Source organism: Nicotiana tabacum, chromosome 19 (assembly GCF_000715075.1).
Source record: "Nicotiana tabacum cultivar K326 chromosome 19, ASM71507v2, whole genome shotgun sequence".
Taxonomy (NCBI): domain Eukaryota; kingdom Viridiplantae; phylum Streptophyta; class Magnoliopsida; order Solanales; family Solanaceae; genus Nicotiana; species Nicotiana tabacum.
In genome coordinates, this window is record NC_134098.1 from 99,622,387 (window position 1) to 99,694,475 (window position 72,089).

Consider the following 72,089-nt stretch of genomic DNA (forward strand, 5'->3'; position numbering starts at 1 on the left):
GGACCGCACAATTAGATGTAGTGCGGACGCATTCCACTTTTATGCGACCGCATAAGGCCCAGTTGACCAGTCAAGCTCAGAGTGCGGAGCGCACTCAGAATTATGCGGCCGCACAACCTCCGCAGGGGCATTTTTGTCAGATATTTTTAGTTTAGTATAAATAGAACTTTTTGTCATTTTTAGGGTAAGTTTTGTTTTGGGAGAGCACCTGAGCCATTTTTCTTTACTGTTTTGAGTAATATTGTACTATATTAGCTTCTAAACATTAGATTTTCTTTCCCTAATCAATTATTTTGCATTCTATCTTAATTTCTTCTTGTATTTCTTCATTTTTCATGAGTAGCTAAATTTCTAGGTAGGGTTGTGGCCCAACCCTAGTGTGAGTACTTAATGAGTGTTTGATTTCGGACTTGTTTGTGATTGGGTTAGTGATATTTAGCCTAGTTCTTGCTTGAATTCAAGAAGTAATAGTTGCAAATATTGATTCACGCCTAATTGACTTAGTCTCTACTTGAGAAAGAGAGACTAAGTCTAGGAAAACATGGCTAACAAGAAATAGGGGCGAACTCAAGAAATTGATAGCCCCAATTAAAGGGTTGAATCTAGAGATAGTAAGACCCGACTTGAGCATTTATCACTTATTTTGTGCAATACCCATTTGGACTTGAGAAAGCCAAATTGGGCAAAATCACTCAAACTACCAAGAGGTATAGAGTGGGTAATTGCGTGTGATTGCTATATTACAACCTCGACCAATCAAATTTGCCCTAGATTTTACATCCCATTAGGTAACCACCTAGGTGGAAGTCACGACCCTAGATATTTTATCCATTGAAAAATAACCAAAACCAAAAATATTGTCTTCTAGTTTTATAATTCCCGTCCCTCCCCTACCTCCACCAAGAGCGGCAGTGCACCGGGTGTTGCCGAATGAGGGTTATGCAAGTGCTATAGTCCCGCCCCGCATTAGGGCGGGCAACTTCCAAATCACCAATGTGATGCTTACACTACTTGAACAACGGGGATTCTTCACCGGGGCTCCAAATCAAAATACTTACAAGCATCTCAAGGGATTCGTCGATACTTGTTGGGGGAGAAAGCAAACCAATATTACTGAGGATGCGCTGAGGTTGAGGCTATTTCCCTTTTCTTTACAGGTAAAAGTATTTGACTGGCTAGAGAGATTGACCAATCATTCCATCCATACATGGGATGAGTTGGCCGAAAAATTCATTGCCAAATTATTCTCTTTGTGGCACATAGTTGCACTACGGGATGAGATTCTAGCATTAAAGTAAGAGCCCAATGAGCCATTGCACGAGATTTGGGATAGATACCGTACCATGGTTAAAGAGTGCCCGAATAATGATATTACCAAGGCCATGATCCAACAAACCTTCTACAGGGGGATCAACACAACAAATCAATGTGTGGTAAATCAAATCGCCGGCGGGAACTTTATGAACACACCTTATGCCGAAGCTTGTGAAATTATGGATGAGATGGCGGATACCTCATCGGCATGGCAAAGTAGGGCCAATGTTCCGCAAGGTGACCCCAATGTCATTTACCTACACAAGGAACTACATGATCTTGGGCAAGCTATTATAGAGTTAACAACCACAATGAACCAATTGGCAAAAGCTCAGCTGCAACAAGTTCAAGGGTCGAAACAAATGAATGCGATGGAAGGCGTAAATATGATGATGAACAAGCGACAACAAAAGGTCAACAAGGGCAAAGCCGTCCGGAACAATTCATGAAATATGATAGTGGGTATGACCAAGGTGATTCGTATGATGAGCAAGAAGAAGAAGTACAATACGTCAACAATTATCAAGGTCAAAGAAACAATGCTCAAAATCAACAACAATTGAGATCACAAGGAAATCAAGGAAATTGGAACAACCAAGGCCACCAAGGAAATTGGAGTGGTGGCAACAACAATCAAGGCAATTGGGGAAATAACAATAATCAAGGCAATTGGAATAATCAAGAAAACCAAGGCAATTGGGGTGGTAACAATCAAAGTAATTGGGGAGGTAATCAAGGAGGGTGGAATAACAACAGCAACTGGGGGTCGGGTTTTCAAAGGCCCCCGATGTTCCAACAACCGAGCAATCTACCTCCCTATCCTTCTCAAGGCCCGAGCTCTTCTAAAAATGAGATGGGATGGATTGAAAATATGTTCAAACAAATGATGGAGAAAAATACCAACTCTGATGCTCAATTAGACTCCCACAATACTTCAATCTACAATTTGGAGGTTCAACTTGGCCAAATCTCACAAGCATTGAACACTTGTCCTAAGGGGGCACTACAAATGATACGGTGGTGAACCCAATGGGTGGTAATAATACGGGACATGATATGGTTGTGACTACGGGAAGTGGAAAAGGTGGAGATGCAACTACCTCAAATCAAAGAAGAATTGTGGATGATGATGTTGTGGTTCAATAAGATGAAATTCCAAGCAATGTGATTCAAGCTAATGACGAAGTGAGAATTGATATTGATGAAAATGTGGAGGAGACGCAAGAAGAGGTGAACCCGTCTAGGGAGCACGTGATTGACATACCAGAACCGGTAGTGCCAAAGGCTAAGGCACCAATGCCAAGGCCTCTTCCTCCATACCCTCAAAGGCTTGCAAAGCAAAATAGTGAGAACCAATTCAAAAAGTTTATTGACATGATGAAGAGTTTGTCTATCAGTTTACCATTGGTTGAGGCGTTGGAACAAATGCCGGGTTATGCAAAGTTCATGAAGGACTTGGTCACCAAGAAGAGGACGATGAATTGTGAAACTATCAAGATGACACATCAAGTGAGTGCTATTGTGCACTAAATGGCTCCAAAATTGGAAGATCCGGGTGCTTTCACAATCCCTTGCACTATTGGGAGCGCCGACTTTGCGAAAGCTTTATGTGATTTGGGGGCAAGTATCAACTTGATGCCCTACTCTGTGTTCAAAACTTTGGGAATTGGGCAACCAAGACCCACATCTATGAGGTCGCAAATGGCATATCGGACTATTAAGAGGCCATTAGGAATTATTGACGCTTAGTCTGTGTTGATAAGTTTATTCTTCGAGCGGACTTTGTGATCCTTGATTGTTAGGTTGACTACGAGGTGCCTATTATCTTGGGTAGACCTTTCCTTGCTACGGGGAAGGCTCTTGTTGATGTGGAAGCCGGTGAGCTCACTTTCCGGATGGGTGAAAAAAAGGTGGTTTTCCATGTGTGCAAATCGATGCGGCAACCAAGTAGCAAAGAAGTTTGTTCATTTGTGGATTTAGTGACCGAAGTAATTATTGATGATGCTAAATCCACAATGAATGTTGAGGATAATTTGGAAGCCGTATTGCTCAACCTTTATGATTAAGAGGAGAAAGAAGGGTATGTGGAGTGTGTGAATGCATTGCAAGGGATGGGGTCGTACACTTATGAGCCCCGCAATCTATCTTTGGATCTTGAAAACCGGAAGACTCCTCCAACAAAGCCCTCAATCGAGAAGCCTCCCACTTTGGAGTTAAAGCCATTGCCTCCGCATCTCAGGTATGAATTCCTTGGCCCTTCTTCTACTTTACCGGTTATCCTTTCTTCTTCTTTAACTAACATGCAGGTAGAGTCCACATTGAAGGTGCTACAAAGGAGGAAAATAGCAATCGGATGGACCTTGGCGGATCTCCGGGGTATAAGCCCCGCCTTTTGCATGCACAAGATTATATTGGAGGAGGGTGCCAAACCCTCCGTTGAAAATCAAAGGAGGCTAAATGAAGAAATGCAAGAGGTGGTCAAGAAGGATATCATAAAGTGGTTGGATGCCAGGGTTGTTTACCCCATTTCCGATAGCTCATGGACTTCTCTGGTGCAATGTGTCCCAAAGAAAGGGGGCATGACTGTGATAACAAATGACAAGAATGAATTGATCCCCACAAGAACTGTCACCGGGTAGAGAGTGTGCATGGACTATAGGAAGCTAAACAAAGTCACTCGGAAAGATCATTTTCCGCTTCCATTTCTTGATCAAATGTTGGATAGGTTGGCCGGGCGTGCTTTTTATTGCTTCCTGGATGGATACTCCGGTTACAATCAGATTCTTATTGCTCCTGAGGACCAAGAGAAGACCACTTGCACTTGTCCATATGGTACCTTTGCATTCTCGAGGATGCCATTTGAATTATGTAATGCATCGACGCCTTTTCAACGGTGTATGATGGCTATTTTTACCGATATGGTGGAAGATATTCTTGAGGTCTTCATGGATGATTTATCCATCATTGGGAATTCTTTTGATGATTGCTCGAACAACCTGGACAAGGTATTGGCAAGATGTGAGGAAACTAACTTGGTTTTGAATTGGGAGAAATGTCACTTCATGGTCGAGGAAGGCATTGTCCTCGGTCACAAGATTTCAAAGTATGGTATTGAGGTTGATAAAGCCAAAATTGAAGTGATCTCCAAACTCCCTCCCCTACATCCGTGAAGGGAGTGAGGAGCTTCTTAGGTCATGCGGGGTTCTATTTCCGATTCATCAAAGATTTTTCCAAAGTGGTAAACCCTTTGTGTAAACTTTTGGAGAAGGATGCCAAGTTCCATTTCAATGAAGATTTCATGAAGGCATTCGAGTTGCTTAAGTTCAAGTTGACTTCTACTCCTATTATTACCGCACTGGATTGGAGCTTGCTGTTTGAGCTCATGTGTGACGCAAGTGATGTGGCGGTTGGAGCGGTGTTGGGGCAACGTATCAACAAAATCTTTCATCCGGTCTATTATGCAAGCAATACCATGAATGATGCCCAATTCAACTACACAGTGACCGAAAAAGATCTCTTTGCTATTGTCTTTGCTATGGAGAAGTTCCGCCCATACGTGATGGGTATAAAGGTGATTGTTCACCCCGACCACGTGGCACTTCAGTATTTGATGAGCAAGAAAGATGCTAAGGCAAGGTTGATGCGGTGGGTGCTTCTATTGCAAGAGTTTGATCTAGAGATTCAAGACCGCAAGGGTAGTGAGAATTAAGTGGCGGACCACTTGTTCCGATTGGAGGAGGAGGGGAGGCCACATGACGGCCTTGAGATCAATGATTCATTTCCCGAGGAGCAACTCCTAACTATTTCAATGACCGAGATGCCATGGTTTTCCTGCTTAGAAAACTATCTTGTGAGTGGCATTGTACTGAATGAGTTCTCTTCAAACCAAAGGATGAAGCTCAAACGGGATTGCCTTGATTATTATTGGGATGAGCCGTATCTTTTCCAAATATGTACCGATGGTGTGATCTGACGATATGTGCCGGAGGAAGAACAAATGGGTATTCTTGAGGCTTGCCACTCTTCACCGTATGGTGGTCACCATGGTGGAGCAAGAACGACGGCAAAAGTTTTAAGTTGTGGATTATATTGGCCTACTCTCTACAAGGATGCTAGTAAGCTTGTCAAGCGGTGTGATGAATGTTAAAGGGCCAGTGGGATCTCAAAGAAGAATAAAATGCCTCTCACCACCATTTTGGAGATAGATATCTTCGATGTGCGAGGTATTGATTTTATGGGTCCGTTTGTTAGCTCTTGTGGGAACACCTACATTCTAGTTGCGGTGGATTATGTATCTAAACGGGCTGAGGCCATTGCTATGCTCAACAATAAATCAAGGAGTGTGGTGGCATTCTTGAAAAAGAACATCTTGATTTGGTACCCCAAGAGCCATTATTAGTGATGGGGTTCACATTTTTGCAACATGGCTTTTGATACCTTACTCACAAAGTATGGTGTCACTCACAAAGTATAAACCCCCTACCGTCCTCAAGCAAGCGGACAAGTTGAAGTCTCCAACCGGGAGATGAAGAGTATTTTGTCAAAGATAGTCAAGGCCAATCAGACGGATTGGTCATGAAACCTTGATGATGCTCTTTGGGCTTATAGAACGGCCTACAAAACACTGATCGGGATGTCTCCATACCGGTTAGTGTTCGGGAAGGATTCCATCTTTCGGTAGAACTTGAGCATAAGGCCACGTGGGCTTTGAAGAAGTTGAACCTTGAATGGGATGTCGCGGCAAATCTAAGGATGTCACAATTAAATGAGCTTGATGAATTCCGGTATCATACCTACACAAGATCGTCTCTTTACAAGGAGAAGATGAAGTACCTCCATTACAAGTACATCCACAATAAGGAATTTAAAGAGGGCAATCTTGTGCTATTGTTCAATTCCCGGTTACGGATGTTTCCGGCAAGTTGAAGTCAAAATGGAGTGGCCCTTTTGAAGTGGTAAATGTAACCCCATTTGGTGTTCTAGATTTGAAAAATAAGAATGATGAGGTGTTTAGAGTCAATGGGCACCGGGTTAAACATTATCTTGGCAAGGTTTATGATGGCCACATTGTGGCTGTTCTTCATTTCAAATGATTAGTAATCTGCGTCGTGCCGCGACGTTAAATCAGGCGCTTCTTGGGAGGCAACCCATGCATCTTTTTCTTTTTCTTGTTTTTCTTCTTTGTTAGATAGCTTTGTTTTATGCTAACTAGTTTTGAAGTGTATGCAAGGATCGGTGTGCATTGCAGGGTCTGTGCAAGAAAAATTGGCTAAGTATCACAGAAGTGCAGACCGCACCAAAATTATGCGGACCGTACAATCATTCTGTGGCCGCATAATTCTATGTGCAGTCGCACAGCTGGAAGATCAAAAATACATGGTCTCTGAAGTTTGTCCTATCAAATTTCCTTAACAATTTGCGGCCGCACTCATTCTTGTGCGGACCGTAGAAAGTCTTCCAAGGTACAGGTAAGGAGTGCAGACCGCACTCAAAATTATGTGGCCGCACTCAGGTAAGTCCTGGGCCCGATGGGTCAACCTATAAATAGGGCTTTTCAAAACTTTTCATACTTTACACTCTCTGAAAGCTCAAGCCCTAAGCAAGCATAGTGCATACCCCATTAGCTCTAAATCCTCCCTCATTTCATCAAGTTAGATTCTCACCTACATCATTCACTACTGGTATGTTAAATCCATGTTAGATTTTTGTTCCTTCTTCTTAATTTGTGTTCTTGTTTTCTTTGATTAGTTTAGTTATATTTAGGCCTATAAATGTCAAATGTGCTTAATATGTGCTTCAAAATCATGTGGGTAGCCTCATATGTGTTAATTAGGGACTGGGTAGACCACTAAGCTTGTCAATTTGTGCAAACCATGTCTAAATTGTGAAAACTTGCATGAACCCTAGTTTACTGCCCGTGAAATTCAAATTGTGTGGTCCGCAATCCTTTAACTTAGGGCTTCAGTGTGCTTGAATTGTGCGGACCGCACTCAAAAATATGCGGTCTGCAATAAAATTGTGTTGTCCGCAGCAAACATTGTGCGGTCCGCACTGATAAATGATCAGAGAACCCAGTATTTTGAACCTGTGGCTGTGTGGCCGCATTCAAAATTGTGCGGTCCTCACTTTTGGTTGTGCGGTCGCACTTACTTTTGTGCGGTACGCACTTTTGGATGTGCGACTGCACTCATTTTTTGCGGACCTCACTGCCTCTTCTATTTTTCCACAACTGGCCTGCAACTACCGTGCATATATCTCTGTCCTATGAACCTGAACTCTAATTGATTCTTATTGTTATGAATTATAGACGATGTTTAGATCACGTGGTGGAGGAGATACATCAAAAAGGAGGGCAGAACCCTCCCGAGGCCGAGGCCGAGGCAAGAGTAACCTACCACTTGCCATTCAGAGGACCATAGTCAAGAAACCAACCACCAACAGAGTTCTTGAACCCTCCGAGACCAGTGAGTATCTCCCATCTGGAGAAGCTTCTGAGGGTAACTCCATGCAAGCACATCCGGAAGCCCAATCACAACAAGTCCCGGGTAGATTCCACTTGGTAGATGAGTCATCTTCCGCTGCTAGTTCTTCTAAAGGTTCGGAAGAGGGTAGCCCAGATTCTGAGCCCTCTTCCTCACATGCCCCGGCTGAACCAATAAATGTTTATGATGATGATGATGATGTCCTGGACGATGGTAGAGGGGGTGATGCTACAGTGGGGGGTTTAGAGAGGTCGAGGAAAAGGGAGATGTGGGAAGACAGATTTGTCAGCTTGACTGCCTTCAACAAATTTATAGAGTGGTGGCCCCAGAGATCGCTCACTCTTGAGGGACAATTCTTGATGAAGGATTTGGACAAGAACAACCCAAATGTCCTCAGACAGTTCTAGGAGAGAAAATGATGGAATGGTTCACCCAAAGCGCCCTCGATGCAAATGAGCACTTGGTTAAAGAATTTTATGCCAATGTGGCTCACATTAAAAAGGGTACCAAGGTGACAAAAGTGCGAAATCTGAAAATCTGATTCGACTCCTGTGCTTTGAACTCTTATGTGGGATTTGAAGAAGTGGAGGTAGCCCAATACTTGGAAAAGCTGGCTATGGGTGATGCAGCTCGCCCGTGGCTAGCTGGGATTTTGGCTATTCGTGGATCAACACCTCCGTAGCTTACAGCAGGGGTTCCCATAGTTCGTGCCACCCTAAATTTTGAAGCAAAAGGGTGGAAAACATTTATGTGCAGCCGCATTGATCCGTGCATAAATGAGAACAACCTCCCACTTTCCCGTGCAATCCTGGTGGCTTCGATTATGGTTGGGTATCTGATTAATGTTGGTTCCCTCATGTCCACCAACATCACATTAGCTGTCCAGAAAGATAAGAGATCATATCCGTACCTGAACTTCCTCACAGAATACTTCAAAGATCAAAAGGTGGAGCCGAGGCAATATGATACAGAAGTAAAGGCCAAGAAGACTTTCTCATGTTACCACCTGTAGGGTGCTGACAACCCAAAGTTCAAGGGTAAGGCAACTACCTCCGCTAGCCAGTCTGAGGAGACAGCGGTAGAAGTTACTGATTCAGCTGCTGAGCCTTCCACAGCAGTCGGTCCTTCCACCGGGATAGTAGCCATGCGAGTCTCCCAGACATTGTTGAGTCTCAACAACTGGATGCAGACAGCTACTTCAAAGTTGTCTGACATATCCAGTGTTGTTGTAGCACAGTCAACAGCCCCAGCAGCTCCACAAGTACCTCCGTCAGTGGAGGAAACATTGAAGACGATTCTAGACAACCAGAAGACCATTATGGAGACTCTAGTGGTGCATGGGGAGGTCATTGAGGAGTTGGGAAAGCAAACAAAGAAGATGCGAAAGTCTCAGGCATCGAAGAGGTCAGTGGACAAGTTGAGGAAAGTGGTTGCCAAAATTGCATCTGCCGGAGATCTACCACTGGACTTACTTATAGAGGGAGCACCTTCAGCACCAGCAATACCGGAGGCATCATATATAGCAGTCGGCCAGTCTGAGGAGCCGGTTGCAACTTCCCACACCGCTGAGGAGATGATCCAGATGCTCAGCAACCCTATTGTCCCTCATCCAGGTGATGATGAGATACAACTAGAGGAGACAGAGGGTGATGCAGATCCCATGTAGACTGAGACCACTTAGGGAGTTATCTTAGCTCTCTACCCTTCCTTGTTCTTATTTTTGTTAAGCATTGGGGACAATGCTTATTTTTATTCGGGGGTGGTCTATTTTGATTGATTTTAAGTGCGGTCCGCACAATCTTGCCTCACCAACTGCCCTAATCTATACTTCTGCGGACCACACAATTCATTATGCGGCCACACATTTCAAAATTCAATCGGGCAGAGTCCTGTAGGTTTTCGATTTATGCACAAATTGGCATGGTGATAGCAACTAAGCATGATAATCAAACTACCCACTCCCCAAAAAGCAAGTAAGAGTTAATCCACACAATTTAAAATCCACATGGATATGAAATTGACAAATGGTCTAAACTAACTAATAAATTGTAAATCAAACTAAGAAGATTGAAGAATCCTAGAAATAATTTGAACATACCAGTGATGAAGTGGTGCTAAGGAATGATCACAGATGCGTAATTAGGTGGTAGATGATTGAATCAGATGTGTGCAAAATTTTAGCCCCCTTTTATCAGAGAATGGAAAGTTTCAAGAGTAGCCTTACGGTTACTATTTATACATAGTGGGTCTGACTAAGGAATCAAGAGTCGAATGCGGCCGCAGAATTCCTTCTACGGTCCGCACTCTGTTTCCTGGTGTTCCACTTTCTTTTGATGATATGCGGTCCGTAGATTTAGCTGTACGGCCATAGATTTTGGTGCGGACCGCAGAATTCGCTGTGCGGTCGCACTTTGGCCGTTTCTTTGACAAACAAACTTCAGAGAGTTTGCATTCTTCCATCTCAAATTGTGCGGTCCGCACAGGAATTGTGCGGCCGTATTTTCCTTCTGCTGTACCGGGTGCGGTCCGCTCTTTTTCCATACTTGGCCAATTTTTCTGAGCACAGTTCCTGTAAAGCACACACCTTCCCACAACACACTTTAAATCCAGTTAGCACAAAATAAAACCTATCTAAAGAAGAAGAAAAGAAAAAAAGAAAAAGAAACATGGGTTGCCTCCCAAGAAGTGCCTGATTTAACGTCGCGGCACGGCACAAATTACCATCACTTCAAATGAATCACTGCCACCACGCGACCATCATCAGCTTGTCCCAAATAATGCTTCCCCCAGTGACCATTGACTCAGAATACCTCATCATTTTTGTTCTTCAAGTCCAATGCACCAAAAGGTGTCACACCCACAATTTCAAAGGGACCACTCTATTTGGATTTCAGCTTTCCGGGAAACATCTACAATTGTGAGTTGAACAACAAAACGAGACCGCCCACCTTGAACTCCCTGTTTCAGATGTATTTGTCATAAAGGTACTTCATTCTTCTTTGTACAAGGACAAACTTGCATATGCATGGTACAGGAATTCATCTAATTCATTCAAATATGCAACCAACAAGTTAGCAGCTGCATCCTAATCAAGATTTAACTTCTTTAAAGCCCACATGGCCTTGTGCAAGAGTTCCACCGGAAGATGACAAGCTTTGCCAAATACCAATCGGTATGGAGACATCCCGATAGGAGTTTTGAAAGCAGTTCGATAAGCCCATAGTGCATCATCAAGCTTCTTTGACCAATCCGTCCGGTTATCATTCACTGTTTTGGATAAAATACTCTTTATCTCCCAGTTTGAGACTTCCACTTAACCGCTAGCTTGAGGGTGATAGGGAGTCGTAACTTTATGAGTGACACCATACTTGCTAAGCAAGGTGTCAAAAGCTTTGTTGCAAAAATACGACCCCCCATCGCTTATGATAGCCCGCGAAGTACCAAATCTTGTGAAGATGTTCTTATTCAAAAATGCCACCACACTTATTGATTCATTGTTGGGTAGAGCAACAGCCTCAACCCATTTAGACACTTAATCAACTGCGACTAAGATATAGGTGTTTCCACAAGAACTCACACAAGGTCCCATGAAGTCAATACCCCACACATCGAAAATATCAATCTCCAAAATGGTGGTGAGGGGCATTTCATTTTTCTTTGAGATTCCACCGGCCCTTTGACATTCATCATAGCGCTTGACTAGATCATTTGCATCCTTGTAAAGAGTGGGCCAATAGAAACCGCAACTTAGCACTTTGGCCGACGTTCTTGCTCCACCATGGTGACCACCATACGGCAAAAAATGACAAGCCCCCAAGATTTCAACTTGTTCCTCCTCCGCTACACATCTTCTAATCACTCCATCCGTACAAAACCGAAAAAGGTACGGTTCATCCCAATAATAGTCTTGACAATCCCGTTTGAGCTTCTTCCTTTGGTTTGAAGAGAACTCATCCAGATTGATACCACTTACAAGATAATTTGCTAGATCGGCGAACCATAGCACCTCTTTTATTGAAATGGCTAAGAGTTTCTCATCAGGGAAGGAGTCATTGATTTCAAGGTCATCATGCGGCCTCCCCTCCTCCTCCAAACGAGACAAGTAGTCAGCCACTTGGTTTTCACTTCCTTTTCGGTCTTGGATGTCTATATCAAACTCTTGCAACAAAAGCACCCATCTCATCAACCGAGCTTTGGAATCTTTCTTGCTCATAAGGTAACGAAGTGCTGTATGATCCGTTTGGACAATCACTTTTGCACCCATCAAGTACGGGCGAAACTTCTCAATAGCAAACACAATGGCAATGAGCTCTTTTTCGGTCACTGTGTAATTGACTTGGGCATCATTCATGGTCTTACTAGCATAGTAGACTGAATGAAATATCTTATTGATATGTTGCCCCAAAACTGCTCCAACCGCTACATCACTAGCATCACATATGAGCTCAAAAGGAATGCTCCAATTAGGAGCGGTGATAATAGGAGAAGTTGTCAATTTGAACTTGAGCAATTCAAATGCTCTCATGCAATCATAATTGAAGTGAAATTTAGCATCTTTCTCCAAAATCCTGCACAAGGGGTTCACCACTTTGGAAAAATCCTTTATGAAATGCCTGTAGAACCCCGCATAACCCAAGAAACTTCTCACGCCCTTCACGGATATTGGAGGTGGAAGTTTAGAAATCACCTCTATTTTCGCTTTGTCTACCTCTATTCCCTTCTTTGAAATCTTGTGGCCAAGGACAATACCCTCATCGACCATGAAATGGCATTTCTCCCAATTCAATACCAAGTTTGTTTCTTCACACCTTGCCAATACCTTATCCAAATTTGCCAAGCAATCATCAAAAGAATCCCCGACTGCCAAAAAGTCATCCATGAAGACTTCAAGGTAGTCCTCTACCATATCCGTAAAGATCTTCATCATACACCATTGAAATACTGTCGGTGCATTGCATAACCTAAATGGCATCCGCTTGAAAGCGAAAGTGCCATAGGGACAAGTGAAAGTTGTTTTTTATTGATCTTCCGGTGCAATAAGGATTTGATTGTAGCCCGAATATCCATCTAGAAAGCAATAGAATGACCGTCCAGCCAATCTATCAAGCATTTGGTCAAGAAAGGGCCGTGTGAAATGGTCTTTCCTTGTGATTTTGTTTAGCTTCCGATAGTCCATACACACTCTCCATCCGGTCACCGTTCTTGTTGGAATCAAACCGTTCTTATCATTGTTGACCACAATTATGCCCCCTTCTTCGGAACACATTGCACCGGAGAAATCCACGAACTGTCAGAAATAGGGTAGACAACCCCGGCATCTAACCACTTTATGATCTCCTTTTTGACAACCTCCAACATGGCTTCATTGAGTCTCCTTTGATGTTCAATGGAGGGTCTGGCATCTTCCTCCAAATTAATCTTGTGCATGCAAAATGCGGGGCTTATTCCCCGAATATCTGCCAAAATCCACCCAATAGATTTCTTCCTCTTGTGGAGCACCGCCAATGTAGAGTCAACCTGCACGTTAGTCAAATAAGAGGAAAGAATAACTGATAAAGTAGAGTAATGGCCAAGGAATTCATACCTGAGATATAGAGGTAATGGCTTCAACTCCAAGATAGGAGGCTCTTAAATTGAAGGCTTTGTAGGAGGAGTTTTCCTATTCTCAAGATCCAAGGAAAGTTTCCGAGGTGCATAATTGTATGACCCCATCCCTTGCAAAGAATTAAAACATTCCATGAAACCATCCATTTCATCATCATCAAAATTGAGCAAAACGGCCTCCAACATGTCACCCACATTAATCGTGGCACTTGTATCATCAATAATCACATTGATTACCAAGTCCACGAACGAAAACACTTCATTGCTATTCGGTTGCCTCATAGATTTGCACACGTGGAACACCACTTTTTCATCACCCACCCGGAAAGTGAGTTCACCGGCTTCTACATCAACAAGAGCCTTTCCCGTAGCAAGGAAAGGTCTACCAAGAATAATTGATACCTCATAGTCCAATTCACAATCAAGAATAACAAAATCCGACAGGAGAATAAACTCGTCAACTCGAACCAATACATCCTCAATCACCCCCAACGGTCTCTTCATTGTACGATCGGCCATTTGTAATCTCATTGATGTGGGTCTTGGTTGCCCAATTCCCAATGTCTTGAAAACCGAATAGTCCATCAGGTTGATACTCAACCCAAGGTGACAAAGAGCGTTTGCAAACTCGACACTTCTACTGGTACAAGGAATTGTAAAAGCACTTGGATCTTCTAACTTTGGAGACATCGAGCACAATTGCACTCACTTGGTGAGTGACTTTGATAGTTTCAAAATTCATCGATCTCTTCTTTGTCACCAAGTCCTTCATAAACTTTGCATATCCAGACATTTGCTCCAAAGCTTCTACTAATGAAACATTTATAGAGAGACTCTTCATCATATCAATGAACTTCTTGAATTGATTCTCGCCATTTTTCTTGGCAAGCCTTTGAGGATAGGGAGGAGGTGTCTTAGGCAATGGTGCCTTAGCTTTTTGCAGCACCGTATTCGGTATGTCAATCACATGATCCCTAGACGGGTTCACATCCTCTTGAGTCTTTTCCGCCGTGTCATCAATATTAATCCGCACTTCATCATTTTCTTGCACAACATTATTCGTGATCTCCTCTTCTTCTGTCACTTGCTCATCATCCACAAGTTGCTTTTGACTTGAGGTAGGTGCATTCACACCTCTTCCTCTTCTTGTAGTAACGGCCATGGCATGCCCCGTATTGTTCCCACCCTCCGGGTTCACCACCGTATCGCTTGGTAGTGCCCCCTGATGTCGCCCAAACTCATACCACAAATATAGGTAATGAGACAGTCGAAGCAATAATAAAACCCAACTCAAGTCAGGGTCGAATCCTCAGGGAGTTAGAATTGGGATTAGGTATATGCTTAGTGTAATTGTACGATATGCCTTAGATTACACTTCCACATTCTTGTTTGTTGTTTCTACTTCTATTTTAAACTATTGATTGCAATTATAAAACTAGAAGACAATATTTTTGGTTTTGGTTGTTTTCCAATTGATAAAAGATCTAGGGTCGTGACTTCCACCTAGGTGATTACCTAATGGGTTGTAAAATCTAGGGCAAGTTTTATTAGTCGGGGTTGTAATTTAGCAATCACACGCAATTATCCACTCTATACCTCTCGGTAGTTTGAGTGATTTTGCCCAATTTGGTTTTCTCAAGTCCAAATGGGTATTGCACAAAACAAGTGATAAATGCTCAAGTCGGGTCTTACTATCTCTAGATTCAACCCTTTAATCGGGGCTATCAATTTCTTGAGTTCGTCCCAATTTCTTGTTAGCCAAGTTTTCCTAGACTTAGTCTTGCTTTCTCAAGTAGAGACTAAGTCAATTAGGCGTAAATCAATATTTGCAACCATTAGTTCTTGAATTCAAGCAAGAACTAGGCTAAATATCACTAACCCAATCACAAACAAGTCCTAAATCAAACACTCATTAAGTACCCACACTAGGGTTGGGCCACAACCCTAGCTTGAAATTTAGTTACTCATGAAATATGAAGAAATACAAGAAGAAATTAAGATAGAATGCATAATAATTGATTAGGGAAAGAAAATCTAATGTTTAGAAGCTAATCTAGTACAATATTACTCAAAATATTAAAGAAAAACGGCTTAGGTGCTCTCTCAAAACAAAACTTACCCTAAAAACGACAAAAAGTTCTATTTATACTAAGCTAAACATATCTGATAAAAATTCCCTTGCGGAGATGGTGCGGCCACATAATTCTGAGTGCGCTCCGTACTCTGAGCTTGACTGGTCAACTGGGCCTTGTGCGATCGCATAAAAGTTGGATGCGACTGCACTACATCTAATTGTGCGGTCCGCACATTTCTGAGTGCGGCCGCACACTTGACTTGGGTTGGGACTTGGACCTTCTTCTGTGGACCACATAATTATGAATGCATCCGCACCATTGAATCCCACGGTCGCACAATAATAGTGCCATCCACACAACTTCAATCAAGGCTCTCTGATTCTGGTCGTTTGCGGGCTGTATAATAGTGAGTGCGACCGCACTTGGCATCCTGCGGCCGCACAATAATGGTGTAGTCCGCATTTCTTCAGCTTACCCAAAATTCCAACTCTCTGAATCTCTCTTTTGTGGCCGCACCAAAATTATGCGGTCCGCATACTCTGAAGCTAATATGATAGGGCTTCTTCATTGTTTGCGGCCACACACAGTATTGTGTGGTCCGCACTGTAAGCAGCTTTGCCTTGTTTTGGTCTTTGTCCAATTTTGACTCCTTTTTGAGTTGATTTTCACTTCTTTGGCTCGTCTCCCAATATTCCCACACAAAAGCACATTTTATTAGTTCCCGGAAATACCTTTAAGCATTTTTGAGCTAAAATGCAAGTAAAAGAGAGCAAATTAGCGGTCAAAATCCCTACTTATTAACTCCCCCAAACTTAAGCTTTTGCTTGTCCTCAAGCAATTAAGGAAATTCCCACCTCCAATAGAAAAAGGGATATTTCAGATGGCCTAAGGTGAATAAATCACACATCAATTGGGACCAACAATTACCCACAACACGAATGAATTATCAACAATGCAATGATTTGACTTTTTGAGTACAATATTCTAATGTGACACTAGAGCATCAAGGGTTGACTTTATTCATCAAGGAAGCTCGCTCTTTCATGTAGGCCATTGTAGATCCCAAATTCCTCCTCCTCTACTCTTCATTAGCATATCTCACTTTAGAATGTAACACTCGATGCAAGGATTGTGAAAAGCTCGCTCATCTCTCTCAAAAGAATGCCACAAGTCTGGCTCTAAGTACCATAAGCTTGCCCCTTATATAAATCACCACTAATGTAAGCTCACTCAGCTTGAAATCATGTAGGGCTTTTGCGGGATGTAATGAAGGCTTTTGGACAAAGGTAGGACTTGTTGGAATAGAATGGTTTCATCTTTCCTTAAGCACTCCATTTTCTCTTTGGCTCATACTTTGTCGACTCTTTGAGTCAATTCCTTTTTCCTCGGGGGAACTAGAGAGACGTAACGTCCCTCTTTCTTGGTCATGACATTCATTTTTCTTCTTTTCTATTTACTCCATGCCCTTCATCATTGTTTTCTTTAAATCCCTTCAACTTTCTACCTTATTCACTTTCTTTTTGGCATTTTTCTTTTTATTCTTTCTTTCTTTTCTTTGCCTTCCCTTTTCTTCCTTTCTTTCTCTTCTTTGTACCTTTTTTCTTTCAAACTCCTATCTTCCCCAAACTTATGTTTTTGCCAATTGTTTCTCAAGAAACATATGAGTGCCAAGAGAGGGTCATTACAAAATAGATAAAGGCTTGTAACGTAGTTATTGAAGGAAAGAAGGCTTAGGCTCAAATGGGTTGACTAGGGATATCACATTGGTAGGATATGGAAGATTTCAAACTTCAAATTGGATCAAGGAGAGCCTACAATCATTTCTCAAGACAAGCTACACTTAGAATTTCGCCTAGAAAAACATTCGGGGCAAGTTCTAGACTATTAGCACGGGAACTTGGACTTGCAATTTAATACCTCCCCTTTCACGCTGTTTAATTACAAAAGTGTCAAGACCCAATATTACATATAGGTCATGATGGCGCCCAACACTACAGTTAGGCAAGCCAACTTAATAAATTAAGCATATATTGAAAAAATTTAAAACCAAAAAAATAATAAAATACCAAATTTTACCAATGTATGTGCCAAGACCTGGTGTCACAAGTGTATGAGCATCTAGTAGATTATACAAAGCCTCAAATACTATCTGAAATAAAAATAGATAGAATACAAAAATACAAGGAGAGACACTAGTAGTTGCAGAACGGCTCAGAAAGGCAGCTCACCACTATGCCCCTAGATAATGTGGGTGTAAGACGATAGCTCCCCCACTAGTACTTGCCTCAGGTCCTGCACAAAAAGTGCAGCAAGTGTAGTATGTGTACGTAAATAATGTGTACCCAGTAAGTATCAAGCCTAATCTCGAAGTGGTAGAGACGAGATGGCCGACTTTGACACTCACTATGGGTCAATAATAATAATTGAAATACAATTAGAATATCTAAATCGGCATGAGTCACAGAATTTACAATAATTTATTTAACCAGCAGAAATATACAAATTCCTTCAAATGCAAAAATTCTCAATATATTAATTAAATTTCTTCAATTCAAATGATTTCCAATTTATCAATTAATCTCATTCACAGGAATAACAATTAATTCATTAACAAGCAGGAATAATAATTCATTAAATTTCAAGGATTCTCAAATTTATCAATTAGCTTCACAAGCTGAAATAACTATTAAAGTATCGTGTAATTATTATTATTAAGCATGATTTCTGCCGAGGACGTACGGCCCGATCCAGAGTGTCGTGTACACTGCCAAGGGACGTGCGGCACGATCCATAGATGCATCTATCCTGCCGAGGCGTTTAGCCCCGCTCCACAAGAAAGGAGGACATTTTCTTATGTACCTCCGGATGGAGAGTATATTTATTATAAGATAAATTCGGGAGGAGAACTATTTCGTTTAACAATTAATTAATTTAAACAGAAAATCAAGCATATGCGATTTCCATCCTTTAATATATTTATCTAACAATTCACAATATATTCACACACACACACACACACACACACACACACACACACATATATACATATATATATATATATATATATATATATATATATATATATATATATATATATATATATATATATATATATATATCCATTAATATTAATTAAACAAAGAATACAATGTACACAAGTAATTCTTGCTTTGAGTCCTAAACTACCCGGACTTTAGCATTAATAGTAGATATGCACGGAATCTCGTCACCTCGTGTGTACGTAGCCCCCGCAATTAACAACAATTATTCAATCTAATCGCTATGGGATAATTTCTCCCTCACAAGATTGGACAAGAGACTTACCTCGTCTCAAAGTCCACTTTCTGATTATCGCGTCGCGTAAAATTCTCAATTCTATGCCGAAAAATCCGAAACTATCCAAAAGTTATATAAAATAATTAATATATGTTCAATAATTCGAAATTCATCTATTAAATAAATTACCCTATCCAAAATGATAAAATTCCTAAAATTCACCCCGGGCCCACGTGCCCGGATTCCAGAAATATTCGGATGGAAACATTACCCATAATCTTAGGAATATAAATATATGATTTTTACTAAGTTCCATAACAAATTTCGTGGTTAAATCTCATTTTTGTCAAACACCTAGGTTTTCACCTAAATCCATGGTTTTCACTAATTTACATGTTATAATCTACCAATAATCTATGTATGTAACTCATGTTATGTAGGAATTACTTACCTCAAAGTGCTAGTTGAAAACCCTCTTCCAAAAGCTCCAAGAATCGCCCTAGAGATGAAAGAAAAGTGAGATAAATGGCCTAAGTCGGGCATTAAATGAGCTGGGCACAGGCCTCTGATGTCGCATTTGCGACACCAGGTTTGCAAATGAGAGGGTCGCAAATGCGAAGCTTGGCCTTCAGCTGCTGGGGTCACAAATGCGACCAAAGAGTCGCAAATGCGAACTCTGGTGGGATCGCAAATGCATCAAATGCGTCGCAAATGCGAACACTGCCTAGGTCGAGCTTCTTCGCAATTGCGAAGCCCTTCTCGCAAATGAGAGGTTCGCATTTGCGAGACCTGCAACTGCCGCCAAGAAACACCCGAAAACTGATGTATTTTCATTCCTTCCGAACGTCCGAAACTCACACGAGCCCTTGGGGCTCCACACCAACTATCCGGAAATAACATCAAAAACCAAGAATCGGATGCCAAAACGCATGAATTGACTTATGATTTCAAAAACTTCCAAAAAGACTTCTGCTCGTCCAATTCCTATCAAATCAACTCGGATTGACACCAAATTTTGCGTGCAAGTCTTAAATGACCTTATGGAACTATTCCCGGTCTAAGAAATTCCATCCGGACCTCGGTATCACCAAAACCTACTCCAAACCAAATTTAAAGAACTTCAAAAACCTTCAAGAACCAATTTTCACTATTAGGTGCCGAAACGCTCCCGGGTCCCCCAAAATCCGATCCGAGCATACGCCTAAGTCTAAATTCATCATGAGAACCTATTGGAACCATCAAATCCCGATTCCGGGGTCATTTTCTCAAAATGTTGACCGAAGTCAAACTTGTCCATTTAAAGCTAACTTAAGAAACCAAGTGTTCCGATTTCAACTCACACACTTCCAAATCCTGAACCAATCATCCCCGCGAGTCATAAATTTATAAAAACATGTTCGAGGAGTTTTATTTTAAGGAACGGGTTTCTAAAAGTTAAAATTACCGGTTGGGTCATTACATTCTCCACCTCTTAAACAAACGTTCGTCCTCGGACGGGTTTAGAATAATACCTGGAGTGCTAAATAAGTGTGGATATTTGCTCCGCATGTCCTCCTCGGCCTCCTAAGTCGCTTCCTCGACTGGTTGGCCCCTCCACTGGACCTTTACTGCAAAAATCCTCTTGGACCTCAACTGGCGAACTTGTTTATCAACAATGGTAAAATGGCTCTTCTTCAAAACCCAAACTCTTATCTAGGTGAATTGTGCTGAAGTCCAACACATGTGATAGGTCAGCATGATACTTCCGGAGCATAGATACATGGAAAACCGAATGAACTCCCGATAGACTAGGAGGCAATGCAAGCTCATAAGCAACCTCCCCAACTCGTCTCAACACCTCAAATGGGCCTATAAACCTTGGGCTCAACATGCCCTTCTTCCCGAATATCATAATTCCCTTCATCGGCGAAACCTTCAAGAGAACTTTTTCACCTACCATAAATGATATATCACGCGCTTTCTGATCTGCGTAACTCTTATGTCTGGACTGTGCTGTACGAAGTCACTCCTGAATCAACTTTACCTTTTTCAAGGCATCCCTTACCAAATCAGTACCATATAACTTAGCCTCACCGGGCTCAAACCATCCGATAGGTGAACGGCATCGACGGCCATGTAAAGCCTCAAATGGAGCCATCTCGATGCTGGATTAATAATTGTTATTATAAGCAAACTCGGCGAAAGGCAGGAAACGATCCCACTGACCTCCAAAGTCAATCACACATGCGCTGAGCATATCCTCCAAAATCTGAACTTTTCGCTCTGACTGCCCGTCGGTCTGCGGATGAAAGGCTGTGCTGAGCTCTACACGGGTCCCTAATTCACTCTGTACTGCTCTCCAGAAATGTGAATTAAACCGAGGGCCTCTATCTGATATGATGGAAATTGGCACACCGTGCAACCGAACTATATCCTGAATATAAATCTGGGCCAACCTCTCTGAAGTATACGCAGTTACAACAGAAATAAAATGTACTGACTTGGTCAACCTGTCAACAATCACCCAAACTGCCTCAAACTTCCTCAAGGTCCGTGGCAACCCAACTACAAAGTCCATAGTAATTCGTTCCCATTTCCACTCTGGTATGGTCATCTGCTGAAGTAGGCCACCTGGCCTCTAGTGCTCATATTTAACTTGCTAAAAATTTAGACACTTAGCTACATACTCAACTATGTCCTTTTTCATTCGTCGCCACCAATAATGCTGCCTCAAGTCACGATACATCTTCGTGGCACCTGGATGAATAGAATTCCGAGAATTGTGTGCCTCCTCCAGGATCTTTTTCCTTAGTTCATCCACATTAGGAACACACAGACGATCCTGTAGTCGCAAAACACCATTCGCGCCAATAGTAACTTCCTTGGCACCACCTCGTAGTACCGTTTCTCGAAGAACCATTATGTGTGGGTCGCCATACTGGCGAGCCTTGATCTAATCAAATAGTGAAGACTGAGCTACAACACATGCAAGAACTCGGCTAGGCTCTGAAATGTCCAGCCGCACAAGTCTGTTGGCCAAGGACTGAATATCCAAAGCTAATGGACTCTCCTCTGCTGAAATGAATGCCAAACTACCCATACTCTCTGCCTTTCTACTCAAGGCGTCTGCAACCATATTTGCTGTGCCCGGATGATACAGGATAGTAATATCATAATCTTTTAGTAACTCAAGCCTTTGCGCTGTCTCAGATTTAGGTCCCTCTGCTTGAACAAATGCTGCAAACTGCAATGATCAGTATAAACTTCACAAGACACCCCATAAAGATAATGCCTCCAAATCTTAAGGGCGTGAACAATTGCAGTTAACTCCAAATCATGTACCAGTTAATTCTGATCGTGGGGCTTCAACTGACGTGAAGCATATGCAATAACTCGCCCTTCCTGCATTAATACACAACCCAAACCAACGCGTAAAATGTCGCAATACACTATATACATTCCTGAACCAGAAGGTAACACTAACACTGGTGTTGTAGTCAACACTGTCTTGTGCTTCTGAATGCTTGACTCACAACCATCGGACCATCGGAACTGAACACCCTTCTAGGTTAATTTGGTCAAAGGTGATGCAATAGATGAAAAACCTTCCACAAACTGACGATAATAGCCTGCTAAACCTAGAAAACTCCTGATCTCAGTCGCCGAAGTGGGACGATGCAAATTCTGAACTGCCTCAATCTTTTTGGGATCAACCTTAATACCATCACCCGATACAATATGCCCCAAAAATGCTACAGACTCTAGCCATAACTCACATTTGGAGAACTTAGCATATAGCTTTTGTTCCCGCAATGTCTGAAGCACTACTCTCATATGCTGCTCGTGCTCCTCCTTACTGCGCGAGTAGATCAAAATGTCATCAATGAAGACAATGACAAATGAATCAATATATGGCATGAATACCATGTTCATCAAATTCATAAACGCTGCTGGGGCATTAGTTAAACCGAAAGACATTACCAGAAACTCATAATGACCATATCTAGTACGGAAAACAGTTTTTGAAATATCCGAATCTCGAATCTTCAACTGATGATACCCCGACCTCAAGTCGATCTTAGAGAACACCCTAGAACCCTACAACTGGTCAAATAGGTCATCAATACGGTGCAACTGATACTTGTTCTTAATAGTAACTTTGTTCTATTGGTGATAGTCAATACACATTCGCATTGTGCCATCTTTTTTCTTCACAAATAATACTGGTGCACCCCAATGCGATACACTCGGTCTGACGAACCCTTTGGCTAGTAACTCTTCAAGCTGTTCTTTCAACTCTTTCAATTTTTTTGGAGCCATGCGATATGATGGAATAGATATAGGCTGAGTATCTGGAGCCAAGTCAATACAGAAATCAATATCCCGATTAGGTGGCATACCTGGAAGATCTAAAGGAAATACATCGGAGAACTCCCGAACTACTGGCTTTGAATCAATAGCCGGAGTCTCTGCAGTAGTATCCCGAACATAGGCTAGATAAGCCAAACAACCCTTCTCAACCATGTGTTGAGCCTTTATAAAAGAAATAACCCGATTAAATGAACTAACCGACGAACCCTTCTACTCCAGCCTAGGCAAAGATGGAATAGCCAAGGTAACAGTTTTGGCATGACAATCTAGAATAGCATGATATGGAGATAACCAATCCATACCCAGAATAATTTCAAAATCGGTCATCTCGAGCAATAAGAGATCTGCTCTAGTTTCATAACCACAAAATGTAATAATACAAGACCGGTAGATCCGGTTCACAGTACCAAAATCGCCTACAGGAGTGAACACATAAACATGAGTACTCAAGGACTCACGAGAAACACCCAGGAATGGACAAATAGAGATGACACATATGAATACGTGGATCCTGGATCAAATAATACTGAGGCATCTTTGTCGCAAACAGAAATAATACCTGTAATCACAGCATCTGAGGCCTCTGCATCTGGTCTAGCTGGAAAAGCATAGAATCGAGCTGGAGCGCCAACTGGCTGGCCTCCGCCTGGCTGACCTCCACCTCTAGGACGTCCCCTACCCACATGTCCTCCACCTCTTGGTGGTTGGACTACTAGTGGAGCAACTGGTCCGGTAAGCATAGGCTGCTGACCCTGTTGTACTGGTCTACCCCGAAGCCTGGGGAAAAACCTCAGTGTGTGACTGGGATCCCCGTACTCATAACAACTCTTCGGTGCGATGGGCTGCTGACTAAGAGTCTGGCCCTGGGGACTTGAATACCCACTAGGAGGACCCTGAATAGCTGGTGGGTGGTAAAAACTCTCTGGTATAGCACTGAGATAAGGTCGCACTAGAGTACCTCGAGGAGGTGGTGGTGCTGGAAATGGGAGTCTGCTGGACTGCCCCCTCACGAACTGACCTCTACCCCCAGACGGAGCACCTCTGAACTCTCCAGAGTACCTGAACCGCTTATCTCTCATAATATTCTCTCGGCTCTGCTGATGCACACCCTCAATCCTCCGGGCTATCTACACAACTAGCTCATAAGAAGTACCCATCTTAACCTCTCGAGCCATAGTGGCCTGAATGCCAGTATGTAAACCGGCTACAAACCTCTGCACTCTCTCCGCCTCAGTAGGGAGTATCATAAGTGCATGGCGAGATAATTCAGAAGACCTCGCCTCATAATCGATCACTGACATCTGACCCTGCTGGAGCTGCTCAAACTGAAACCGCAAATCTTCCCTCTGGAAGGGTGGAATACACCTGTCTAGGAAGATACGGGTAAACCTGTCCCAAGTCATGGGAGGAGAATCTGCTGGTCTGCCAAAAACATAAGACTGCCACCATCTACGGGCTCTGCCCTCTAGCTGAAAAGTAGCAAAGTCTACCCCATGAGACTCCAATATCCTCATGTTGTACAGTCTATCCTTGCACCGATCAATGAAATCCTGGGGATCCTCGTGTCGCTCACCCCCAAAGACAGGAGGATGTAGTCTAGTCCATCTGTCCAATAATTTCTGAGGATCATCGGCTGCAGCTGGCCTGGGTTCAGGTGTAGCTGCTGCCACTGGCTGGGCTCCACCCACGGGTAGTGCACCCTGGGTCTGATATACAGCAACTTCCTGTCCATGAGCCTGCGTGATAGGGGTCTGTGCTCCCCCGCCCGCCTGAGATGTGGATGGGTCTGCCGGAAATAAACCGGCCTGAGTCATATTGTCCATGAACCCCAACATACGACCCATGACATCCTGAAATCCCAGTGCAGATGTGAAATCCACCAGAGCTGGCTCTGCCACAGGCACCCCATCATGTTCCTCAACAATGGGGTTCTCTGCTGGACCTATTGGCGGCATAACTGGAACATTCCTGGGACGTCCTTGCCCTCTACCATGGGATGGAGCCCTCCCTCGGCCTCTGCCTCTGCCTCGGCCTCGACCTCTAGCAACTGGGGGAGTAGCTCTTCCCTGGCCTGGAACCTCATTTGAGCGCATTCTCACTATCTGAGAGAGAATAAGAGGAGGATATTTAGAACTACATCAATTACACGATGGAATATTAAGAAAGGTAATTTCCTAACACCCTATAGCCTCTCGAAGATAAGTACAGACGTCTCCGTACCAATCCGCAAGACTCTATTAGGCCTGCTCATAACTTGTGAGACCTACGTGAACCTAGGGCTCTGATACCATGTTGTCATGACCCAATATCACCTATAGGTCGTGATGGCGCCCAACACTACAGCTAGGCAAGCCAACTTAATAAATTAAGCGTAAATTGACAAAATTTAAAACCAAGAAAATAATAAAACACCAAATTTACCAATGTGTGTGCCAAGACCTGGTGTCACAAGTGTATGAGAATCTAGTAGATTATACAAAGCCTCAAATACTATCTGAAATAAAAATCGACAGAATGAAAAAATACAAGGAGAGACACTAGTAGCTGCAGAACGGCTCAGAAAGGCAGCTCACCACTATGCCCCTGGATAACGTGGGTGTAAGATGATAGGTCCCCCACTAGTACTTGCCTCAGGTCCTGCACAAAAAGTGCAGCAAGTGTAGTATGAGTACGTAAACAAAGTGTACCCAGTAAGTATTAAGCCTAATCTCGAAGTGGTAGAGACGAGATGACCGACTTTGACACTCACTATGGGTCAATAATAATAATTGAAATACAACTAGAATATCTAAATCAGTATGATTCACAGAATTTACAATAATTTATTTAACCAGCAGAAATAATCAAATTCCTTCAAATGAAATAATTCTCAATATATTAATTAAATTCCTTCAATTCAAATGATTTCCAATTTATCAATTAATCTCATTCACAGGAATAACAATTAATTTCTTAACAAGCAGGAATAATAATTCATTAAATTTCAAGGATTCTCAAATTTATCAATTAGCTTCATAAGTTGAAATAACTATTAAAGTATCGTGTAATTATTATTATTAAGCACGATTTCTGCCGAGGACGTACGACCCGATCCAGAGAGTCGTGTACACTGCCGAGGGACGTGCGGCGCGATCCATAGATGCATCTATCCTGCCGAGGCATACGGCCCACTCCACAAGAAGGAGGACATTTTCTTATGTACCTCCGGAAGGAGAGTATATTTATTATAAGATAAATTCGGGAGGAGAATAATTTATTTTAACAATTAATTAATTTAAACAGAAAATCAAACATATGAGATTTTCATCCTTTAATATCTTTATCTAACAATTCACAATATATTCATATATATCAATTAATATTAATTAAACAAAGATTTATCTAACAATTCACAATATATTCATATATATATATCCATTAATATTAATTAAACAAAGAATACAATGTACACAAGTAATTCATGCTTTGAGTCCTAAACTACCCGGACTTTAGCATTAATAGTAGCTAAGCACAGACTCTCGTCACCTCGTGCGTACGAAGCCCCCGCAATTAGCAACAATTATTTAATTTAATCCCTATGGGGTAATAGATTAGAAAAGAGACTTACCTCGTCTCAAAGTCCACTTTTCGATTATCGCGTCACATAAAATTCTCGATTCGATGCCGAAAAATCCAAAACTATCCAAAAGTTATATAAAATAATTAATATATGTTCAATAATTCAAAATTCATCTATTAAATAAATTACCCTATCCAAAATGGTAAAATTCCTAAAATTCACCTCGGGCCCACGTGCTCGGATTCTGAAAATTTTGAAAACGTTACCCATAATCTTAGGAACATAAATATATGATTTTTACTAAGTTCCATAACAAATTTCGTGGTTAAATCTCATTTTTGTCAAACACCTAGGTTTTCACCTAAATCCATGGTTTTCACTAATTTACATGTTATAATCTACCAATAATCTATGTATGTAACTCATGTTATGTAGGAATTACTTATCTCAAAGTGCTAGGTTAAAACCCTCTTCCAAAAGCTCCAAGAATCGCCCAAGAGATGAAAGAAAAGTGAGATAAATGGCCTAAGTCACGCATTAAATGAGCTGGGCACAGGCCTCTGATGTCGCATTTGCGACACCAGGTTCGCAAATGCGAGGGTCGCAAATAAGACACAACTCTTGGAAATGCGAAGCTTGGCCTTCAACTGCTGAGGTCGCAAATGCGACCAAAGAGTCGCAAATTCGACCTCTGCTGCAATCGCAAATGCGAAAATTGCCTAGGTCGGGCTTCTTTGCAATTGCGAATCCCTTCTCGCAAATGTGAGGTTCGCATTTGTGAACAATTTCTCACATTTTCAAGACCTGCAACTACTGCCAAGAAACACCAGAAAACTGATGTATTTTTATTCCTTCTGAACGTCCAAAACTCACCCGAGCCCTCGGGGCTCCACACCAACTATCCACACAAGTCTAATAACCTCATACAAACTCGCTCGAGCGATCAAAATCCGAAAATAACATCAAAAACCAAGAATTGGAAGCCAAAACGCATGAATTGACTTATGAATTCAAACACTTCTAAAAAGACTTCTGCTCGTCCGATTCCTATCAAATCTGCTCGGAATGATACCAAATTTTGCGTGCAAGTCTTAAATGACCTTATGAAACTATTCCCGGTCTAAGAAATTCCATTCGGACCTCGGTATCACCAAAACCTACTCCAAACTAAATTTAAAGAATTTCAAAAACCTTCAAGAACCAACTTTCACTATTAGGCACCGAAACGCTCCCGGGTCCCCCAAAACCCGATCCGAACATACACCCAAGTCCAAAATCATCATGCAAACCTATTAGAACCGTCAAATCCCGATTCCGAGGTCATTTTCTCAAAATGTTGACCGAAGTCAAACTTGTCCATTTAAAGCTAACTTAAGGAACCAAGTGTTCCGATTTCAACTCACACACTTCCAATTCCCGAACCAACCATCCCCGCGAGTCATAAATTAATAAAAGCATGTTCGGGGAGTTTTATTTTAAGGAACAGATTTCTAAAAGTAAAAATGACCGGTTTGGTCATTACAAAAAGAGACCGAAGTCGGAGGCCTACAACAACTCTAGTTAAGATTGAGAATCACAAATGGTTCGACTAAACCACTCGATGACTGTTTAAGTCAACACAAGAGTCACAAAGCTCACAACTAGAGCTACTTTATGCCAACAACTGTGTTTTTAACCATAAGGTTGGAGGTAAATGTGTTGGTACCAAGTGAAGCATGCTTGAGACCCTTTTATTCATTACTACTATATTTGCCTAAACATAAAAGAAAGCGTAATCAATCCCTTAAGAAGGTTGTCACGCCATACATTGTTGGGGAGAGCCACTCGGTTTATATAAAATCCACTTTTGGAAAGAACCATGGCATTAAGAAAACCAAAGGCTTATTGATCACACAAACGTAAAAAGAAACTACTAAAGTAAATAAGAAGTTATACTACTAAGAAAGACAAAGTAAAGAATCTATGAAATAAACAACGGAAAGCAAGATAAATGAATATAAAAACAGAAGTAAAATGAATATATACATAAGGGAGACTGAATATATACATCAAACGAATGAGAGAATATATACATACCAAAGAGAAAATAAAGATAAAGGAAAAATAGTATTAGAGTTATTATAGGACACATGTTAATATCATTATGCAAACCGTAGTAATTTCATCAAGGCTGCAGAAAAGTGTGTGTGGCCGCAGATCAGGCCAATCTCTGTCATCAGAGAGTTGGCACTTTTGGAAAGTTTCATGTGAGGTCGCATTTACAATAGTGCGGACCGCACTTCAATTCTGCGGTCGCACTCAAAATTATGCGGACCGCAGTTTCATTGTTGTGACCGCACTTTAAAAGTGTGCGGTCCGCACAACCCAAGCTGCGGCCGCACTTGCAATTGTGCGGACCGCACTTCCCCACCCTGCAACATGTTTTGTTCTATGACTTTTTGTTTATCTGCAATTGAATTGGAACTAATTCTTGTTGTTGTTTGTTATACAAAATGGTTAGATCACGAGGTCGCGGTGATACATCAAAGGGGAGGGGTGAACCTTCCATAGGCAGAAGCAAAAGCAATTTACCCGTCGCCCTCCAAAGGGAAATCAGTAAGAAAGCCATAGCAGGCCGAGGAAGACAGCCCGAGCCTTCCGAGTCTAGTTCATATGCCCCATCTCTGGATGCGTCGGAGGGTGACTCAATGCAAGAGCAACCTATTTTTCAATCACAGCCACATGGCAGATACCAACTTAGAGACGAACCTACCTCCTCTGAAAGCACTTCCGAGGTTTCGGAAGGTGACAGTTAGGCTTTAGAGCCCTCATCCACACATGCCCCCGATGCACCTGCTACTATAGTGGATGTTGATGATATTCTAGATGATGGTAGAGGGGGTGATACCAGAGTTGTTGGCCTTGAGAGGTTGAAGAAGAAAGAGATTTGGGAAGATAGGTTTGTCAGTCCGGTTGCGTTCATAAGCTTCCGAAAGTGGTGGCCAATGTGATCGCTCACTCTTCAGCATTAGTTCATGATAAAAGACCTTGAAAACTACAACCCGGCAGTGTTGAGACAGTTCCGGGAGAGGAAGGGGTGGATGTGATTCACCAAAAGTGTGATAGATGCCAAGGAATACTTGGTCCGTGAATTTTACGCCAAAGTGGCACATATAAAGAAAGGGACCAAGATAACATAAGTGAGAAATCTAAAGGTGCGATTCGATCAGAGCACCCTGAACACGTATTTAAGGTTTGAGGATGTGGAGCCTATGTAATACCTGGAAAAGTTAGCACTGGGAGATGCAGTTCGACCATGGCTAGTTGACATTCTTCTAGCTCCGGGCCCGCCTCCAGCAAGGATCACAGAAGGGATTTCCATTCAGTGGAACACCCTAAATTTTGAGGCAAAGTGATGGCAGACATTTTTGTATAGCAGACTAGACCCGTGCTAAAATGAAACAAATCTTCCAATTAAGCGGGCAGTGCTAGTCGCTTCTATCATGGCCGGGTACCTAATCAATGTGGGTGTTGTGATGTCGGCCAACATGTCTGTGGTCGCCAGGCAAGGTGACACCTACTACACGTATCCCAACACTATCACTGAGTACCTTACGAATGCGGGTGTGGAGCCGAGGGATTTTGATACCAAGGTGCGGGCGAAGAAGCCCTTCTCATGATATTCTTTGATGGGTGGTGGAAACCCAAAGAAAAAGGGTCAACCCTATACTACTGTAGGCCAGTCTGATGAGCCCGTCGGGGTAGCTGCTGAGACAGTTGACATGCCATATACTTCAGCACAGCCTGCTAATGGTGTAGCAGCTATGCCTCCACCTCCTTCTTCAGGTCCATCAGCATCAGTGCCTTCCACATCGGCTTTGAAGTCGGTTCCCATGCCCTCTCATCCACTATCTATGCTGCGAGTCTCCCAAAAACTAGCGAGCCTCAATAACTCGATGCAGACAGCCACTGCAAAGCTGTCTGATATATCCAGTGATGTTACAGCACAGTCATCCACTTTGCCACCTCAGATTCCTCCGACAGTGGAGGATACATTGAAGAAGATCTTGGAGAACCAGACCACCATCATGAACACCTTGGTAGCACATGGAGCAGTGATTGAGGAGTTGGAGAAGTAGGTAAAGAAAATGAAGAAATCCTAGGCGTCCAAGAAATCAGTTGACAGGCTGAGGGGAGAGGTGACCAAGATAGCAGCAGCTAGTGATCTTTCATTTGATATGCTCATGGGGTCAGACCCACCAGCACTAGCAGATCCAGCAGCACCAGCAGATCCAGCAGCACCAGCTGGCTAGTCTGAGGAGCCAGACCTGGCTGCCGACACTGCTGAGGCAGTGCGCCAGATGTTCACCAACCCAGTTACTCCTAGAGTCGATGATGATGAGGAGACTGAGGGCGGTGACGCTGCTATGGACACGGAGATGTCCAAGGCCACAAAGGGAGTCATTTTCACTCTTACCCTTTTTTATTCTTGTTTTGATTAAGCATTAGGGACAATGCTTATTTTTATTCGGGGTGGAGTTATTTGATTTGCTATTTGGATGACTTTTAGACATTTGGTTTGTAATAACTGACAATATTTTTTTTCTTTCTCTTTATTCTGTGTATATATTCTCTCTGTTCTCTCTTGATGTATATATTCTCTCTTTTCCTCTCTCATTATGTATATTCGTTATACTTTCAGTAGTTTGTTTTTTTTAGCTTCTTTATTCTGTTTTCTTATTAGTCTATGTTTAATCTAATAGCTTCTTTCTAATTTTATAGCTTCTTTTTATGTTTTAGTGAACAATAAGCCTTTAATTTTTTTAATGCCACGGTTCTTTCCAAAGGTCATTTTTGTGTGAACCAGGTGACTCTTCTCAACGATGGATGGTGTGACAACCTTCTTAAGAGATTGAGTCCGTTTTTGGTGTTTAGGTAAGAATAGTAGTAATAATGAATAAAAAGACCTAATTGAGTCAGGCTCGAAGAGTAAAACATGCTTTACTTGGTACCAACACACTTAACTACGTGCTTATGGTTAAAAATAAGGTTTTTGGAAAGATATAGCTCTAGTTAGTGACCTTGTGACTCTTGTGTTGACTTAGGCAATCATCGAGTGGTTTAGTCGAACCATAGTGATTTTCAATCTTGAATATGGTCATTGTGGGCCCTCAACTCTATCCTCTCTAACAATCCCGCTGCGTGAGATGTGAAATATTTTGATTCAAGTCCAAGTACCCGTGCGAATGGTCTAGAACTTTCCCCGAATATGTCTCTAGGAGAAATTTTAAGTTTTGCTTGGATTGAGAAGTGATTGTAGGCTCTCCTTGACCCGCTTGAAATTTTTCATGGCCCACCAATGTTGTTATCCCTAGTCAACCCATTTGAGCCTAAAACCTTTCTCATTTGATAACCATGTTACAAGTCTTTACCCGTTATGTTGTGACCCTCTCTTAGCACCCGAGCTTTCCTTAATACTCTTGTGAAATAATTGGCTAAAAATGTATGTTTGTGGGAGAGACGAGGAGTTTTAAAAAGGTATCAAGGAATAAAAAGAGAAAAGAAATGAAGAGAAGGAAAGGCAAGAAAAAGAAAGAAAGAAAGAAAGAAAGAACAAAGAAAATGCAAAAAGAAAGTGAATAAGTTGAAGAGTTGAAGGGATTCAAAGAAAAGTAATTATGTAAAGCATGGAGAAAGCAAAGAAGGAGTGAATATCATGACCAAGAAAGAGTGATGCTAAGTCTCTCTAATCCCCCTATGGAAAAGAAAATGCCTCAAAGAATTGGCAAAGTATGAGCCGATAAGAGAAAATGGAGTGCTTAAGGAAAGATGAACCCGTTCTATCATAGCATATCCAACCGTAGTCCAAAAGCCTTCATTGCATTTCGAAAAAGCCCTACGTGATTTCAAGCCGAGTGAGCTTACATTAGTGGTGAGTTACATGAGGGGCAAGCCTATAATACTTAAAGTCGTACTTGTGACATTCTTTTGAGAGAGATGAGCGAACCTTTCACAAATCTTTGAATTGAGTGCGACATTCTTTAGTGAGATATGCAAACGGAGAGTAGAGAGGAGGAGTTTGGGATCCATAATGATCTACATGAAAAAGCGAGCTTCCTTGATAAATGAAGTCAACTCTTGATGCTCAAGTGTCACATTAGAACTATTTGTGCTTAAAAGTTCAACCCATTGCTTTATTAATAATTCATAAGTGTTGTGGGTAATTTTGGCCCCAATTGATGCGTGATTGATGCATCTTTGATTAGCAGGAATAGCTCTTAACTTGTGGAGGTAGGAATTACCTTATTTTCTTGAGGACAAGCAAAAGATTAAGTTTGGGGGAGTTGATAAGTGGGGATTTTGACTACTTATTAGTACCTTTTTGCTTTTGTTTTAGTCCAAAAGCGTTTAATTGTGTTCCGGAAAACTAATGAAATATGCTTAATTGCAGGAATAGTGGAAAATGAGCCCCCAAGATAAAATACAACTCAAGAAGGAGTGATCTGAACTCAAGGACACAGACAGGCACAAAAGCTCAGAAGTACGGACCGCAGATTTTCATCTATGGCAGCAGATTGTGAAGAAACTCCTATCAGAGACAAGTGCAAATTGCGGTCCGCATATAACATGTGCGGCCGCAGAACCTGGGCAAGAGCAAAAGTTCAGAGAACTTTCATCTCAAGTTCAACATAAGTGCGGACCGCACAATTATTGTGCGGTCGCAGAAGAACAACTACGCGATCGCAGTCACATTTGTGCGGTTCGCAGAAGAGCAATGTGCGGCTGCACTCAGAAATGCGCGGATCGCAGAAAGAGATAAGTGTGGTCGCAGTTTAGAATTATGCGGCGGCAGGATTCCATTCCTGTCAGCCTGAAGCAAAGTGCGGCCACAGAACCTCCGAAAGGGCATTTTTGTTCGAAAATTCCAGCACTGTATAAATAGAAAAGTTTCACTTTTTTAGGTCAAGTTTTGACATCAGCAGCTACTGTAGACGTTGTCTTTTACTCTTTTTAGTAGTTTTTGCTATTTTGAGCTTTTTGAATATTGATTTCATCATTTTAATTATCAATATGGATTTAATTATCACTTTTTCTTCTTTTCCTTCCAATTTAAGCATGAGTAGCTAGATTTTCACTAGGGTTGTGACCCAACCCTAGTGTGTAAGCTTAATGGGTGTTTGATTTATTGCTTGTTTATGGTTGACCGTTGATTATCTAGCCTAGTTTTTGTTTTTATGTGAAAAATTATTGGTTGCAAACATTATTTCATTGACTCGGTCTCTACTTGAGAAAAAGAGACTTAGTCTAGAAAAACTTGGTTAGCAAGAAATTGGGTCAATCGAGAGATTGATAAGCCCAATTAAAGGGTTGAACCTAGAGATAGTAAAACCCGACTTGAGCTTATCATCAACTGTTTTGTTCAATACCCATTTGGACTTGAGAAAGCCAAATTGGGCAAAATCACTCTCTGACCGAGAGGTATTGAGTGGGTACTTGGGTGTTGATATCTATAATATACCCCGACCAATAAAATAAGCTTTAAAGTTTACAACCCATTAGGCGAACACCTATGTGAAGGTCATAGCCCTAGGCCTTTTATATCATTTGAAAAACAACCAAAAACACCTTCCTTTTAAATTCTTAATTTGTAATCTTAGATTAAATTAGACCTAGAAACAACCAAAGTTTGTGGAAGTACAATTTGAGATAATTCAAGCTCATACATTATAATATATATCCCTAAGACCCATCCATATCTCCCTATGAAAAATCGACCCCGACTCCTTAATGGGTATTACTATTGCATCGACCGTTTTCATATCCTCAAATAGAGGAGTGAAATTGGACGAGATCAGTAATAAGCTTCTCATAAGACACATTACCCCAAGGATAATCAGGACAAGCTTGATCGTCTTCAACAATAGCTGCATACTCCTCCAACACAGTTAATTCATTCTTTATTCCGAACAAAATAGACTCCACAATAAGAATTTCCATAAGCTTCACAGCATCTTCATCACTCTCGCATACGTGTTTGAAATTCACATCATCCTTTTTAATTTTATTCCGTATCATATAATCTTGAATGTCCTTCAAGGTCACACCCTTAGACTTTCCCAAATAGTGCTTCAGAATCTTGCTCTCGTTTAATTGGTTTGTCAACATTATGTGATCTAATCCTCAAACCGCACATAATGTGAAAGTCTTCAAGGCTGAACGACACATCACGGCCAATAATCAAGAAACTAATGGAATCTTGATCATTGGTGAATACACGAGAAAGAATCAAACAATGAACCAACTTCATGCTGCAATGGAAATTCTCCATAGCCATAATATACTAAACTGTACCATTATTCAGCTTTTCCCATTGTGCAGGAGTCAAGAAAGTTGTAATTAAACCCTTCAAATCATGGTTCCCCTTCCAGTAAGCACGACAGTTAAACCAATCTCGAAACTCATAATATCTCTCCCCTAGTTTTGCAGGTACAGAAACAGGGACTGGAGGAGCTTTACGTATTCTAGGTGCTTTAAGTGCTTTAGGATCTTTAGGTGCTTTGGATTTCCCAGATGCCATATGTTCAAAAAAATTACAGGTGGGAAAAATAACTTCAAAACATTTTCAAAACAGTCATTAAAAACTTCAGCACAATTTGGCTTAAGATATATTTTAAAGCACTCTAACTTCAGAGAAATACATAACAAATCTTTAGCTCTAAGAATGATGAAGTTCAGCATTTATAGAATAAAAACTTCAGCCAAAACATGTTGTAGTTTTTACAAATAACTTCATAATATTATCAAAAAAACCTTTAAAAACTTCAGCACAATTTGGCTTAAGTTATATTTTAAAAGCCCTCTAACTTCATAGAAATACAGAACAAAGTTTCAGCAAAAAGCCTAAAAACACTAATCGTAAAAATAAAACCTACAAAACTAATGCACTAATCAAAGTAAACCCTAGGAAACTATTTTAGCACAAATAAAAGGAAAACGATTCAACTAAGTTTACTATCAACAAAAAATCCAGAAATTAAATCATAAAACTAATCCTAAATTGAAAACCCATACAAAGTTAATGCAATGTACAATTGCAACCATTAAAATCGTACATGTGATTATACTTAATGTTGTTGGGGAAGAAACAGTTGCAAAATCAAAAAGAATGCAATGCTGAAAACCGTTTGATTTCAGAGAAGAAGAAATCAAAATCGCGAAGAAGGAGAGAGAGACAGAGACAAGAGACAATATGATGTATACTTGAAGAGAAAGTAGTCTTTTAATAAAGAAGGGCAAAATCATCTTTCTAAAATGCTTTTAACAAAAAACGGGTACGGATGCAAATGAAAAAACAAAGCGGGTACAAATTAAAAAGGGGCGACCAAATAGGGCGCCCCATACAATTTTTACTATATAACTCAATTCAATTGGCTAGCCTAAGGGATTTGGACTTTTAATTAAATCTGTATTTATGTGGACTTATATAATTAATATATTAATATTAGCCTATAATATTTATTTGGACTATTGTGTCTTGAGTTGAAAATATAATACAAATTATTTTATGAACTTGAATAAACTAAAATACAATTTAAATGCCTAGACCAGCAAAGATAAAAGAGGTAACCTTGTAAAATTAATTTCATTAATTATGTTAGCATTAAATTTCTTCATAAAACTAAGCATGAGCAACTTAATGCTCGACTTTGTGACACGATAAAATTGAAACATAAGAGAATGATTGGACCAATCCTAGAAGCAAGGATCAAAAAGATATAATGGTAAGCGTAAAAGCAAAATGTCACAAGCCATCCAATCCTTGTTGACATAATGGTTGAGATGTTCATAGTAGAAGAAAAACATCTGTAGTCAATTCAACTCTATCAAATAAAAACTGGTCTCCATACCAAATTTTGCATTTCAACATGTAAAAGGGTAAGCGTAAAGTAAAACATCACAAGCCGGTTCAAACGCCAAATAGTAAAAAGAGTATTCTCAGGCGAAAACCTCAATATCCTCTTGTTTATTTTGAAGCCAAAAAGATAGAGAGGTCAATGAAAAATCACAAGAGTCCATTGAACAAACAAAATTTATCAACAAAGGAAGTAAAGAATTGGCAAGATTGTAACACTATACTTAGAAGATTCATTGATGCCTATGAAGGTTGTTTATCTTGGTCAGGGGCTGGTGTTGTCCAATACTGCTTAGTAGCAATTAGAAGCTTTTCCCTAACATGAGGACCACCTTCGTGATCAACCATCCTGCTATCCCATTGTAGTCCATCTACTATGCTCTTCACATTTACCAAAACATCCACGTCATCTCGGAAAATTACACTGCCTTGTGGCCTTAATATTCTGTCCATTTCCAGTAATATATCCTCCATTTCACATCTGCATACATAAACATAAATCAACAATAAATAAAACATGCAACGCTCAATGATAGCTCGAGGAGGAATATGAACCATCCAACGGCTACCTGTCCTGGTAGAGGCTGAAAACAGAATCAGCGTGTATGAAGTCATAAGTTCTAGGATAAGTAGACATGGCTTCGCACCTAAATGAAAAGAGCATCATCAGTAACAAGCAGCAAATGGCAAAAACAAACTTTTCATAGGAGTAGTGGGCTTACCAGCTTTGGTATGTCCCGATCAAACCACGTTCATAGATGACTCCAAGGGTGTTGACTTCAGCCTCAACAGGGATGACGTTCATGACCCAAACTGGATCATCAACAAGTGCAGCTGCAAATCCTCCCAACCAAGCATTCATGTCAAGTATATTACGGTACCTTCCACACTCTGCTAATTGGAAGTCCAACGCCTTGTAGTGAGCGACTCTCTTCTTCCACAATTCTGTATCTTTAGAGAAGCCCTCTGCAGTAACTCCCTCTATATTTCCAGTAGCAATCCTAGGAGGGACGGCAGTCAATCGTTCTGGCCAATTTGCCAATGGCCCTCCAGCAAAATCTCTAATGTTGGAGACTTCAGGGAGGGGACTCAAACAAGCATCAATCTTGGTGTACCTGGATGATTGAAGAGTCTTGGATTAATACATTACGGAACGCTCTTACCTAATTCTATACTTCATCTAGGAAGCATAGTTTTGACTTCACCGAAGTTGGATGCCTTTTCATCAAGTACCATAGATTTCTACCATGTCAAAAGTGAGGAATATTTTAAAGCAGTTTCAATGAAAATTAATATGACAAAAGGTGCAGAATAACATAAAGTAGTTCAATTGTGAGACAGGCAATCGCTTTTTCTCAAAATGTCTCGGTACCCATTCAAATTATTTTAAGGACAGTAAGAAGAATGAGATGAATATACCCCATCCGTAGCTAAGTGAGTCACTCAGCTTCACATTTACATTTGAGAGGCCCAAAGAAATGAAGAGAATAGGAGTATATCATCACATTCTTTAAGTAAAAATTTTGAAAGCAGAATGAACTTCGTTGCAGTTCATCTCACTCCTACTACAAAAGGCCTATGCACCTAAATGGGGAAATGACAAGGAAGTCCTCTAAAGTCAAATCAAACCTTTGTTGAATCGTAAACATTCAAGAAGTAGAACATTACCATGCTTTGTCTGGATCTTGTTCCTGGCAAAAGGGTGGTTTCCTGAAGACCTTCCGGTTAATTTTGCAATGCATATGATTAGTTGGCTTCTGCCAAATTGCTAGTTCGCCTTTCTGAGTTACTTTCTTCCAGCATAGGCTTCTTGCAACACTTTCAATTTGATCTTGCTCTGCTTTCAAATCTTTGGCTGTTCTATTCCAGCCCTTCCAGTGATTTTCCCAGTTAATAGGTGGTCCAGAAAGAATCCAGTATCCACCAGGACGTAAAATTCGATCAACTTCAATTAAATACAGCCCATCTGCTCCATATCAAATGGATAAAAGTAAAATTAAAATGATCAATCTTCCTTTAGAGGACATACATGATAAAATGAGCAAAAGTTCAAAGCTATGTAATTTAGATTACCATATTGTCCCCAAGGGATGAGGCAACGAGAACAATGTGCCATATCGAAAGCTCTTGCAGGGTAAGGTAGCCTTTTAGTAGCTAAAATCCCAATCAATGCCGGAACTCCTCGCTCGAGGGCAAATTGAACTTGAGCTTCATGTGTGTCTTTGGGTGCAAATGAAATTGGTAGGATGTTTCGAGAGAGCAAGTAAGCACCCCAACTTGCAACCTGAACTTGTACATGGTAAAATAAGCCTCATATGGTGGAGGTAAAGAAATAGAACAAGAAAACATGCATAGTTGGAATAATTAGCAAATTTCATTTAGATCCTAAAGCCAGTGGCAAATGGTTCACTCATTTAAAGTTTGCACCAATAGTTACATAGTTGTAATGGACTAGTGATACTCCCAGTAACTTACATTATGGTTCTGTTGATTGTTCATGTGGGAATCTTCTAATATAGGGTCTAAAAGAGGCCGTTACATCTAATGAGCATGGACTCTTTCTACTAATTAACTGTAATGGTAGTAGAGAATTTTGCTCAAAATTTGTTTCCTAATAATGGAAATTTTGAGAATTCAGCTCAGCCTTCCTCATTCAAGACTAAAGTTATTCGTGGACCACTTTTAATGAAATAGTTAGTAGGAATCCATCTGTGATCGTGTAATATGTATTTCTAAATAAGCACACTTCCTTGTCTACAATTTAATGTAACCTTTTTTAATTAACAATATACCCTCATGTTTAATACATAAAATTGTATTAGGGCGTGGTCCAAAGAATGCTTGTAGTACCGAAAAACTGAAAAGGGTGGGAAAACGGAATTTAAACTACATATGCGTAAGCAATTAATAAGTTCCCATATAAGTGCATCAAATGTTAAATTCGGAGTAGGGTAACATTATAAATGTTAAAACCATAATAACTTTTTCGTTGCTTGCAATTTAGTCTTGAATTGAGTAGTTTGTGCTCTTTTTTAGGCAAATCAATAAAACATACTATTCTTTAAGTGTAAATGAAGGAAACACACATTTTGGGTTTCAACCAATTGAGGATTCCACTGAGTTCACTACACCAAACTACCAACTTTTTTTCTCAAATCAAGTAAACCGAGCTACCAACTTTTAACAGTAAAACCAACAATTTCAACGCTAGGAATGAAAATCCCACACGAAATGTATCAAAACTTCTAGCAATCATCTAGTTCAACCACCCCCCAACACACCCCACTTCAGCCAACTATCCATACCTATTCTGTAAGAAGTTTTCACAAAAATAAGACATTTTCTATAATAGAGAATAAGAAAGTCAAATTTATAAAATTCATTTTTTCCTGTAATTTAAATTTGAAAAAATGTAATTTTAGACCACTTCCAACCAATACGTTGGAAAACCACGTGCATTGCCATAGAACTTACCCATTCTTTTCTTACTTCTCTTGAAAAGTCAAAGCTTCAAAAAGGGAAAAATTGATGACATAAATTTTCCTAAAAATAAGTCATTTTTTTATGTTTGATTGGCAGAAAATATTTTACAACGAAATATATTGTCCAGCAAAAGCCTCACAATTATCAATCTAACACTTGGAGACATTATTATGAATTTTTAATACTCAAATTTTTACCTCTAAAGTTTGCTCCCCTTGCCGCCTACCCAAGCATGAATAAAGAACGCGGGTTGCCATAGATTGGTGTAAATATAAAACTAGTCCATTTATGTTAGACTACCATTATTATCAATATTCAATAAAAAAAATATTGGAAAATACTTTTCATTTTCTAACCAAATAACAGAAAACCTTTCTGAGAAACATTCTCCAAAAACAAGTCATCAAACATACAAACACCAAAAAGGGAAAGTCCAAACGAATTCAATAAAATAATAAAACTTACCCCACAACCGGTATCAATGGCGGTCCTGATGGAACCATCTTTAAGATTGATCAACTTTCCGATATCATCAATATAAGCATCGGCGCCACGTGGGAACATGGTGCCACCGCCGGGGAACGTGAACCGGTCACCCTTAAACCGGACCCAATTCTGACCGGCTTTCTCTACCGTAAGATGTTTATGCGGAACATTCGCATACCAAACCGAGTCACGACTTTCCGGCCACCTGAACGGCGGTTTATAACCAAAAGGTGCCGGAATTCTACACTTTAACAACTCATTCTTCTCAGGACAATGCCTTTCTCTATAAATAAGCATGTTTCTATCGAATTTCAACGACCTTTTTGAATCCTCACATGGGGTGTATTCGGACAACTCGGGGTTGCATGAAGGGAAGTGGTTTACACGCGCCGATGGTGAGAGTGGGACAAGGTCAGTGGCGGTGTGGTGCGCGGTGAATTCGAGGGAAATCGATGAACCGTAATTGGAATTTGTGTTTTTAATTGATGGGTTGCAGGGTAGGGTGGGTAGGAGGGTGGTGGAGGATAATTGAGTGGTGTTAACACCACCTTGTGGCCAAAGTCCGATTACATAAAAGGTACAACAAAGAACAACGGTTGCAGCCACGTAGTAAAGATTAGCTTTCTTGGATTTCGATGTGAGATAATGTGACAAGTTGGTCCATATCGCCATTGCCACACCAACTCAAAAACAATAAAAAAATTAATGACAAAAAACAAAAAAGGATAAGTTGATGAACCTTGAGTCTGTATTTATGGGGTTGCCATATATAAGTGTTTGTTCTGGAGACAGAAACAGAGCTCTGTGTGTGTGTGTGTTTTTCTGATCATGAGAGTTTTAATTTGAAGGGTGACGAATGAACTTTCTTGAGGAGGTGATGAGTTAATGAAGGAGTAGAGGTGGAGTTTGGGCCCGGGGGTGGATTGGAATACGCGCTAACGCGCCGACGCTCCCTCGTGAGTAAACTTAATTGAAGAAATGAGGGAGGGAAATTAAGAAGACGAAAAGGCCACAAGGAAGGGGAAGTATATTTATGGATGATGTCTGACTTATACAAGGTAAGATTTTTTTTTTCTTCCTAATGTTGTGAAAGGTAAGATTTGGAGTTTCGGATCTTTCTCCTTTTTAGAGCTCTTTACTCTATTTTTCGTTTAGAAAAGAATGAGGTTTTTTCTCTCTTTTCCTTCAAATATACAGTGCTCATACTAATTTAGATTCACACCATAAAATTCCACAAAAGAATTTTACCTCTTCTTACCAAAGATAACTAAAGTCAAATCCGAAACTCTAATTGAAAGCGAAGAATTTTGTTTACCCTCAAAATCGGATAACAATTGTATTTGTAAGTGATTTTAAGGATACGTAATTTAACTTGATACAAAATGACAAATTAGATTGCAATTGAAATAAGTAATGGAAAAGTAAATGCTAACCATACAGTTGAACAATCTTAGAAGGCTAGCCACCCTCGAGCCAAAAGTGTTTTGATTGAACAGAATAACAAGAGAATAATAAGAATTTAAAAAGAATAATAATATATTGATTTGGGATGCATGTTACAATGTGTTAAATGAATTATCAGACCCCCTTTTTATAGTAGATAAGTCATACTCTAGGTACATTTCCATAAAAGGTAAAAATCTCTTGATTTGCTGATTGCTGGTTCCTTACTGATACGTGCCGAGATTCCCGCCGCAATATCCGACCGGACACGGATATTTGGGTCTTCTGTTAGTTATCGCATCAATGTTTCTCCGAGCTCGATCGGGGATAAGGTCGACTCCGAGATTACTGACTTAATGTTCTCGAAGACAGGTACTCTGGCCCCGGGTTCTAGCTCGATAGGACTCGGGGTCGATCTTCAGTCTTTGGTTGTCATGTTCTGAGCCTAACCTACCATGTCGTAGGCGAGCTCGATTCCGACCGTATACAAATAGTCCCCTCATTTTTCGGAGAGTAGACGACGAGAAACGAAGTGACCTTTTGATTCTTTCTTCGGCACAACACGGCAGAAACGACAAAACAGTCAAAACGTCTCTTCAGTCAAGTCTTAATGGTAATAAATGCTCGTCAGTTGCTGGTCGGCCATTCCTAGATGTGAACCGTCGCTGGAAAACTATAAATACCCCCTCACTTTTTTATTCAAACTTTACATTCAAACCTTCTGCCCTCGTAACTAAGCAATTTTAATACTTCCAAACACTTATATTCTGGTTACTTTGAGATCTTTGATAAGAACTCTCATTCGTCTTTTTCTCAAACCACTGATTATACTCTTTCTTTTTCCTTATTTCTTCTCTATAAAGAAATGGCGAAAACATCCAAAATTGTTCCCCAAAAAGAAATTCATTGTACCTCGCGGCCGGCTACTGAAGAGACCGCTTCACGCACTGCTGCAGAGGAACCAGCACCGGAACCTCCTCTAAAAATGTTCATCCCGGGGGGATGCCCGGTCAATGTTGATTTTAAAGTCGAAAAGCCCTCCTCCGTACCAGGCCGGTGTAAGGAGGTTTCGAGGTACATCTGCTCGATCACCGAGGATATTCTCTCCGAAGTCAAGAAAGATTATAACTAGGTTGACAAACATATGGTGGTTTCCGAACCTGACAAAGCCATCACCACCCACGTCGAGGGGTTTTTAAGTGTTTACTCTTATCCCTTCATGTTGGGCCCCTTGGACCTAGTTATAATCGACTTTTGCAAGAGATATGAGATAACCCTCGGTCAAATCCACCCTTCTTTCTGGAGCGCTCGTGGTGGTGCAGCTGCCTTTTTGCCTTATCGCCTTTTTACCTTCCTTCTTACTGGTGTTCTGTGGTGGTGCAGCTGTTGCTTGGGTCCCGAATGTAGTTCCTCGACTCAAGGAGTTGGTCAAGGGCAGCGTATCACAAAGACCCTATTCTGAACGCTCATGGCGTGAGCTTTCAAAGGGCCGATGGGAGGCCCGTTCACATGGTGAGATCTTCTTCATGGGTAATATTTGGTTTTCCTTATACAAAATTCTCATTTTCTTTATTCTCTTTTGCAAGTTTATCCAAGGACGTCCAAATGAGGCCCCCATCTGGTAGCGATGATGTCCCCGCCGAGTCCCCTGCTCTAAGACAGGGTGAAGAGAAAAAAAGAAAAAGGGCCCCGAGTTCTCCGAGCTTGGAGAAGAAAAAGCCAAAAAGAAGGCCGGTGCGTAAGAAGAACATGAGGAAGAAACCTTCAATCTAGTGGCCCGAGTGTCGACGCGACTCGAAGGGCAAGGGGCCTCCGAACCAGAGAGAGACGATGTCGATCTTCATCGAGCTAGGGAGGTCGAGGAGGAGGCCGAGACCGAAGCTACCCGAGACGTGGGGAGTCCGTCGAAGGAAGCTCTTGGTGTGGTAGAGATCACCGAGTCACCTTCGTTCACTGAGTCCATGTATAATGAGGCTCAGACGGTGAAAGAACATCCCAATGAGGGAGTTCTCGGAGCGGACGATCCCTTCCGCGGCTTCTTTCATGGAGTGGACTCTACGACCATAGAGGGTATCACCGGGTTGGGTGATTTAGATATACCGAGGAAGAGTCCATCTTCGTGAGCAAGCGGACCTTCCTCGAGTCCCAAACTGGTCAATCGATTCCCTGCCCCGAGTGCGGATCCTGGATGGAAGCGATTCATCACTTTCTCTCTTCCGGAAGACTCCCGGGTCCTCTCCGCCCCCGTAGGGGTGGCTAGCTATCTTCGGTGTCTGGTGACCGAGGATGATCATGCCAAGATGAATGAGGTGGATGTACCCTGTCTGTTCAACGAAGCGCAGCAGGCGTTAAACCGGGTAACTTTAGATATTCCTCAATGGTTATCAATTTGTACTTAGGCTATTTTGCAGATAACTCTAACATTTTTTTTTGTGTTTGTAGGCCTCGGTGCTTCACCATGAGACTTTTCTCCGATACTGAGATGAGCTGAAACAGTTTGAGGCCGAGGTCCGAGGGCTCACTAAGAAGAGGGATTCCTACAAACTTCTCAGTGAATAGCGTGAAGGGGAGGCCCAGCGCCTCCGAACTGAGCTCGAGGTGGCTTGGAAGGAGCATGCCGATTTGACCAAGCAGGTAAAGATATTTGAGGTTAGCGATGACGAGCTAGGCTTGGTAACTAATGATCAGAATCCGCAGGTCCAATAAAAAATCGACCGGGTTGCCCAATCTCGAGTTGAGATGGACATTGTCAAGGCCGAAACCGACGAATGAAGGGGCAGGATGGATCATCTGGCCTCGAAAAAGGAGGCTGCTCGGGCGTAACTAACTTCGGCTGAGGTCCAGCTTCGAGCAGCAAAGGAAAATGCCGAGATGCAGGCCAAAAAGGTCGAAGAGCTCCAGTCTCGGCTAAGTTCGGCTGCCTCCGATCGGAAAATTATGGCCAAGGAACTCGAAACGGCCAAGTCAGTGGCTGCGGTGGGTAAAGCCGACGCCGACGAGATGGTGGCCCAATATAAGGCCGATGCCGAGGCGGCCCAGGACCGCTTGAAAGATATCGTTGAATACGAGAAGTGGCAGTCACGAAGAGAGGCCCTCGAGGAGATTCATGCTCGGGGGTTCGATCTATCAGCCGAGATCGAAATCGCTAAGGGGCTCGAGGCCGAGGTTAAGAAGTTGGCCAACCCCGAAGAAGAAGAAGAAGAAGACTCTTAGGGTTCCGATGGAACCGGGGGCGAAGAAGACTAGGCTGTTTAGACGCCTTTGTAAAAAAAATTGCTTTTTTATTTTTTTTTGTACTCGTATACTTTTGTATTTTTGTTAGGGCCATTTGGCCTTTGTAAATATTGTATATGATATATGAGGCTTGTTTTCCCCTTCGGTAGTTTATGTATTCTGTTTTCCTTTGCTTTATTCATTATGTTTGCAAAGGTCGAAATGCCTTAGCATAAAATAGTTAGGTCATGTCCGGAGGTTCGAGCAGGCCTAGCCTTAGACATTATTTTGTTTAAGGCATCGTGGGAGTTCGACATGATCGAGAACTTTTTTTTTGCCAAAGTACTTATGACTTTTTAGATTGTAGTTTGCCGAGGGTAGTCTTTAGAACAGGCCTTGCCTTCGACATTATTTTGTTTAAGGCATCGTGGGAATTCGACATGATCGAGAAATCTTTTTTTCCCAAAGTACTTATGACTTTTTAGATTGTAGTTTGCCGAGGGTAGCCTTTAGAACCTGTTATGAAATTTTTGAAGGCCTTATTTTTGTTACAGGTCTCGGACGTCTCTGAGCCATTTTAGTATGGCCTTAGCCTTTTTAGTTTGGGTGTCACCTAGTAGGTCTTGCTCCAACGGGCTTCGATAGCCCGAGCCGTCCGAGTTTGTTTTTGAACGGCAGTCCCCGATTGGGGTGATCATTTGAACCCGGATAAGGCGGCCCTTGGGCTCGATACCTTTAGGGGATCGTATGTAGGAAATTCCTTCACAAAAAGAATTTTTTTAATTTTTAAGGGACAAGATATTTATTCGCAAGGTAGAGACTTTATTCTTGTGCGTAATAGTTACACATGTGTACAAGTTTTGTGTCAGGGATCGAGCAGTCTATGCGGGTACGGTTCATTTGACAGTTTGACCCTTACAGTAAATCCTACCCATCGAGCCGAGAACATTGAATCATAAAGTTTCCTTCCTTGCTAAAGTTGTTATTCGAGGGTGATGCCCCCCAGTGTTCGGGACCGATCAAAGAGAGGCCTCGAATACCGTTGTGGTCTTCGATACCGGTTCGTAACTGGCCTTCAATTTTAAGTTAGCACGATTTACTTGTTGCCTCGTTAAAAACCTTTTCGAAAAATCCATTTGGGACAAAACCGGTTTAAGGGAAAAAGAGTGCAACGCGTGCTTTCAGGCCTAAAGATTGTATCGTTCTTTGATGATTCCCTACAAGTGTTAGTTCAGAATATAAATAAATAAAAAGAAATGAATGGGATCTTACCTTAGCAATAGTATCGCTTCAAGTGAGCTATGTTCCAGTTGTTCGGTAGTTGCTCATCGTTCATCGTTCCGAGTTTGTACAATCCTTTACCGGTGATCATGATAACTTGATAAGGGCCTTCCTAGTTTGGCCCTAACTTCTCTTCGTTTGGGTTTCGAGTGTTAGTGTAACCTTTCTTAGTACTAAGTCCCCGACATTGAGGTGTCGAAGGTTGGTCCTTATATTGTAATATCTCTCGATCCGCTGCTTTTGGGCAGCCAACCAGACAAGGGCTGCTTCATGCCTTTCATCCAATAAATCTAGGCTCGTGTTCATAGCCTCACCGTTCGATTCCTCGGTTGCATATCGTAACCCAAGACTTGGCTCTCCGACTTCGACCGGTATTAGAGCTTCAGTGTTGTAGACTAGTAAGAACGGGGTGGCCCCGATACTGGACTTCGAGGTCATTCGGTATGCCCATAAGACTTCGGGCAAGATTTTCTTCCATCTTTCTTTGGCGTCAGTTAACCTCTTTCTGAGGTTTTGGAGTATGGTTTTGTTGGTCAATTCTGCTTGCCCGTTCCCACTAGGGTGGTAGGGCGTTGATAGGATCCTTTTGATCTTATGATCTTCGAGAAACTTGCTTATCTTGTTGCCGATGAATTGTTTCCTGTTATCGCACACGATCTCGGTCGGCATTCCGAATAGGCATATGATATGATCCCAAATGAAATCGATGACTTCTTTCTCCCTGGCCTTTTCGTATACCTGGACTTCCACCCACTTAGAAAAATAGTCAGTCATAAACAATATAAATTGAGCCTTACCGGGTGCCCATAGAAGGGGGCCAACAATATCCATTCCCCACTTCATGAACGGCCATGGCGACAAAATCGAATGCAACAGCTCCCCGGGTTGATGAATCATCGAAGCATGTCTTTGACATTCATCACATTTTCGAACGAACTCCTTCGCGTCCTTTTCTATATCGATCTAATAATAGACGACTCTGATTATTTATCGATTCAATGATTCGGTGCCTAAATTATTTTCACAGGTACCTTCGTGGATTTCCCTCAACACGTACTCAGTATCCCCTGGCCCTAGACATAATGCAAATGGGCCATCGAATGCTCTTCTGAACACGGTTCCATCTTCGGATAGGCTGAACCGGGCTGCCTTTATACGCAGGGCCCTCGATTCTTTTGGATTCGAGGGCAGTTTCCCGGTCTTCAGATATTTTACATATTTATCTCTCCAGTCCCAAGTTAGGCTCGTTAAGTTGATCTCGGCATGACCTTCTTCTACCACCGATCTCATAAGTTGTACGACTACCCCCAAGTTGAACTCGTCGTCCTCGACCGATGACCCTAGGTTAGCGAGGGCATGGGCCTCACTGTTTTGATCCCGAGGTATGTGTTAAAAATTTCATTCTTTGAATCGATGTAATGTTACCTGCAATTTATCCAGGTACCTTTGCATTCATTCTTCTCTGACCTCGAACGTCCCATTAACTTAGTTTACTACGATGAGGGAGTCGCACTTAGCTTCAATTACCTCTGCCCCCAAGCTTTTGGCTAGTTCGAGACCTGTAATCATGGCCTCATATTCGGCCTCATTGTTAGTCAATATCACAGTCCTAATAGATTGTCTAACTACATTGCATGTTGGTGGCTTCAATACAATGCCAAGTCCGGGCCCTTTTGCGTTCGAGGCGTCGCCTGTAAAGAGGGTCCAGATCCCCGAGGAAGTTCCTGAGTTGATTAATAACTCTCTTTCGACCTCGGGTATTAGGGCCGGCGTAAAGTCGGCCACAAAGTCTACCAAAATTTGAGACTTAATGGCAGTCCGGGGTCGATATTCAATATCGTACTCACTGATTTCCGCGGCCCATTTGGCCAACCGGCCCGAGAGCTCGGGCTTATGCATAACATTCCTCAATGGGTAAGTAGTCACGACACATATGGGGTGACACTGGAAGTATGATTTTAGCTTTCTAGAGGCTCTTAACATAGCGAGCGCCAGCTTTTCTAGGTGAGGATACCTAGTTTCGGCCTCACCTAGGGTCCTGCTAACATAGTAAACTGGAAATTGCGTACCTTGCTCTTCCCGGACCAAGACTCTACTTGCCGCTATCTCTGATACTGCCAAGTACAAGTATAGTTGTTCGTCTGTCTTCAACATGTGGAGCAGCGACGGGCTCAATAGATACAACTTGAGTTCCTCCAAGGCCAGTTGGCACTCTGGGGTCCATAAAAAGTTATTATTCTTCTTCTTCAATAGTGTGAAGAACTGGTGGCTCTTGTCGGAGGACCTCGAGATAAATCTCCCAAGGGCGGCTATGCGCCCGGTTAATCTTTGCACGGCATTCACGTTGTCCACAACTGTGATATCTTCGATGGATTTGATCTTGTCGGGGTTGATCTCGATTCCCCGACTGGATACCATGAATCCGAGGAATTTACCTGACCCAACTCCAAACGTACATTTCTCCGGGTTCAACTTCATATTGTATTTCTTCAATATGCTGAAGGTTTCCTGCAAATGTTTTAAATGATCCTCTGCTCTCAAGGACTTAACCAACATATCGTCAATATAAACCTCCATTGATTTTCCTATTTGTTCCTCGAACATCCGATTTACTAGGCATTAATAAGTGGCATCGGCGTTTTATAACCCGAATGGCATTACGTTATAGCAGTAGGTGTCGTATTTAGTGATGAATGAGGTTTTTTCCTGGTCACCCGGGTCCATCCGTATTTGGTTGTACCCGGAATAGGCATCGATAAAACTGAGGATCTTGTGGCCGGCCGTGGCATCGATCATGCGATCGATGTTGGGCAAAAGGAAAGAGTCCTTGGGACATGCCTTATTCACATCCTTATAGTCTACACACATTCTTAGTTTATTCCCTTTTTTAGGGACCACCACTACGTTCGCTAACCAATTCGGGTATTTAACCTCCCAAATGGAACCTATTTTAAGGAGTTTAGATACCTCGTCCTTGATGAAAGCATGTTCGATCTCGGACTAGGGTCTCCTCTTCTGCTTCACTGGATGGGATTTCGGGTCCAAGCTTAGCTTATGAGTGGTTATCTCAGGTGGGATCCCTGTCATGTCAAGGTGGGACCAAGCAAAACAATTTATGTTAGCTATAAGAGACTGAATGAGTTTTTTCCTAAGCTCGGGATTTAACCCCGTGCCCAGGTATACTTTTCGGTCGGGTAGGTGCTCGACCAATATGACATGTTCCAGCTCTTCGACCGTCAATTTAGTGGCGTCGGAATCATCGGGGGCTATACAAGACCTGGGTACCCCGTAGCCATAATCATCGTCTTCATCAATCCCCTGTTTCTCCGGTTGGGTCGGAGTTGGTGTCGGTAATTGCTATTTAGTTTTTGGATTTATGACCGAACTCGGACCCTTTGTCGTTGCAAGTGCGGATATCGAAATCGCCTCTTCGATCGCAAATATCTCCTTTGCAGCTAGCTGTTCTCCGTATATTATTTTAATTCCGCTTGGTGTTGGAAATTTTAACACTTGGTGTAGAGTTGAGGGTACTGCCCTCATGTTGTGGATCCATGGCCTTCCGAACAAAGCGTTGTATCTCATGTCTCCTTCGATTACATAAAACTTAGCTTCATGGATGGTCCCAGCAGTGTTCACCGGTAATGTTATCTCACCCTTAGTGGTTTCACATGTCATGTTGAATCCGTTTAGAACTCGGACTGCAGGCACGATTTATTCTTATAGACCGAGCTGCTCCACGACCCTCGATCAGATGATGTTGGTCGAGCTACGTGAATTAATTAACACATATTTAACTCGAATTTTATTTACTAGTACAGATATTACCAGTGTATCATTGTGGGGTTGCTCGATCCCTTCCGCGTCCTCGTCATTGAAAGACAAGGTTCCTTCTGGTATGTAATCTCGAGTTCGTTTCTCCCTCGTGATGGACACTTTGGTGTGTTTCAACATCGGCCCCTGAGGGACATCGACCCCACCAATGATCATGTTATTGACGTGTTGAGGTTCTTCTTGTTCGGTTTGTTTGTTAGAATCCCTATTCCTAAAATGATTCTTGGCCCGGTCGCTCAGGAATTCTCGAAGATGCCCGTTGTTAAATAGTCGGGCTACTTCCTCTCTCAACTGTCGGCAATCCTCCGTTCTGTGGCCGTGAGTGACATGATATTTGCATATCTAGTTAGGATCACTTTGGGTTGGATCGAATTGTAGATTTCGAGGCCATTTGGTATCTTTGATGCGTCCGATAGATGATACAATGGTGGCAGCATCGACATTAAAGTTGTACTCCGATAACCTCGGTGCTTCTTTAGGCCCGATGGGCCTATCGAAGCTGTTTTTGCTCATGATTCCCCGGTTGCTCTGACCTTTGTCACTTCTTCTTTCGTTTCTTATAGAGTTCTGCCCGGACCCACTGCTTCTTCGATCTCCATTATATGGTTGGTACCGATCCCTGTTTGGTCTCGGTTCACGATCGATGTCTCTCTTGACTTTGTCGATGTTTCTGACGATATAAACAGACCCCGAAGGGGCCCCGAGTTGATCATCTTCCACTCTGATCTTTGATTGATTTCAGTTATGCACGTCAGCCCAAGTAACGGTCGGATATTCTATCAAGTTTTGTTTCAACTATTGTGAAGCCATCGAACTTCGAACATTGAGCCCCTGGGTGAAAGCCTGAACGACCCAATCATCAGCGTCAGGTGGCATGTCCATTCGTTCCATTGAAACCGGGATACGAACTCTCTGAGCATCTTGTTATCCTTCTGTTTTACTTTGAAAAGGTCTGATTTCCTGGTTTCGACCTTGATGGCCCCGGCGTGTGCTTTCACGAAAGAATCCGCAAGCATAGCAAATGAATCAATAGAATTATGAGGTAAGTTGTGATACCATATCATAGCCCCTTTTGACAGGGTCTCTCCGAACTTCTTCAATAGGACAGACTCGATCTCATCATCCTCCAAGTCGTTCCCTTTGATGGCACATATGTAAGAGGTTACATACTCATTTGAGTCGATCGTTCCGTTATACTTAGCAATCTCGGGCATGCGGAATTTCTTAGGGATCGGCTTCGGAGCCGCGCTCGGAGGAAAAGGTTTTTGCACGAACTTCTTGGAATCCAGGCCTTTCAATATTGGCGGTGCTCCTGGGATCTCGTCTACCCTGGAATTTTAGGTTTTCACCTTTTTATCATTAGCTTCGATTTTCTTCTCCCCTGATTCTATCCGTTTTGTCAGCTCTTCGAGCATCTTTATGATCTTAGGGTTAGCATATGATTCATGTTCATTTGACCTTCCTGCGACCGGTTCATTCCTGCGGGTGACTTCCCGGGGTGGATCGGGTTCAACCCTGCTCGGTGTACGATTTTGGTTCTGTAACTGAGCTATCTCCGTTTGTTGAGCCTGCAGCATTTCGAAGATCACCCGTAAACTGATCCCGTCTCCTCTAATGTTTTGTGTGTTTTGAGTTGCCGATCGGGCTCCACCATAGACGTTGTTCTCAGGGTCGGTAGGCAAGTTTGTGTCGATAGCCACATGTGAATTTGCGTCAATCGGGCCCGCGACCGGAATTCCGATAGGATCAACGGGCGGTACCTCGTCACCGGGCACTATGTTGTTATTTTCACCGTGATGGCCGGACTCGTTTTCAACATATAGGGGTGCCGATTGAGAGTTCGACATTTTGAGTTTTAACCTGAAATTAAAGACACTTCAAAGAATAAGTGTAAAGTAGTATGTGTTATGGAGATTTGTATCAAATAACCACTATTATCCTTAGCCCCACGGTGGGCGCCAAACTAAACTGTTTACCCTCAAAATCAAATAACAATTGAATTTGTTAGTGGTTTTAAGGATATGTGATTTAATTTGATACAAAACGATAAATTAGATTGCAATTGAAATAAGTAATGGAAAAGTAAATTCTAACCACACAGTTGAACAATCTTAGCCTTAGAAGGTTAGCCACTCTCGAGCCAAAAGTGTTTTGATTGATAGAACAGAATAACAAGAGAATATTAAGAATTTAAAGAGAATAATGATATATTGCTTTGGGATGCGTATTACAATGTGTTGTGTTAGGATCGGGAATATGGGTAGTGCGAAATTTAGCCAAACAACGGTATAATAACAATAACAAAGACAATGAAAGTTGATAATAACGGCAATTAAAGAAGATAAAGAAGACACAAATTTAATATGGTTCGGTCAAGGTGACCTACGTCCACAAGCGGAGAGAAGCAATTTCACTATACCAACAAGAGTACAAAAGAGAGTACAAAATTAGAGTAAATACTCTAATTAATCCCAAATACCCCAAGAGAATAACCTCACAAGATCACTCCAAAGAAATATTTCACACAAGTGTTTTCCAACACTCACTCTCTTACAAAATACTCTATAATGAAATAAATGAGGAGAAAGAAAGACAAGAGTGAAAAGCTCTTGAATTGGTGTGTTTACAAATGAGGAAAAACTCCTCTATTTATAGCAAAAAATCCTTAGCCTAATAATGGATATTATGTCATGGAAAATGTCATGATCCACAAATTTGTTATAATGGATATTATGTCATGGCAAATGTCATGAACCACAAATTTATTATAATGGATATTATGTCATGGCAAATGTCATAAAAATTTGGCCATATTACAAATCTCCACCTTGGCCTAATTTCGGCTTATATATAGTAAATTTGCTCCACCTTCTCCGCAAAAACCCCAATGGGCAAAATCATTCTTCATAAATGCCAATCAAGTTCAGGCAAAGCTTGAACTTGGACACTGGAAGAGGTTTTGTGAACACGTCAGCAGGATTGTCTCTAGTGTTGATCTTCTGAATAGAGACTTTTCTTTCAGCAATGGTTTCTCGGATGAAATGATACTTTATATCAATATGCTTCGTCCTCTCATGATACATTTGATCTTTAGTCAAGTGAATGGCACTTTAACTATCACAGAAAATGGTAATACCACTTTGGTGTAAACTGAGTTCCGCAAATAGACCCTTCAACCATAAAGCTTCTTTGGTCGCCTCGGTCACTACCATATATTCTGCTTCGGTAGTAGATAAGGCTACTGCATGTTGTAATGTAGCTTTCCAACTAATAGCGCAACCACCGATGCAAAATACATAGCCTGTCAGGGATCTTCTTTTGTCAAGATCACCTGCATAATCTGAGTCTACAAAACCAACCAAAGTGTTAGTATTTCTCCCAAACTCCAAACATGTGTTTGAAGTACCTCGCAAGTATCTGAGAATCCATTTCACAGCATGCCAATGTGCTTTACTAGGGCAAGCCATATACCGGCTTACCAAGCTCACCGCTTGTGAAATGTCTGGACGTGTACAAACCATTGTATACAAATACTGCCGACTGCACTGGAATAAGGTACCTGTGCCATGTACCTCTCTTCTTCTTCTGACTGCGGGGACTAAGCAGCTGATAACTTAAAATGAGCAGCAAGAGAGGTACTAACTGGTTTAGCATCTTTAATGCCAAACCTCTCCAAGACTTTCTCCAAGTACTTCTTCTGGGTCAGAAATAGACTGTTGGCGTTTCGATCTCTTTTGATCTCCATGCCAAGGATTTTCTTAGTTGCTCCCAAATCTTTCATCTCAAATTCACTTTTCAGCTAACTTTTAAAATTGTGAATTTCTATTAAATCCTTAGCAGCAACGAGCATGTCATCAACATATATTAATAGGTCGCAAATGAACCATCAGTTAACTTCCGGAAGTAAACACAACTATCATACATGCTCCTCGAATAACCATGACCCAACATAAAGGAATCAAACCTTTTATACCATTGTCTTGGAGACTGCTTTAATCCGTACAAGGATTTCTTCAACAAGCAAACATGATCTTCTTTTCCTTCAATTTCAAATCCTTCGGGTTGATGCATGTATATTTGTTCCTCAAGTTCGCCATGTAAGAAAGTTGTCTTAGCATCAAGTTGTTCTAATTCCAAATCATACATGGCAACGAAGGCAAGAAAGACACGAATAGAGCTATGTTTAACAACAGGTGAGAAAATATCATTAAAATCAACTCCTTGTACCTGACTATAGCCCTTTGCAACTAATCGTGCCTTATACCTCGCATCTTCAACCCCTGGAATGCCATCCTTTTTCTTGAAGACCCATTTGCAACCAATAATTCTTTTTCCTGATGGCGGCTTCACAAGAGACCAAGTACCATTCTTGTGGAGAAACTCAATTTCTTCATTCATTGCAACCAGCCACTTGGCTGAGTCATCACCAGAAACTGCTTCTGAATATTTTGATGGTTCTCCAATTTCTTCAGTTTCCTGTGCAACTGAAAAAGAAAATGCAACATAATCTCCAAACCTTAATGGTTGTTTACCTTCTCTTCTTGGTCTATGTTTGGCTATAGAATACTCCTCTTCTTCTGGTTCAACTTCAGGAGTCTTAACTTCAGGAATTTCAGCTTCTGTCTCAACTTCAGGAGTTTCAACTGTATTTTGCTCCAAAGTTGATGAGCTTGGCTCAGAAGGAATGCCAATCTCAATCTCCACCTGGTTCTATGTACTCTTTCCTTTATCTGTATTACAAGAACTAGAAGACTCTTTTCTAGAATGTAACATAGAGGATTCATCAAAGGTTACATCTCTGCTAATTATAAATTTTGGTGCCGTGGGATCAGGATACCATAGTCGGTATCCTTTCACCCCAGATGCATACCCAAGGAAAATGCACTTTTTAGCCCTTGGCTCTAATTTTTCATCATTTACATGCATGTATGCAGGGCAACCAAATATCTTTAAATCAGAATAATTAGCAGGAGTACCTGACCACATTTCCTCTGGAGTCTTAAAGTTCAAAGGTACAGAAGGAGCTCGGTTGACAATATAACAAGTTGTAGAGATAGATTCTGCCCAAAAGGCATTTGTCAACCCAGCATTTAAAATCATGCAACAAGCCCTTTCCAAAAGAGTTCTATTCATCCTTTCCGCCACACCATTTTGCTGAGGTGTCATTCTCACAGTACAATGTCGAGCAATTCCTTCATTCTTGCAAAATTCGTTGAATTCATCATTACAAAATTCCAAGCCATTATCTGTTCTAAGCCGCTTAACCTGTTTTCCTGTTTGCTTCTCAATCAAAACTTTCCATTATTTGAAATTTAAGAAAACATCACTTTTATTTTTCAGGAAATAAACCCAAACTTTCCTTGAATAATCATCAATGAAAGTTAACATATACCTGGCACCACCTTTTGATGGGGTACGTGAAGGACCCCAAAGATCTGAATGAATGTAATCCAAAGTACCTTTTGTTCTATGAATCGCTGGAGATTTGAAGCTGACTCTTTTCTGCTTCCTGAACACACAATGTTCACAGAACTTTATATTTCTGGTACTTTGGCCACATAAGAGACCTCTTTTACTGAGGATGGAAAGACCTTTTCTCACTCATATGCCCCAATCGCATATGCCACAATTTGGTGATGTCAGAATCTGATTTATCTGATATTGAAATTGCAGCAGCACCTGTAACAGTAGATCCCAAAAGAGTATACAACGTACTAGATCTGCGTGCTTTCATGATCACAAGAGCACCATGAGAAATTTTCAGAACTCCACCTTCACCTGTGTACTTGCACCCAAGAGATTCTAGAGTGCCCAAAGAGATGAGATTTTTCTTCAAGTCAGGAACATGTCTAACATCGGTGAGAGTTCTCACCACACCATCGTGCATTTTGATTCGGACTGTACCTTTCCCAATAACTTTGCAGGCAGCATTGTTGCCCATCAAGACAACTCCACCTCCAATAGATTCATATGTGGTAAATAAATTCCGACTGGGACACATATGATAAGAACAACCCGAATCTAAAATTCACTCATTGTTAGATTGGAAACTATTATTAGTTGCTAAAAAATAGTTCCCTCAGTCTCATCAGCAGCTACACTTGCTTTGGCAGTGTCAGTATTTTTGTGCTCATTTTTCTTTTCTGTATGCTTTTCTTTATTTTTCAATTTAAAGCATTCAGAAATAATGTGACCTTTCTTATGACAATATTTGCACATGACATTTCTGTATCTGGATTTTGACCTTGATTTAGGTTTATCACTACTTGAATCTTTCTTATTGGATCTACCTCTTATGAATAAGCCTTCCCCTTGGTTCCCACTAGTTTTCCCAGTAATATCTCTATATATTTGTTCTTTTTATTTCAAAATAGATTTGATATCTTTATAAGAGATATTATCCTTTCCATAAAACATAGTATCTCTTATATGTTTAAACGACTGGGGTAAAGAAACAAGCAATGACATAGCTTGATCCTCATCTTTGATTTCAGCATCTATGTTACTTAAATCCATAAGAAGAGAATCAAAAGTATCAAGATAAGTAAGTATAGAGGTACCTTCAGCCATACGAAAAGTGTAAAATTTTTGCTTTAGGTAAAGTCTGTTTTCTGCTGTTATTTTCATATATAGGGTTTTAAGCTTTTCCCATATGCCTTTGGCTGAGCTTTCTGCTGCAACTTCACGCAAAACCTCATTTGAAAGATTTAAAATAATACCCGCTTTTGCCTTTTTGTCTATGACAACAAACTCCCCATCCGTCATTTTATCTGACATCTTCTCCTTTCCTTGCAGTGCCAAATCTAATCCATCCTGAATTAGGATAGCTTCCATCTTTAATTGCCACATTCCGAAGTTTGCACTTCGGTCAAATTTCTCAACATAAGACTTTGTTAGAGTCATTTTGGCTATTTAAACTAACCCGGTTAGATCTGGCTCTGATACCAATTTGTTAGGGTCGGAAACCCGGGTAGTGCAGAATTTAGCCAAACAACGGTATAATGACAATAACAAAGATAATGGAAGTTGATAATAACGGCAATTAAAGAAGATAAAGAAGACACAAATTTAACGTGGTTCGGTCAAGGTGACCTACGTCCACAAGCGGAGAGAAGCAATTTCACTATACCAACAAAAGTACAAAAGAGAGTACAAAATTAAAGTAAATACTCTAATTAATCCCAAATACCCCAAGAGAATAACCTCACAAGATTACTCCAAAGAAAGGGTTCACACAAGTGTTTTCCAATACTCACTCTCTTACAGAATACTATATAATGAAATAAATGAGGAGAAAGAAAGACAAAAGTGAAAAGCTCTTGAATTGGCGTGTTTACAAATGAGGAGAAACTCCTCTATTTATAGCAAGAAATCCTTAGCCTAATAATGGATATTATGTCATGGCAAATGTCACGATCCACTAATTTGTTATAATGGATATTATGTCATGGCAAATGTCATGAACAACAAATTTGCTATAATGGATATTATGTCATGTCAAATGTTACTCAATTTTTGAGGTAAACAAACATGTTGAATGAATTATCAGACCCCCCTTTTTATAGTAGAGGAGTCCTACTCTAGGTATATTTTCAAGGTAAAAATCTTTTGATTCGCTGATTGCCGGTTCCTTACTGATACGTGCCGAGATTTCCGCCGCAATATCCGACCGATCACGGATATTTCGGTCTTCTATTAGTTATCTCATCAATGTTTCTCCGAGCTCGATCGGGGTTAAGGTCGACTCCGAGATTAATGGCTTAATGTTCTCGAAGACAGGCGTTCTGGTCCCGGATTCTAGTTCGGTGGGACTCGCGATCGATCTTCAGTCTTTGGTTGTCATGTTCCGAGTCTAACCTGCCATGTCGTAGGCGAGCTCGATTCTGACCGTATACAATTTTTTTTATTATTTCACCGTATCCTTCACGTAATATCAAAGCACACCAAAATTGTTTAAAATAAAATATTAAAAAAACTAAATTCAGACATCAACCCTTGCTAACAGTAACGGTGTATTTTTTTAATAATAAAGAAGCAATATTCTTTTCTCTATTTTCATATGAATTTGTTAATTTGAAACATAACGAGACTCAACATGAACATAATTCGACAAAAGAAGAACTACAACAACAACACAGTATAATTTACCAGTGAAGTTTGGGGAGGGTAATGTGTACGCAGACCTTACCCCTACCCTGAGGTAGAGAGGCTATTTCTGATAGAAACTCGGTTCCCTCCCTCCAAGAACTCCCCACTTTGCTCTTGGGGTGACTTGAACTCACAATCTCTTGGTTGGAAGTGGAGGGTGCTCTCTTGTCGGACAAAAGAAGAACTAATTTAATATAATAGAATTCAACCGAAACGAGATAATTAATTGATGTAGTAAACGCTAAAGTTTTATGTCTTTCTTTTTCGGCCAGATACTTTAACGTGAGTTTAAGTAACAATTTAAATATTCTCACGTTTGTTTTTGCTTTTGCTCTCGTACGCAAGGTACGTACTTATTTGACTCCAGAATACAAAAGCCAAACAAACATTTTTCTGTCAAAATTAGCAGAGTTAGTTGTAGTGGTGATGGTGTCTAGTCAATTTGTGCTCATCTTAACACTGAATCTTTGTTAAATTAATTAAGATAATAATATGGATCTCTTGATAGTTAGTTCAGCGAATTACTAAACACTGTCATCATCATGAGACAAATATAATCAAAAGCAAAAGAACCGGAACTAAGCATTACATACTCTTAAGTGCAATTTGCACTCAAGTCTTCCTGCTCAATAGTTCTGGTAATTTAAGCATCTAATTAAGAGAGGCAATGAAACTTTATAAATTTTGGGTGTGTATGGTATGACCAGAAAATATTTTTCTATTTTACGCTGTTTGGTTGCACAAAATAGTTTGGAAAATATTTTTCTACATATCACATTTTTCTGAAATTGGAGAAAAATGACTTTCATAAAAAAAGTTAAGAAAACATTTTCCAAAAACTCCATTATCCTCACATCTAACCCCCACCCCCTTCTCTCCCTACCTCCACCTCTCACACCCCCTCTCCCCACAAAAACTTTTTTTTTTTTTTTTCAAATTTCAGTTTTTTTTCGCCAACCCCCCCCCCCCCCACCCCCCCCCCCCCCAAAAAAAAAAAAAAAATTTTAAACTTTTTTTTTTGTATTTTCAAATTTTTGTTTTTTCGTTTTTCTGCACCACCCACCCCACTGCACAAAAAAAAGTTTTTTTCTTTTTGTAATTTTAAATTTCTGTTTTTTCGTTTTTCTGCACACCCCCCTCGCCCCTGGGATTTTTTTTTTCTTTTTATATATTTTCAGTTTTAGTTTTTTCATCTTTCGGTTTACAGGTTCGAAAATTTACAAGTTCCAAAGTTATGAGTTTGGAGGTTTATATGTTTGGAAGTTTACGGGTTCAAAAGTTCGCGGTTTCGAAAGTTTAGCGGTTCGAAAATTTATGAAATTTGTGGGTTCGGAAGGTTGTTGGTTCGAAAGTTTATGGCTTCATGTTTATTGTATCTAAATTATTTATGAATACTCTTGAGAAGTTATTTTCCTTAATTTGCGTACCAAACACCGAAAAATGAGTAACATTATTACTTGTTTTTCAAGAAAACGTTATACCAAATACACCCTTTAACAACGCACCGTCACTTTAAGTTCTATACACTAATGATGCGGAAGATTTTACACAATAAGGGCAAGGGCATAGCTAAAACCCAACTTCCTTTGCTTAAACAACATATTTATTTTAAGAAATTTATTGCATATGTATAATATTAAGTAGGCGTTTGGACATAAAAATTATAAAATTCGAAAAAATGGTGAAAAGTTTTTTCAATTGAAAATGGTATTTGAAATTTAGAGATGTGTTTGGACATAAATTTCAGTTTGGGTTGTTTTTGAAGTTTTGTGAGTGATTTGAGTGAAAATTTTGAAAAACAGCTTTTTGCGTTTTTCAAATTTTCGAAAACTTCTAAAATGTATTTTCAAGTGAAAATTGAAAATTTTATGAACAAACGCTGATTTCGAAAAAAAGAGATATATTTTTGAAAAAATCTTCAACCAAATTGTATGTCCAAACGGGCCCTAAATTTAGAACCTAGTTATTAGTCCTCGAAGTCGTCGTTCTAAAATCAAGATACCCATAAAGTTAAAATTTTAGCTCTGCTTCTCCTGCAATCATGTCAATTACAAGATAATACATGTAATTCTCTTGATAAACATTTAATATAATCTAGTAAAAATAATGATAACCTACTATCACATGTTAAAATTCATTGATAATATATCTTTGCTTGCTTGTGTAAATAATTTAAATTCTTCCATTTAAATAATTCCTAAAGAAATGATTAATAAAATTGCTAGTACAGCAGGAATTAAAGTATCTTTCCAGAAATGGCAGTAATACAAAATCAATACAATCAGATTTTACTCAGACCAGTAAATAGTAGCAGTAGTAATTGCGTAAATCTGATTTCAAACTTTTTCCAGATCCAACTATCTCACAACGTATTCATACTTATGCTTGACCATAGTAAATGCTCTAGGAAACGTCTTCCTTCTTTTTCTTTGTTTTTACTTTTCTTATCCTTGTCACAATTCACGTGCTGCCTAGCGCGTGATATACGTAGAATCTGTCTAATTTGGTAAAGAGCCAAAATAGCACTGATTAATAATATGACTTTGTTTTGTCAGTAATGAATTAGACATTCACAGTTCTATAAATCTCTAACTTATAAAGCTCTGAACAATTCGAATTAAGCTCATAACAAATGTCCCTTATTTGTAAAGACTAACTGCATGGGCCAATTTAGAAGGTTGATTACGGATTCACATAAATTCAGTAGTTTCTATTCAGATTCGGTAATATATATTAAGATTTTATTAAATATTATAAATATTTATCTTTTATCTTTCATTGCATCACTAAGATTTAATGATTCCATCATAGGTCTTTTCTCGACAACCTAAATAGGAGGTTTATTATAAACTCAGTTAATATTATAGTATCAACCAAAAAACAAAAAAAAAACAAAAAAAAAAAAGGAGAGGGGTAGTGGCTGTGCATGAAGGTTCTACCTCCCACGTTGCAAAGCCATGCACCTTTATTCACTATTTATTTAATCCCAAACCCACACCATTACTCTGTCTTCGGACAAACAAAAGGAGCAATATTTCAGCTTCCAAGTATTGTGTGGCTAATACTACAATCTCAAAGTATATTGATAAGAACTAAAGATCTATTACAATTATTAGTAGTCGAATTAACTCTCAAATTGCAGGCTAACAATAGAAATATTGAATATAAGATAGTTGTGGCTATAGAAGAAGATACACAAATAGAAGAAGGGAGATGAGAAGCTTAGACACAGAGCAAGTAGATGAGAGGAACATACATTTTCTTCTTCAACAATAGGCATATCCCCAAAATCTCAGACCACCGTCCCTTTTAACAGAACCATTACGCCCACTAATCTACCTGGATCCCAAATTAATCTGGCCCAATTATTTGTTCTCAACCCAATAGCTCTTCTCAGCCCAATAACTATTTGTATGACATTGAACTGGGGCTGATTCATAACAATATTCCCGTCCTCAATAAGAACCTTGTCCTCAAGGTTTGAGAGAGGAAACTCTAATGTTATAGTCACATGACAAGCCACCAGGTAGATAAAAGTCTCATACAATTGGATGCCAATGGATCCATCAAGAGCACAACTTGGATCACAAGGAAGTTTAGAAGCACTGGAAATATAATACAGCCAATAACACACATCTTTTCTAAAAATCAGCTTGTCATCATCTGAAAGTTTCTCATTGAAAGCTATAGCAAGTTCAAGCTTTCTAACTCTCTCCATAACGTTGAAATATCAATTGACCCACTTTTAAGCTTTGCTATTACAGCATCCATGATAGAAGTTAAACATTTGAGTATATCACCAACAAATCCATCTCCAATACGATTTGGATCAATAACTTTTACTTTAATTCCATACGCACTTCCCTTGTATTCCTTTGTAGAAGATATGGGGAGAGACATCATCCCGACAATATAAACAGCACAACCCCTAAAGCTCGTTACAGTCATGTCGCTCAAAGTGCATCCTGCATTCTCACATACAACCTTGGCTTTAGTTGGTCTCTGTTAACTTATTGACACATTGGAACCAAGAAGGAATTGTACCCTGAAAAAGTCATATTGTTCAACATTAGATACAAAGACCTCATTTTCTTCTACTGAAAGATTTTTATAAAGTGTTTCTGCAATTGCTCTGCTTAGTTCAGTCGTAGGTAAGTACATGAAGCTCCCCATGTGCATCTGACCAGTAGCAAACCATTTGCATATATATAAGCCAAAGGAATTTTCAGGTTAGGGAGTGACTCAAGTAACTCGTTGTATTCTATTGTGCTGTCACTGCTCTTTAAAAAGTTTATGCCGACCGAAAATCTGAATCTGAAATGCACTTGAACTTGTAGCCAACACATACTTAGAGGATTGTAAATCCTTCTCGGCCACACCAACACACATTGTAAAACACATATCAGCTTTATAAATAGTAGTAAATAATACAAAATAAAAGGCAATATTAATGAACAACTCTAATGCGGTGTTAGTAGATATGACACTTATTCCAACAGTCTCGACCTCATTGCTCCAGTATGAGGGACGCAAACGTGAAGCAGGGTCAAATGGAAAGTCAAGTCCGAAGTGAGTAGTTGAAAATAGATGCAAATTGAAGATAAGTGCAAGAACAAAGAAATCTGCCTTCCTACAAGCACAGAAACTGAATAATGCCCATCTAGCAATGGCATATATAGAAATAGGCATGCCCATTACGAGCTCTCCTGCTTCATCTGGTGTAATTCCATAAATGTTTGTCATTATCTCATAGTAATGTAGAGATACTAGTACCACTATCACATTATTCTTCTCAACCATATTCAAAATTGCTTTCTTAGTATTAGAAGGCAAAGTAGCACAACCATTTAGTATTATGCAACTCAAAACTACAAGCTGAGAATCTCGTAGTAAAGGTTGCTTAATTACTAACGCAAACTCTTCATCCCAATTTGGATTTTCAGACTCAACAAATAAAATGTCATCTAAGACAAACTTCTCAATAACTGAAACCTCATTAACTATTGCGAACTTCTTATCATGTTGTTGTACATACTCGTAGCAAGCCAGAAAAGGAATCAACCATGACATGACCAAGTAACTCTAAAGCATCTTTTTTGGAACTTCCAGTGAACACCTTGTTCACATGGCTTATTTTTCCTACTTCCAAAGTGAAGCCAGTCGCAGGGAAGACGATCTGTGCATTTGGTTTTAAAACACAGGATAAAAGCAAGGGTGAGTAGTCATAAGAAACTGGTAATAAATCATCATGCGCAAATTGATATAGCACAACCAAGTCAGTTCCTTCTGAATTTTTGTCAAGCACTTCGTCTTCATCGTTTGCTAAAGTTGTAGTGTCACAATCTGTATAATCTATAGGTTCAAGTTCAACAGAGCCCAAAACAACCTGGATTTTAGGAGACGGAACTGAAGATGGCAATTCATGAAAATCACGCTCGTTAGCTTCATTGGACAATTTATTGAACACATTGGCTTTCTCTGAGTTTCCACCGTTGAAGGCAGCCTCCAAGCCAGACGAGTTTGGGACATGGCTTAGAGTTGCAACTGGAGATACAGAGGTTGATTGTGGAACCAATGTGGGATAACTCATGTAGTCAACACGGGCTCGTGAAGTATCTTCACTACTCACCGAATCTGTAAACGTCCTTCGTCGAAATCGTATACGCAATTTTTCTTTAAAATGCGTCCAATCGTAGAATTGTTTGTTTCGATGCAACCAAGTGAACCAAGCAAGAACTTCACCATCGAGGTAGAAGTAAGGAATAGGTAGCCAGTCTTTCTCTGAGAAGCCAAGGTATTTGAAGTACAACTTGGCCCGAAAAATCCAGCTATCCGGGTTGCCATCGCCACTGAATCTAGGTAGAAACATCGTTGTTGTCGGAGTCCGATGGATGAAAGCACCAATATGACGAATACTACAATCTCAAAATATATTGATAAGAACTAAAGGTCTATTACAATTACTAGTAGCCGAACCAACTCTCAAATTGCAAGCTAACAATAGAAATACTGAATATAAGATAGTTGTGGATATAGGAGAAGATACAAAATAGAAAAAGAGAGATGAGAAGCTTAGACTCAGAGCAAGGAGATGAGAGGAACATACATTTTCTTCTTCAATAATAGGCATATCCCCAAAATCTCACACTACCGTCCCTTTTAACAAAACCATTACGCCCACTAATCCACTTGGATCCCAAATTAACTTGGCCTAATTATTTGTTCTCAGCCCAATAACTATTTATATGGCATTGGACTGGGGCTAATTCATAACATATTGTATATCCCCTAAATATTTTAATCGCTTTACGAAATTAAATAATTGTATATATACCACTATACTTGTTTATTAAGGTGCAGAGGGACATGCAATGCATGTCGTGTATTCGTGTGTGGTTGACTTCAGCTTGGTTGATCTTTGATTCCTTTCTTTCACCGTCTACCTTTCATTAGCTTTATCAATTAACTATACACTTTCCTTTTAATAATACTACAATCTTTCTAATCACATTCATGTTAATTTTGTCAACAACAACCTCAGCTTGTTTTTTCTTCCTGAAACTATAATATTTTAAATTACTCTTTATTTGATTTTGAAAACCTTAATTTTTTTTAAAGCATGAGGATCTGATTTTGATTTTTTTAAAATTTGGACAAAACCTTTCCGGAAAATAATTTTTCAAGGGGGTATGGCGGATTTTTTCAAGAAAATCTTAGAATTGTTGTGGGTAATATATACTAAAAGTGCTGTAATCACAAGGGTAATTGTTTATATCTTTAAATAATAAAGTGTGTATACGGTCGAAATCGAGCTCAAGGTGCATCCTAACCTCCTACATGGTAAGTCAGGCTCGAGACATGACAATAAAGGACTGAAGATCGACCCCAAGTCCCACCGAGCTAAAACCCGGAGACAGGACGAGTGCCTTCGAGAATATTGAGGCCATGATTCCGGAATCAGTCCTAGCCCCAAACGATTTTGAAGAAACATTGTCAGCATAGCCAACGGAAGACCGAAATATCTATGACCGGCCGGATATTATGGCGAGAATCTCTGCACGTACCGAAAAGAACCGACAATCAGTAAATCAAAGATTTTTTACCTTTTATAGAATTGTACCTAAAGTAGGACTCCTCTACTATATAAAGGGGGTCTAATAATTTATAAAGTACGTTGTAACACACATTCCAAGACAATATATCATTATTCTGTTATTAGTTCTTTTGCTTTCGTTAGTCAGTACTTGTTGTTACGAGCCCGGATCGAGGGAAAATATTTCACCAAGGCTTAAATCGTCTTCCTCGTACGGTTTGAGCTTACTTCCTCCTTATTTATTTAATTTGCTTTTATTTACTGCTTTGTATCAAATAAACCCGCGTATACTTAAAACAACTTATAAATTTAATTGTTATCCGATTTTGAGGGTAAACAGTTTGGCGTCCACCGCGGGGCTAAGGATAATAGCGGTAATTTGATACAAATTCCCGTAACACACCCTATTTTATTCTTGTTCTTTGAAGTGTCTTTGGTTCTAGGTTAAAATCGAAATGTCAAACTCACAGTCTGCCCCTCTAAATATAGATACGGAGTCCAACCACCATGGCGAAAAACAACAATGATGCACCCGGTAATGAGGTGCCCCTAGTCGATCTCGGCAGAGTCCCGGTGGCGGATCCCATCGACGCCAGTTCACATGTGGCCATCAACACAAATTTGCCTACCAATCCCGAGAGCGACGTATGCAGGGAAGTCCGATAAATTGCCCAGAATACGCACGACGGTGAAAATGATGGGATCAACTTGCGAGTGATCTTCAAAATATTACAGGCTCAACAGGCGGCGATAGCCCAGTTGCAGAACCAAAGCCGAGTGCAGAGCAGAGTCAAGCCCAAGTCGTCTTGGGAAGTCACCCGCAGAAATGAACCGATCATGGAGAGGCCGAATGAAAATGAATCGGGAACTAACCCCGAGATCATAAAAATGCTCGAGGAATTGACAAAGCGGATAGAATCGGGAGAGAAGAAAATCAAAACCAATGACAAAAAAGTGGAAACCTACAATTCAGGGTCGACCAAATCCCAGGAGCACCTCCGATATTGAAGGGCCTGGATTCCAAGAAGTTTGTTCAAAAACCTTTTCCTCCGAGCGCAGCACCGAAGCCGATCCCGAAAAAGTTCTGCATGCCCGAAATTCCTAAGTATAACGAAATGACCGACCCAAATGAGCATGTGACCTCCTATACATGCGCCATCAAAGGGAACAACTTGGAAGATAACGAGATCGAATATGTCCTGCTGAAAAGGTTCGGGGAAAATCTATCCAAGGGAGCTATGATATGGTATCACAACCTACCTCCTAATTCTATTGACTCGTTTGCTATGCTTGCAGATTCATTCGTAAAAGCACACGTCGGGGCTATCAAGGTCGAGACCAGAAAGTCAGACCTTTTCAAAGTAAAGCATAGGGATAACACGATGCTCATGGAATTCGTGTCCCGATTTCAACTGGAATAGATGGACTTGCCTCCGGTCGCGGATGATTGGTCCGTTCAAGCCTTCACCCAAGGACTCAATGCTCGAAGCTCGTTAGCTTCACAGTAGTTGAAGCAAAATTTGGTGGAGTACTCGGCTGTCACTTGGGCCGACGTGCATAATCGGTATCAATAAAAAATCAGAGTCTAAGACGATTAACTCGAGGGCCCTTTCGGGTCCGTTTATCCCGTCAGATCAGTTGACAGAGTCAGGAGAGACATTGATCGTGAGCCAAGATCGAACAGGGATCAGTATCAGCCATACAATGGGGACCGAAGAGGTGGTGGATCTGGGCGAATACCTATGAGAAATGAAAGGAGAAATGACTGAGGTCAAAACAATCAAAGAATCATGAGCAAAAACAGCTTCGACAGGCCCGTTGGGCCTAAAGAAGTGCCACGATTATCAGAGTACAACTTCAACGTCGATGGCACCACTATCGTATCTGCCATTGAACGTATCAAAGATACCAAATGGCCTCAACCTCTACAGTCCGATCCAGCCCAAAAAGATCCTAACCTAATGTGCAAATATCACGGCACTCGTGGCCACAGAATAGAAGAGTGCCAAGAATTAAGAGAGGATGTGTCCCGGTTGTTCAACGACGGACATCTCCGAGAGTTCCTGAGTGATCGGGCCAAGAACCACTTTAGGAACAGGGATTCTAATAAACAGACCGAGCAGGAGGAACCTCAACATGTCATTAACTTGATCATCCCCTGGGGAATGTCGACCCCACGGGCCGATGCTGAAGCGCACCAAAGTATCCATCACAAGGGAAAAACGGACTCGGGATTACTGTCACAACCCAAACCGATGGGCCGCGATGGGCACCCGGTACTTTACTCAATCGAGTACCAACATAATATATCTTTCGTATCATACTATCATAGGTAAATGAGCCGGAGAGGCTGTCGTAAGATAAGTAGAATAAAACATAAGGAAATACTCAATATAGGGTGACCCAACTTGATATACTGACTTATAAATATGACGTACTGGCCTATAAGGCCATACCAGTATCTGTATACATGACATCTATCTACAAGTCTCTAAGAGTACATAAATATCATAAAGGTCGAGACAGAGTCCTGCCATACCAATCAATACACATTTAAATCAGACTGACCAAATAGGCAACTCCAAAGCAAGTGGAGTGCACACACACCTTCTGCTGAGCTGATAGCCTACTAGGAGAACTCTCAACCTATCAATCGGGACCTGCGAGCATGAAACACAACGTCCCCAGGCAAAAAAGGGATGTCAGCACAAATAATGTACCGAGTATGTAAGGAATGAAAATTAATAAATAATAGACATGAGAAAAACATGGAGTAAAAGACTCGACATATATGCCTGAATAACTCTATGAATCATTAATATTTACAATGTCATGCATATGCGTATAAATATCATACCATGTTTAGGTATATGCGTTCATAACATCATCAAGCCTCTGAAGGCATCCCATCATATCATCTCGGCCACTGTGGGCAAATCATCAATGTATACCAGCTGATCAAGTGGTGGTGCGTATATAACGCCATAACATTTTTCCATATCCCATATACATATAATATACGCGTATATAATGCCTTCTGGTCATGGGTCAATGTACATGTATAAATGCATGAAATGCATAAAAAATACGTTAATAAGATTTCTCGAATATCATAAAATTAATATACCTTTCGGACAAACTTTATAAAATACGTATTTTTCTGAGACCCATGAATAGATGATATAATAATAATTCACATGGGGAATCAAGAATGTAGACACCCCTAGTATTTCTATGAATAGAGTCATTTATGAAAGTTGAGTATTTTTCTCATTTCATTTGTATCATTTGGATCATGCTAAAAAGAAAGAGGGGATAGCCTTAACATACCTGGAGTAGGGAAAACTCAGTATGATATTCTTGAAAAAGGTTGCACCGTACTCCTTTAGAACCGCAAAATCCAGTTGCTATTATAATATGGAGTTTCGTATGAATTTTCAAATTCCCTCACCTTCGTTCTTGGCTTTGCCTTTCTGTATAACTCCCTTACCAAATGAATTTGCTGAAGATGCTAAAATTCTCACGTTACATGTATATACATGTTCTTGTATGAACTTGCTGAAGCAAACTCACGTTACTTTATCTCACTTTGTAAAAGAGTCAAATGAATCTTGTTTTAGATTTTCCATCCGTAAGTATCTCACTTAAAGACATATGAAAGTCCTTTACAATTAAGATTTGTGGGCCCATTTGCATAATGACTAAGCCACCCAAATTTCACCTAACTTTGTCATTTTGCAACTTAATTCATGAGTCACTAATTATAGTGATGTACTGCCATGTAAATGGTTATAAGGCTTATCCAAAAATTATCCACTTAATTCCTTAATTAATTTATTAATCCCCCATTAATCCAATAATTAACCAATTATTTACATAATTAAGAATTATCTCAAATTACTTACAATACTACTCACTTTTAACACACTTTATACATCTTGCTATCATGGTCATGTGGTACCTTGTATGGCACTAGTCCATAAATACGGGGTATTGTAGCTTGGACCGTATTTTATCTCAAAATGTCAAACTTCGACGAAATTCGTTTTCTTCAAATTGCTTACCCTCTCACCTTCACGAATTTACTCACCACTTGTTTGAAATAGCATAATGCTTATAATCTCAAAATAATTCCATTCCCAAACTTACGTCGATTAACTTACGATGAAACTTTAACGTACGAAAATACAGGATGTAATATCTCATTTTCAAGCTTTCATCGATTTACTTATGGCGTATTTTTACGTACGAAAACATGGGGTATAACAATTACGTATCGGAAGGAACCTTGTCTTTCAATGACGAAGATGCTGAGGGGATCGTGCAGCCCCACAACGATGCACTGGTAATATCGGTACTCATAAATAAATTTTGAGTTAAGCGTGTATTAATTGATCCAGGTAGCTCGGCCAACATCATCAGATCGAGGGTCGTGGAACAACTCGGCCTACAAGATCAGATCGTACATGTGGTCCGAGTCCTGAACGGGTTCAACATGACATGTGAGACCACTAAAGGGGAGATAACATTACCGGTGAACATCTCCGAAACTGTTCAGGAATCCAAGTTATATATAATCAAAGGAGATATGAGACACAATGCTTTGTTCGGGAGGCCATGGATTAACAACATGAGAGCAATACCCTCAATACTGCACCAAGTGCTGAAATTCCCAACACCTGGAGGATACAAAACAGTTTACGTGGAACAACCGACCGCCAAGGAAATTTTTGCAGTCGATGAGGTGATCTCGGCATCCACACTCTCGATATCAAAGGGTCAGAATCTGATGGCCAAAGACGAGGCCAAATAGTAATTACCAATACCAGCCTTGATAGAACTGGAGAAACAAGGGGTAGACGAGGACGACGACTACGGAGTTCCCAGATCTTCTGTAGCCCCCGACGATTCCGACGCTACCAAATCAACGGTTGAGGAACTGGATCAAGTCGTACTAATCGAACACTTGCCCGATCGAAAGGTATACCTTGGCACGGGGTTAAGCCCCGAGCTTAGGAAAAAACTCATTCAATTTCTTATATCTAACAAAGATTATTTTGCTTAGTCCCACCTTGATATGATAGGGATCCCGCCGGAAATAACCACTCACAAGCTAAGCCTGGACCCGATGTTCCACCCGGTCAAGTAGAAGAGAATACCCCAGTCCGAGGTCAAATATGCTTTCGTCAAGGATGAGGTATCTAAACTCCTTAAAATAGGGTCTATTCAGGAGGTAAAATACCCGGATTGGTTAGCAAACATAGTGGTAGTCCCTAAAAAGGGGAATAAATTAAGAATGTGTATAGACTATAAAGACTTGAATAACACATGTCCCAAGGACTCCTTCCCTCTGCACAACATCGATTGCATAATCGATGCAACTGCCGGCCATAAGATCATTAGTTTTCTCGACGCCTATTCTGGGTATAACCAGATACGGATGAACCCGGGCGATCAGGAAAAATCCTCCTTCATCACTAAGCATGACACCTACTGCTATAACGTGATGCCATTCGGGCTAAAAAGTATCGGTGCCACTTACCAATGCCTAGTAAACCGGAAGTTCGAGGAACAAATAGGAAAATCAATGGAGGTTTACGTCGATGATATGTTGGTTAAGTCCCTGCAAGAAGAGGACCATTTGAAACATTTGCAGGAAACCTTCAGCATATTGAAGAAATACAATATGAAGCTAAATCCGGAGAAGTGTGCATTTGGAGTCGGATTCGATAAGTTCCTCGGATTCATGGTATCTAACCGGGGAATTGAGATCAACCCCGATAAGATCAAAGCCATCCAAGATATCACTGTAGTGGACAACGTGAAGGTCGTACAAAGATTAACCGAATGCATAGCCGCCCTGGGGAGATTCATCTCGAGATCTTCCAACAAGAGCCACCGGTTCTTCTCACTGTTGAAAAAGAAGAATTATTTCTCATAGACCCCGGAGTGCCAACGGGCCTTGGAGGAGCTCAAGCGATATCTATCGAGCCCACCGCTGCTTCACACGCCGAATACAAACGAGCATCTATACATGTACCTAGCAGTATCGGAGATAGCGGTAAGTGGAGTCGTAGTCCGGGAAGAGAAATGCACGTAATTTCCAATTTACTATCTTAGCTGATCTTTAGGCGAGGCCGAAACTAGATACCCTTACCTAGAGAAATTGGCGCTCGCTTTGCTAAGCGCCTCTAGAAAGCTGAAACCATATTTTCAATGTCACCCCATATGTGTTGTGACTATTTACCCATTGAGGAATGTAATTCATAAACCCAAGCTCTCAGGACGGTTGGCTAAATGGGTCATGGAGATCAGCAGATATGAAATTGAATATCGGCCCCGGACCGCCATTAAATCTCAAATTTTGGCAGACTTTGTGGCCAACATTATTTCGGCCCTAATACCCGAGGTCGAAAGAGAGTTATTGTTGAACTCGCGGACTTCTTCGGGGATCTGGACCCTCTTTACGGACGATGCCTCGAACGTAAAAGGTTCCGGACTTGGTATCGTATTGAAGCCACCAACATGCAATGTAGTTAGACAATCTATTAGGATTGTA

At 40.8% G+C, this 72,089-nt stretch overlaps 1 protein-coding gene across 1 annotated transcript; it reads right to left on the reverse strand.

Moving 5' to 3' along the window:
- Nucleotides 1-36,767: 36,767 nt before the first annotated feature.
- On the reverse strand, nucleotides 36,768-41,547 carry LOC107823235 (putative methyltransferase PMT15). Its single transcript, XM_016649855.2, has 6 exons — nucleotides 40,501-41,547; nucleotides 38,626-38,836; nucleotides 38,221-38,518; nucleotides 37,275-37,667; nucleotides 37,122-37,199; nucleotides 36,768-37,033 (listed from the first exon to the last, which is right to left on the reverse strand). The coding sequence occupies exons 1-6, from the start codon at nucleotides 41,191-41,193 to the stop codon at nucleotides 36,796-36,798; spliced, it is 1,911 nt and encodes a 636-aa protein (XP_016505341.1). The 5' UTR covers nucleotides 41,194-41,547; the 3' UTR covers nucleotides 36,768-36,795.
- Between the last annotated feature and the right edge of the window lie 30,542 nt (nucleotides 41,548-72,089).

Coding starts and splice junctions, on each gene's coding strand:
- LOC107823235 (XM_016649855.2), bottom strand. CDS start 41,193: ATGGCGATATGGACCAACTTGTCACATTATCTCACATCGAAATCCAAG. Junction 37,200..37,274: donor ATCGGGACATACCAAAGCTG/GTAAGCCCACTA, acceptor CTTTTCATTTAG/GTGCGAAGCCATGTCTACTT. Junction 37,034..37,121: donor TTCAGCCTCTACCAGGACAG/GTAGCCGTTGGA, acceptor TTATGTATGCAG/ATGTGAAATGGAGGATATAT.